We start from the raw sequence: 71388 nt of genomic DNA on the forward strand, positions 1-71388 counted from the left end.
AACCGCACCGATCCTCTGTCTGTGTCCAACTCCATTCTCCCCTCAAGAAACCAGAAATACTTCAACTCCTCTTCTTGAGACAAGAACTCCCCTACAACCTGAAGAAGACAAGCCACCCTTTTCCACTAGAAAACTGTTAGGTATTATTAAGTCAACTCAGAGGCAAGAACGATACAGTCAGTTTTACTTGCAGCAAGGGTAGCTCACTTTGCAGTGCAGACTACAAAGTTTTGACACCCTATGTCTTTATTTATATGCACAGTTCAGACAGGGTGTGTGTGTGTGTGTGTGTGTGTGTGTGTGTGTGAGGCTGAAAAGAGGCTGGTTCGCACGGGATGCGATTCAGCCTAGTGTGTGTGTGTGTGTGTGTGTGTGTACAAATAGATAACGATGATCAGAAGCAGGTCAGAGATTATCTAAGAGCTTTGTAAAAACGGAAGGAAGATGCATATAAGTATCATGGTTGCATCTGGTTTGTTTGTCACATTTTCTTCAAAACTACTGCTGTTGATTGTGGCTGGTGAGTTTAATTTTATATTTCCTATGTTAACAGTGAAAAAGCAGGTATTTTATTAATTCATTTGTTTGTTTGATTATTTATCCTTAATAGAAACAGGGAATGCAGTGGCCATGCTGTTTTTAAAAGCTGAATGGATGTTTCTGGGCTTCGTCCTGTGCATCTCAGGTCTGAGAAAGAGTTTATATGTTGTATAATAAATGGATATAAAGACTGTTGTCTTAGTTAACATCAATTATTAATGTGCATCTGTTAAAGTGGCTCTGGGAAAAGAAAGAAGCATCTGTATCCTAAAAGGTTCTTCTGTTAATCTGACCTGCTCTGCTGAAAATTCATCTGCCTCCAAGAGCTGGTACACCGTCAAGAGAAGCAATACCATGTTTGATCTGAAAGAGCTTTCTGCAAACGGAAATGTCACCTACAAAATAACTGAAGATGGTACTCTAACCATCAGAGATGTAAAACACAGTGATAATTATTCTTACTGCTGCCAAGAATCCAGCAGCAGACCTGAACTGTGCTGGGAGGACCGAACAAAGCTACACGTTGCAGGTACAGATGGGGCCTTTGTCTTTTAATATACTGTAGAACCACATTGAAAGGCTACTTTGAATTATATTGATATGGCTACAGTTGCAACAAGATGTTTACATAAATTGTATAAAAAGACAGAACTACTTTTCCCACTGGTGACAGACATGAATTTAGACTAAACAGTTCCTGTTTTGGGTCGGTTACGACTACCAAAATTATTTACTCTCTTAAACAATTCTCTTTCAAAACAATGTGTTAATTTTTTGAGAACTTTTAAAACTTTCTTCAGATTCATAAGTTTGCATACAGCATATGGGCATCTTTCCACAAGCTTCTCACAACAGTTTGATGGAATTTTGTCCCATCTTTGGATCTGAGTAGGGCTTGTGGGGCTCCTGGCTCTGCTGACAAATGTTCTTTTGGACTGACATTTATACTTGAAATAGTTTGGTGCTATGCTGGGATCCATTCGGAAGGCCCATTTGCCACTAAGCATTAACCAGTTATTGGGTTTAGAGGACACTTGCTCATTCGCATACAGCCAATTTGGTTTGAATGACTGTTGAATGAAATTGAAATCATCATTTGAAAATTACCTTTTGTATTTAGTGAGGTTGTCTTTGTTTGGGGCGGCTGCACAGTTTTTAATACCATTGCTATGCAGCAAGAAGGTCCTGGATTGAAATCGCGGTGTGTGGTCCTTCTGCATGGAACTTGCATGTTCTTCCCGTAAATGCTTGGTTCTCTTCGGGAGCTCCGGCTTTCTCCCATAGTCCAAAAACATGACTGTTAGGTTACTTGGCCTTTCTAAATTGCACTTAGCTGTGATTGTGTGCATGTATGGCTGTTTGTTCTGTGTGGCTCTGTAATGCTCTGTAATGGACTGGTGACCTGTCCGAGGTGTTCCTCACCTCTCTCGCAATGACTGCCTATGGATGGATGGATGTCTTTGATGTTAAATCTTGATTTTACATGTGCAGCACTTTGTTGCAGTTGTAGTCATACTTTATAAATAAATAAAGTAGGCAATTAAAATTTGTTTGATGATCTGAAGAAAAGCTTTTTTCACAGCATGGTACATACTGTCATTTTAGACTTGCAAGTAAAGGTGTTTCCTGCCACAGAGGGACAGAAAGTAACTCTGATGTGCACAACCAGCTGTCCTCTGACTGAAAGCCCTGCGGCCTTCATCTGGTACAAGAACAGAAAGTTCCTCTATGAGGACTGGTCCCCCTGGTACCAAGAGCTGGTCAGCAGTGATCAGGCAGTCAGATACTCCTGTGCTATCAAAGGCTACGAGGACCTCAGAGCTCCTGAGGCCTCAGTGGGTGAGAGACATCACAAAACTTGAAATTTAGCATTAACATTGAAAAAAAAAAAAATATCACTTAAACGTATCAAACTACATTTGGAAAATGATAAGGGGTTCATTTCTGTACAGCTTTCATCAATCCAGACTGCTTTGGTGTGACATATCCAAAAGCTGAAGTGTGTCCCAAGGAGCTGAAATCAGCAGATCAGCCCTGCTCCATCACGTATCCCAGAGGTGATGTTTCCACATAGAAACACACTATCCATTCAAAAATGTAAGACATAGCCTCATGACATGTTTGGTTGTGCTCTTCTGACAGAAGTACGGGTTGAAATGATCTCTGAGAAGGACTTTACAACACTGACCTGTAACACCAGCTGCCCTGCGTCTGACTCTCATACCGCCTTTAGGTGGTACTGGAACAGAAAGCTGTTCATGAACTGCACAAACCAGCATATTACAGTCTTTAAACATTTTGCTTACATCTCCTGTGCTGTTAAAAACAATGAATATCTGCAGTCTGATGATATCTGTAAGTATTATATAACTTTTTCATTGCATTTCTGCCCAGGTGCTTTCTAGGCTGAAATCAGTTTTCACTAAGCATTTTAAGATTTTTTTTTAGGCAAACGCCCCCCCTGTAGGAATATTAATTATGTCAGCAGGAGGTTCTGCATGCTGGAAGGATCTTCTGTAAACATTTCCAGCAAATACTCAAAACCAAATTTTTCAGACACTACTTCTGAATCATGGCATAAACTAAAGAGAAACATGAAGGAGGCGGATGTCACCACGATTGAAGCTAAAGGTCGTGTGGAGCACTACAGAGTTGATGAAAACCAACATACGCTGAGAATTAACAACCTGAGGAAGAATGACTCAGGAGAATACATGTTCCGTCTCTATAAGTATGAATATCAACAGCCTGACTTGCTGGAAGTGATCCTGGTGGTCACAGGTAGTACCTTACATTACACACCAAATCTTTGAAACGCTTTGTACAGAGTCTTGATTACCTGTTAGTTTAGTCTGTGACATCAAATTCAATTCAATTCAGTTTTATTTATATAGCGCCAATTCACAACACATGTTGTCTCAAGGCACTTCACAACAGTCAGGTACATACAATCCAATTAATCCTAATCATTGAACAGTGCAGTCAGATTCAGTTATTTATTCAAATTGGATAAAAAGTTTTTCTATCTAAGGAAACCCAGCAGATTGCATCCAGTCAGTGACTTGCAGCATTCACTCCTCCCGGATGAGCATGTAGAGACAGTGGACAGTCACTGGCGTTGACTTTGCAGCAATCCCTCATACTGAGCATGCATGTAGCGACAGTGGAGAGGAAAAACTCCCTTTTAACAGGAAGAAACCTCCAGCAGAACCAGGCTCAGTGTGAGCGGCCATCTGCCACGACCGACTGGGGGTTTGAGAGAACAGAGCAGAGACACAAAGAGAACAAAGAAGCACTGATCCAGGAGTCCTTTCTATGGGAAGGAAAAGTAAATGTTAATGGATGTAGCTCCTTTAGTCGTTTCACCTAGAAAGAAAGAACAGATCAACTCTGAGCCAGTTTTCAAGGTTAGAGTCTGAAAGAGAGCACATATAATTAGTTACAGTAAAAGCTCAGTCAATTTCCATGTCTAGGAGAGAGAAAGGGTTAAACACTGAAAGACAGGGCTATGTGGATCATCGGTTGAGGGTGAGTGCATATTGGTCCATCAAAAACCCATCTTATGACAAAGACACTAAAGATTAAATTATATGATACAGTAATTGCAATGTTAAAGGACAAAAAAACAAGCATATGCTTTTGCGTTAGAACATTCTGATTAATCCTCCATCCCCCAACATGCTTCAGGTCTGAAAGTGACCATGACTCCCTCTGATGTGGTGACAGACGGTCAGAGAGTCACACTGACCTGCAGTACCAGTTGTCCTCTGACAGAAACCACGACCTACATATGGTTCTTTAATGGACAGCTGCTGAGCCTGAGTGAGACCCAGAACAAGCATGTTGTTCTAAACCCAGTCAGAACTCTGCATGCAGGAAACTACTCCTGTGCAGTCAGAACCCACCAGAATATCAGTTCACCCCTGGAGGCTCTCACTGTCAAAAGTAAGCATGACTGCAATTCAAGGACCAGATTGGATTGCTGTGTCCAAGTATATTCTATAAAATGATAAATCTATAAAATGAAGTGTCACACTGTAATCAAGCATTTTGTATTTATCTTTCCATAGAAGAGAAATTCGTGGCAGTAATGAATATAACAAGACTGGCCTTTTTGTTGTTGTTCTCTCTTTTTGGATGTAAACTATACCTGATCCTGAGGTAAAAAAAAATGGAAATTATTTTTTATCATGTATCAAATATCTTCTTGTCATTCTGATTGACCATGTTTTTAACCCTGTTAACTTTTTATTTTTATTAATCGGGAAAAAGAACAATTGTGACTCCCACAGCATAGCAGAGTGACAAATCAAAAACTGATGAGGTGATTACAAATTAAAAAAATTTAAATGACTTTTTCATGTCTTTTTTTCAGTCAAGTATTTTCTTTTGCTTTTAGGAGACTGCACATGATGAGAGAATCCCCCCATTGGCCAGAAATCCGTATGCTGAAGGAGAACAAGAACAGCAACTGGACACCGTGTAATGACTTGACTGTAGGCTGCAGTAAATGACCTGAACCCAGCAAATAATATTAAAGACAGAATGCAGGATATGACTAAAAACCTTAGATCTGAAAGATAAATTAGAGGCCTTTTCTGTTGATATCTCTTCCTGCTGGTTGGATGTAAGTTCCTTATTTGCACACATTGGCAGATGAAATCATGAGATAGAAAAGCTAATGATAACCCTTTTGTCAAATAAGATGCAAACTGCTCTATGTTACCACAAAAGTAATGAAAGTCATATCACATTTCATATGTCGATTCTCTGTAATATTTATTAAATACACATTTGTTAAAATTCTAAACTTTTGAGACTTTTGAACTGAGATGGACTGGTGACCTGTACATCTCAGTCCATCTCTTTAAGTTTTTTAAATATTTTCTGCCTCTTGATGAACAAATCAACAGCCTGATTGAGAAAGTGTGCCCACCCTTAAAAATATTTATTTAAAGCAACTTTTGAATCAGTTTCAGCATTCAGTCTTCTTTGGCAGATGTATGTCAGCATCTCACATCTTAGCTTAGTGATATATTCATATACAGGTCCTTCTCAAAATATTAGCATATTGTGATAAAGTTCATTATTTTCCATAATGTCATGATGAAAATTTAACATTCATATATTTTAGATTCATTGCACACTAACTGAAATATTTCAGGTCTTTTATTGTCTTAATACGGAGGATTTTGGCATACAGCTCATAAAAACCCAAAATTCCTATCTCACAAAATTAGCATATCATTAAAAGGGTCTCTAAACGAGCTATGAACCTAATCATCTGAATCAACGAGTTAACTCTAAACACCTGCAAAAGATTCCTGAGGCCTTTAAAACTCCCAGCCTGGTTCATCACTCAAAACCCCAATCATGGGTAAGACTGCCGACCTGACTGCTGTCCAGAAGGCCACTATTGACACCCTCATGCAAGAGGGTAAGACACAGAAAGAAATTTCTGAACGAATAGGCTGTTCCCAGAGTGCTGTATCAAGGCACCTCAGTGGGAAGTCTGTGGGAAGGAAAAAGTGTGGCAGAAAACGCTGCAAAACGAGAAGAGGTGACCGGACCCTGAGGAAGATTGTGGAGAAGGGCCGATTCCAGACCTTGGGGGACCTGCGGAAGCAGTGGACTGAGTCTGGAGTAGAAACATCCAGAGCCACCGTGCACAGGCGTGTGCAGGAAATGGGCTACAGGTGCCGCATTCCCCAGGTCAAGCCACTTTTGAACCAGAAACAGCGGCAAAAGCGCCTGACCTGGGCTACAGAGAAGCAGCACTGGACTGTTGCTCAGTGGTCCAAAGTACTTTTTTCAGATGAAAGCAAATTCTGCATGTCATTTGGAAATCAAGGTGCCAGAGTCTGGAGGAAGACTGGGGAGAAGGAAATGCCAAAATGCCAGAAGTCCAGTGTCAAGTACCCACAGTCAGTGATGGTCTGGGGTGCCGTGTCAGCTGCTGGTGTTGGTCCACTGTGTTTTATCAAGGGCAGGGTCAATGCAGCTAGCTATCAGGAGATTTTGGAGCACTTCATGCTTCCATCTGCTGAAAAGCTTTATGGAGATGAAGATTTCATTTTTCAGCACGACCTGGCACCTGCTCACAGTGCCAAAACCACTGGTAAATGGTTTACTGACCATGGTATCACTGTGCTCAATTGGCCTGCCAACTCTCCTGACCTGAACCCCATAGAGAATCTGTGGGATATTGTGAAGAGAACGTTGAGAGACTCAAGACCCAACACTCTGGATGAGCTAAAGGCTGCAATCGAAGCATCCTGGGCCTCCATAAGACCTCAGCAGTGCCACAGGCTGATTGCCTCCATGCCACGCCGCATTGAAGCAGTCATTTCTGTAAAAGGATTCCCGACCAAGTATTGAGTGCATAACTGTACATGATTATTTGAAGGTTGACGTTTTTTGTATTAAAAACACTTTTCTTTTATTGGTCGGATGAAATATGCTAATTTTGTGAGATAGGAATTTGGGGTTTTCATGAGCTGTAATCATCTGTATTAGACAATAACAAACCTGAAATATTTCAGTTAGTGTGCAATGAATCTAAAATATATGAATGTTAAATTTTCATCATTACATTGTTGAAAATAATTAACTTTATCACAATATGCTAATATTTTGAGAAGGACCTGTATTCCTATATTCCTATTCTAGCTTGCAAAGTCCAAATCCAACTCTATCGGACAGTGAGGATATGTGTTCTCCAAAGCCCTTTTCCGGTGACCCCACAGAAGTCAGATTTAGTTCTAGATTGTCTAGGCTGAACCAAAACGTACAATTTCTTCTGGTGAAGCCATTTTTTATATTGTTGTTACTCTTCATCTTCATTTGAAAGTTTTGGGTCAAAACTGACTGGCATTTGGTACTGTTCATAATTTATTTTACCTTGCAAAACACCCTAGTTCCATCTGAAAAACATTAACCCCATAGCATGTTACTGCCACTGCCCTGTTTCACACTAGGCATTGTGTTTCTTTGATGACACTCAGTGGTGTTTCTGTGCCAAACAAACTTTTGATCAAAAACATCCAGTTTGGTTCCTTCACACCATGACATATTCTTCCCCAATATTTTATAAGGCTGTAGCAAGGCTGCAGGTTTTCTTATTATTGTCACCTCTAAAATAGAACCAGAACTTGTTGGAAACTGCTGCAACTCCTTCAGGCTCTTACTAGCTTCCCCTGACCAGTTTCTTTCTTGCGGCTTTATCAATAATAAAAAAGTCCAGTTTTTGTCACAGATTGTCCAAGGTATTGCTGGCTGTCTTTACTGTAGCATAGTGGATTTTTGTAGCCTTCTCCTGACTGATACCTTGGTACAGTTAGATTAATTTTAATCTCTCTGTAAACCATGGCTTCATCTAAAGTATGCAAATAAGCAAATGTCAGAAATGTCCTATTAGCACAGCTGAGCTTCATTTTAGGTTAATCTGATTTGATATACTTGATGTCAAGTGTGAACTCAGTAAGCATGTATTGGTTCAAAATTTTAAGGATGTGCACACTTACACCTCTTTTATTTTTAAACTTTTCCATGCAATATTTTCTTGTTTTTCATGTAAATTAAACAGGACATGCATATCGTTTGCCTCATAGCACAATTACCTAAGGCATATTTTAGTTAACTGTTACAATATCAATAACAAAAACATGTGCTTGCAGAAAACTGTATTTTTTCATGTTTTCCATAAACATTCAACTTTGACTCAAGCAATTATGCTATGAGGATAACTATACGTAACATTAAAAGTGAAAAGGGTCTAAAAAAAATTTATTATAATCTTAAACCACATCCTTGTGCTTAATCATATTGTTTCAAAGTATTTATCTTGTTTGACATCAACAAATGTTTCACTTACAGTCAATTTATGTACAATTGCTGATTTATATGTTATGCTTCCTACCTTGCTTAACATAGTGGCATATTACTATAAATGTTTATTATGTCGTATAAACAAAGATTAATGTTTCTTTGTTAAACATTTCTCTCGATTTTGGCAACTTCTTAAAATATTTCTAACAACCCATCAAATGTCTCCATATTTTTTGGAGCAAAGTTCAAAACCACCAAGACTACATCACACCAGAATTAATGGTTTTTACCCTCACAAAAATTGATTGTTAAATGAAAGGTTCTGAATAAAGATATCAAAATATCACTTGTCTTTTTATCTTGCATTCACATTAGATAGCACATAAGTGCTCTGTTAAGATGCAGCCATTGCTTTCTGTTGGTAGCTCTACAAACTACAGCAAGAAGGAGCAACTATAAAGGGAATGTTCTTTGAACCAGCAGCTCCATCAAAAATCATCACTTTCATCAAGATAGATGGACCATAAGTAGACTTAAACCCAAATAAGCTATTATCAGTCACTAATTAACATCACTGCCTAAAGAAAGCTTGCATGATGCTTCACAGCATGCACTGCAATGTTTTAAGCAGTAGTAGATGTCCCTATTTGATTGTGGTAGAGTATTACTAAAACATACACTACATTTACAAAAGTATTGGGTCACACCACCAAATCAATGAATTCCAGCGATATATATGTCACTATATGAGTTTACATTTATAAAATGCAAGAGCTATAGTAAGCAGCTTTAAAAAATGGACAGGCAGCCAATACAGATTACCTAAAATTAGTGTCATGTGAGCTCACTTTCTGGTCCTCTTCAGCATTCTTGCAGCTCAATTCTGAAGCACCTATAGTGGAGCTGTAGTTATTTCAAGAAGACTAGAAAGCATAACATTTAAATAATCTATTTCACAAGTTATAAAAGCGTGAACTAAAGGTCTCTGCGTTGGACCGGTAGAGAAATGATCCCACCCTGGCAATGTTCTTTAGATGATAAAATGTGTTTTTAATGTGGTTTGTGAGTATTTAGTTTGACTCAGATATGATGTTGAGTTTTTTTGACCTGATCTGAAAGATTCATTGCCTGTGTTTGAAGTTTCCCTCAGAGTTTCTTGTCTGAATGTCTGTGCCAAGAACTACAATTTTTTTTTTTTTTGTCTTGATTGTTTAATGGCAAACCTGTTCCATTGCTTGTTACAACAAAGTTATGTAGAGTACCATATCTGAAGTCACAACACAGTGCACTATAATTGCAGAAGAAGATAAATAACAGAAAACTGAGGCTTCACATAGGCTCACCAAATCTGGACAAAACCGATTGGAAAATCGCTACCTGGTTTAATGTGTCTTGATTTCAGCTGCAACGTCGAGATGGTAGGGCCAGAAATTGGCGTAAAGAACTTGCCCACCATAACACAATGTACCCATCTTCTGATGGCCACTTCCAACTGAATAATGCACCATGTTGCCAAGCTCAAAATATCTCAGGCTGGTTTCTTGAAAATGACACAGCTCAGTGTGCTCCAAGGACCTTCATACTCACCAGATCTCAGCTCAACCGTGCACTATTGGGATGTAATGAAACAGAGAATTTGCATGGTGGATGTGTAACCCATCTTGTTCGTTCTGATCCAGCAGGTTGACTTCACGACGGACACATTCTGGTTCTCTGTATTTATTCTAACAAGAGACAAATAAACAAGTTGGTGGTTTGCAGCTCCAGCAGCTTCTGCCCCACAGTAACAGACAGCAACAGAAAAAGGGGAAGAGCTGACTGTTACTGGTTGCTATGGTAACCACCAACTGACAAGAGTAACATAAAAAATGTATATAGCAATAAAAGTCAGGAAAAAAATAAATTGTTGATTAAATAAAATGAATTTGAAGAATAAATAAACCAATTTTGACAAACTTCACATCAATAGCAATGTTAAAATAAAACCCCGTTACAGATGTGCACCAACTATCACGTGAATATAAACAAAAATCTCTGTTTTCAACAATTGGGTGAAAATATGGCACCTTGGTACCAGGAAGGTGTGCCTAATGAAGTGGCTGATGAGTGTATATTTTCTTAGATTACAGATTAGAAAACGGATTGATTGGTTTTACGTACATGTTTACGTGCAAGGCCTAGTTGGTCACGTGGTTGGAAGCACAGCCTGTTCTGCATACAGCAGCCGCCCCGGCTAGCTGGTTTCATCCGGTCGCTTTATTGGCGCAGCGGTATCGACCTTCTCACGTTGGGTTGCTGGTTTCGACGGCGCTTTCTAAGCGGTGGACAAAAACTACAATGGACAACAGAGGTTACGGTTCTGGTAAATGTGCACAACATTTGTAGTACTTAGGATGTTGAAAAAATTTAGTCACTGTCTAACTATCGAAAAAAGAGCCTCTACAGAATGCTAGCTGTGTTAGCTGCGGTTATGCACAGTTTTAGCTTCCCAGTTACAACGACAGCGGGGCCCGCTAGCTGTAGCTTTAAACACATAAATTAAACATAGCTAACGGTCGGTAATTGATCATGTTTTGTCCATAACTAATTGGACAAATTTAATCCAAAAATAAGATGTTGCTAGCTGTGGTGTAGGCCTTTTTGGCTAGCATCTGCGCCGTTGTGGTCAACTGCGCCATCATGGTTCTACTTTGGGTTTTTTCGTCTCTTTTTTTCTCTCGCTATGGATAATATCGTAGTGCTGTGTGAAGTTTATTGATTTTTATTATTTAGTACTGGACCCAGTATGTAAAAGGCCGACGTTAAAAGGCGGGATGATAAAATGGCCGCCTGAATGCAACTGCAAGGGATTTTTAAATGTATCGTCAGGCCAAATTACTCGTTCATTGAAAGCAGGTATAGAGCTTTGTCTTCATCACGAATATTTCATGACCGTTATAGTAAATTTGCATATTTTAGTTATATGTGTGCAATTATATTTTGTTAATCAGTATAAACATATATATGTGTGTGTATTTTATTGGTTAGTTTCCTCATACTTTCGCATTTTCTGCAGGTTATTCCAGTTGGGGAGGTGGAAGCTCAGGAAGCAGAGGTGAGGAAATTATTAAATGAAACCTGCACTACAAGATTTATATTTTCTACAAAGAGTCAAAAGTAAAAGAATGGTAATGTGTTGTTGTGAAGTAAAACAAATATAAGGTCAAATCTTTCATATTAAGGGAAAATGGAGTAGGGGTTGTGATTGTTTTTGTTTCTTTTTACTTTTGAAGGTTCTGATGGCTTTGACATGTATGGAGGTGGTTATAAAGACTCTGGGCTTGGGGGATACGGCGGAGGTGGCCATATGAAACGAGGGCTGTCAGGAGGATCAATGCTCTCATCCTCTGTACCACATGCAGATGCGGTCATTGCTAAGATTAACCAACGCCTGGACATGCTCACTCAGTTAGAAGGGGGGTTTAGGGGGCCTCGAGGTGACAGGTAATATTGTTTTCTTTTTCTGCTCCATTTCATCAGGCAGTTTTTTCTGTCAAACATGTCAGCAAATGCAAAATATTTCCCAGTAGTCTTTTATTTATTTTAGGTTAAACACTAGTGTGTATATTGTAATGTACGGCATTTGAAAGGTTAAAGGTAAGAACATCTACCTACAAGTGCATCTCAATAAACTAGAAAGTATTGTAAATGGTCATTTAAATTCCCAATTCAGTTAAACTTAAAGTCATAAGTGTTTGTTTCTCTTGATTTTTTTTTATATTAAAAGAAATTCAGTTTTCAGAAAATCTGCTTATTATAGAAGACTGATAAAATTATTTTAATACAGAAATACTGTTATGACCTTTACAATCATAGCGAATCAAGACCACTGATTCAATAGTTGTCCAACAGACAGCCATTGACATTATCCACAAAGAGGATCAGCCACAAAATGGTGATTCTACAGAGAACTGTCTCAAAAACACTAAACGTTGTGTGGTAGAAAAAAGTGCAGAAGCTACAGTAACAACCTCCATGAACTATTAGTGCTTACACATAGACTAATTAAATTTTGCTGAGATGACTCTGTATAACAGTGTTATACCTAGAGTTCTTACTTAGAGTTCAACTCATTTATATTCCAATGTATTGAGCTGCACTTGTAAGTTTTGCCTTGTGTCTAGCAATATTCATGTAGCAGTATTTGGCCTGTACATATTACAAATTATTCCATTTTCATTTTTCTAGCGCCACTGACAGTTTAAACTTTTAAAGGCTTTTATTTTATGAATTGGAATTTTACAGTAACTTTATTTAGATGAAGGTAAAATATAACTGTGTATTTATTCTCGGAACGTAGACATCTAGTTTGTTTCAGAATGGTGAGGTTCCTCAGCGTTCTCTTGCTGAGGATCACAAAGAGGTTTTGTGAAGTTGTGTAAGTTTAATTGCTATAAAGCGTGGATACTGTAATCTCCTAAGGCTACCTTTAAACTTCTCACCTGAGGAAACTGTTTGCTTCCCGTGTTTTTTTTTTTGGATGGCTTTGGTCTTATTGATTTAAAAGAAAACCATTTAAAGCGCTTGTTGTGTAAAGGCATTGCCTTTTGTCAAAGTGGATATTAAATAACTTCTTTCAATTCGTAAAAGAAATTTTTTTTAAATCCATCCTTTCATCTGAAGCCAGGCCTTCTTCTACATGTTTGTGTTTGCAAACTCCGTTTCCCTCGTCCTCCATGTGACCTAACCTCTGTTCTGGCTTTAGGTTGCCAAGTTTCCAGGTGGTGGGTTGGTACTGCTTTAAGAAGCTGTAGTGATTATTAAGACATTATTTATGAATAAGAAAAACACCACTGTTGGAACAGTTGTCATTTTTATATCATCCCATTTCTTTGGTGTTCTGTATAATCAGGTCACATCTCAGGATCTTTTAGTACTTGCACCTGTCTCAAGACGTTGCTGGTTTAGCTGGGCTCTGTTCTTGTCTGGTTAAGCTCTCCCAGCCTATCCTTTTAACAAGACAAAAACCTAAACTAAATTGCATTTCTTTAATCTGCAAGAGTCTCTGTAAATAAAAAGAGAATATTGTAAAAGGATGACCACAAGTTGACTATTATTTGTTTTGGATCATCACCTTTTGATCTAATGTGGTTTGTGGTTTTTGCATAAATCTGGATGTGACAGGACACTTTGAGAAAGCAAGATGATGGAGCAGAAGAAAAAGCAGGTGGAGAAATCCAACCCTGGCTGCCTTCCCTGCCTCTCTTGCTCTCTGCTCTTCTACCAACCCTCTTCCTCCCTCCTTCCTGCAGGTTTGACGAGTACGAGTCATTCGACTCACGCTCCTCCGGGCTCTCCTCCTCCCGAGATCTCTACAGATCTGGCGGCGGTAGCTATGGTTTTGGGGATGGCCGTGGGGACAACATGCTGATGAGTCAGCGAGGAGGCTCTGGCTACGGAGGGGGAATTGGGCTTGGGGGAGGAGGAGGCTTTGACAGCCCCTCCTCTTCCTATGGAGTTGCAAAAATGCGACAAAATATGAGAGATTCCTTCGCCAGTGGACAGGGAGGAGGTTCTGGAGGTGGAGGATGGGTTGGAGCTGGCCGACATTCCCCCAGAAGGGGTGGAAGCGCTGGGGCTCGAGGACCTGGAGGAGGGTTTGGAGGCCGCAGGTCTGACCCCACTTCATTAAGTGGAGGTATGCGGGGAAGTGGTGGCGGTGGCCATTCCCACCGTGGCCATTCTCCAGGAGGTGGTAGAGGCAAGCTCCCATCCCTCCTGTCCAACCGCATGTACCCTGAGAGTGGTGGTTTCCAGGGTTCTGCTTCAGGGCCTCAAGACTTTCCTGGGAGGCATTTTGGAGGGGGGCCACGAGGTGGTCGCCAGCGAGGCCGCAAGAGACCCCTTATCAAAGTAAGTACCTCCAGCCAACCTGAGAACCTGGGCAAATGTTGAGCCCTTTCTGATTCCCTCGTTCTTTTATTCTTAAATGGAAAGTTAGGCCAAAGTGCTAATGCACGGTACTTCCCAACTACAACAGTTTGTGAAATAAAACACAAATTTGTCAAATTCTTTGCACTTCTGATTCCATCTACCTTTGATTAAAGTGGTCTAATGAAGTGCTCCATTTGCAGTGATAACAAATTAGTCCTGACTGCTTAATGCTTTCTAATTAGCTACAGGTTTATTATTTTTTCCACTGCAATTTCTGTTCACGATTATGTGTTTTAATATTTTAAAGAAACCTGCCACAAATTTGTTAAATAGTGCATTTCAGTTTTTAAAATAAGTTCACAAAGTACTGTTCACTAGCTAAATCTTTTTTCCCATCTTGTTTAAATTGTGGGTGAATTGCACTATAATCACACTGAAATTATTGTCTTGAATTTGAGTCAACCAGTGCTGATTTATATAAAACCTGAAGAAAAAGGGGGCATTCATGAAGCTTCTGGGTAAAATAGGGAGTTATGGCCTCCTGAGTAGGCATGGGCCGGTATGAGACATGTTCCTGTAAAGTCTGGGGAATGTTGGACTTGGATTTTAATATTTCTCAGGTCTGAAGGAATTGTATATTCCAAACTTTATTTCTCATTCCATTATCTGAAAGTTGCTTTCATCTGTCCATTTATTTGTCCCTCTCTGTCCTTCCCTACATTAATTTATAATTATTATTTGAACTGTTTGTGTTTTATCAAACCATCCATCAGTCCTATGTGTCTGTCTGTCTAGTCCATCCTTCATTGAACCATTCTGTCCTCCTTTTTTATTTGCACATTAAAATTGGCTTAAACACACAACTATTTTGAAAATCTGGAAAAATATAGAATTTTGACACAAATAAGTGTGAGATTTTCATTGTATAATCTTGGGTTAAAAAACCACAATTGGATAAAATCATATTTTAACAAGCATTTGTGAACATGTTAAAAGTCATCATTTAAAATCTCTTTCATGTACTTAGTTGTACTTCATTTGCAATTAGTGGAATAAATTACAAGTCTCTCATAGATGATTGATTTACGTATGTACACAGTAGTGGGAGACTTGTATATAAATTATAATAGAGTGAACACCCACTAAAATTGATTGCACTTTTCAAGTAAGCAGGTTTATTGTGCAGATTATTGCAATAGTTTGCAATTCTGCTCAGTAAATTGTAAGGCAAGTGCTACTGTTACTTCGTTCCATACATCCAGAAAAAAACTTGATTCTGTCTCGTTCTCTGGCACTAACAGGTGTTTAAGCAGTAGGAAGTGTACAGTAGGGGATCAGTGGCAGCTTAAACCTCGTTATTCATTGCAACCAGACACCGGCCCATGCCTAAAGAAATTTGGGATTCAGAAAGGCAAATGTAATTCGCATGCCTTGACCCGTTTTCTCTGTGCAACTCAATGATTGTGAAAGCAGATATGCAGTGTGGGTTTAAGTCTGGAAATGTGTATTGATCTATTTTTTTGTTTTGTTTTTTTTTGTCATTTGGCTTCACAGCAACAAGTGAAGCCTCAGCGTGACGGTCAAAAAAAGAGGAAGCAAACTCAAAGTGGAGCTGATGAGCCGGAGTCAAAGATGAACAAGACGGAGAGCGAAGGGACTGAGGCGACCCAAGGTACCACCTCAGATATTTGGGAGAGGAGTAGTAAGCTAAATTTGACTTTCTTGGGTCTGATGTTTGCTTTATTTTTTTTATTTAAACAGAAGAACTGAAAACAGAGGGTGCTGACGACAACCCAGAGACAGCTACTGGGGTGAGTAGGGAAAGTTTTCCCAAAACGAGTCAGTCATTTAATTGTCGTTTATTCAGGTATTTGGTTAATCAAATATTTTATTATACCATTTAGACACATTTTAAATACTTGAGCAAAAAGCATTTGGCTGAAGGTCTGATCTTTGATAGGAATGACAGTTTGCCACACAAATGAACTTATCAGTGTGTTTGGTTTTTTTTTTGTAATACAGGAGACAACTTTGTCTGAAGAAGGGAAGACTGGTAATTTCTAACACTGGCTATTATGAATTTGTTATAATCTGCATTTGTGAAGTGTACCTGAGCTGATTCTTCTAACTGTTGCAGCTACACCCAAACAGGAGGAGAAGAAAAAACCTGCACTGAAACCAACTCCGACCCAAGGACAGGAGAAGCAGCAAAAAGCGAGGAAGAGACGGGGTTTTATGGACAGGTGTGGTCTTCATATAAATGTATCTTGTTTCTTAAACTAATCCTGTTAGCAAAATGTAATGCCTTTGCTGAATTAAAAAATTGATACAATTGATTGGAACTATGCTATTTTGTCATTTTCTAGGTGGAAGTTTACATGACTGTTATATATTTTGTTTCTTTTTGCCATTCCCTGAAAAAACTGGTTCTGATTCCAGTAAGTTTGAGATGTTTTAATCTTTGTCTCGCTGTTTGTTCCTCTTTTTGTTGTCTTAGGTTGATGTTTGCATGTTCTGTTTGCAAGTTCCGTTCGTTCTACAAGGAAGAAATGGATGCTCATCTGGAAAGTCGTTTTCACAAGGACCACTTCAAGTTCCTTTCCAGCCAACTGTCCAAGCCTACCACAGACTTCTTACAGGTGACCATGCATTGTCATGAAGTTGGTTTGCAGTTTACAAATACACTTGGTTCATGTAGAGTAAAAACCTATTATTGCATTAGACTTGATAGAAGAACACACACACTCTTTAAAAAGTTGTTTTTCTGCTTCTTTTAGCCTTCAGCCCATCTTGGGTCGGCCCATTTACCTGAACCTTGTATTCAAATGTCCAGATGATTATAAAAAATGAGTTTGATAAGTAGGACATTTAAAAAAAAAATAATGTGTAGGAATTCTGTGTTCACTTTAAAATAAATGCTGACTGTAATCTTTCATGTCCTCATTCCTGAAGACTTTCTTTATATAGTGAGAGTGCATTAGTCAGTCATGATCATAGAGTTACAAAAATCATATTTATTTATTTATTTATTTTTTTTCTTTTACAATTGTTATAGGAGTACATGCAAAACAAATTCAAGAAGACTGCAGAGAGGGTCGGCCAGTTGGAAAACCACAGCGCCACCATCTGCCAGATATACAGAGAGCAGGATCTCACACGGGGTAACTACCTGCTTCCAGTTGTTTGTGCACCTAGATCAAGACATATCAACTGTTTGTGCTGATTATTTTCTCTTGTATTGTGCAGAACTTGGAATGGAGCACTTCATGAGGAAGGTGGAAGCGGCTCACTGTGGAGCCTGTGACCTTTTTATTCCCATGCAGCCCCACCTGATTCAGAAGCACATCAAGTCTCCTGACCATAACTACAACCGGAAGGTACCCATAATCACTAGTGTTTAACTGAATTTACTAGTCTGTGTGTGAAAGAACAAGACCTCTGGAAGTATAACAAACTGACAAACATTACACACCCGATTGTTTGAACTGCAATTTAATCCATTCTGCAGCATTCTTTATATTATTGGGTTCTTCCTGCTTAGTCCTGTCATGGTCAATGAGGAAGATCTCATTCTTTTATAGATAAGATTGACACAAATTTCTCCTTTGTAGTCTCTAACAGGGTAATGAAAATTACAGAATTTATTTGATTGTGGTAAAGTTCCTCATTTTTTATTTTTTTTTGCTAAAAAGCCCAAATGAATTAAGCATTACTTGCACGTTTTTGTAGAGAATTTAATCTCTTTGCTTTAATAATGTTTTTGTTGCACTCTGTGTTAAACCTGGAACTATTACTTTTCCTTCAAGGGTATGATGGAGCAGTCTAAGCGTGGCAGTTTGTCAGTTGCACGTAGCATCCTTAATCACAAACTCATTGGCAAGAAGCTGGAGAGCTACCTGAAGGTATGCATTTTCTTTTTGTAAGCGCATTGTTGGTACAGATGCATATGAATAAATTAGAATGTCATTGAAAAGGTTCTTTATTTTAGTAGCTCGATTCAAGAAGTGAAGCCCATTGATTTATTACAGACTGATATTTCAAGAGCTTATTTCTGTTAATTTTAGTGATTCTTGTTTACAGTTGATGAGACCTAAAATATTAAGTGTCTCAGGAAAGTGGAAGATTACGCAAGACCAGTAAAAACAGTTTTCAATACGGGGGTTGCACCTGCTGATTTGAAATATCAAGCGCACAGTCACTCTCCACAAGCAGAGTAGTCATATTTTCTCTGGTAATATTTTCTGACCATCTGAATTTTGAATTTTCTTTAGCAGTCAGCAATAAGTCCAGAAATTAGCAGAACTAAGTACTTTAATTATATCACTGTTAGTAATTAGTCTATAAAAGTTTCACTTTTTAAAATTTATTTTATGAAAGGAAAATTGATTTGGATGGAGCTGTACATGTTTTACGTGGCAGAAAATGAGACTCCATACAGTTTTTTATACACTGTAGGGTGATTAATAATCTTAAATTTATAATATTTGAATTACAAAAAACTGTTTTGCACATACAATAAATCACACAAGCTTAAAAGGCCTTATTTGTAATTGTTGTGATTATTATGAAGATATTTCATAATATTTTGCTAAATAATAATTCGGTCTGTTAAGTGTTGTCCTGTGAATACCAGCCCAATAAGGTGGCGGTATTAGGACAATAGTGAAAGGGCTGAGCCAAGTTCTGACGTTACTGTGCAGCTCTGCACACACGGGGAATAAATTCACGCAATTTTTTAAAATACAAAAATGTATTAACAAAAATAAGTCAACTCAAAGTCAAACATATTTCAATCAACAAACTCACTACTATCCTAGGACAATCCAACCAAACTACCAAGCAGAATGAAAGAATAAGGAAGTCCAGCTATAAACAATATGAACAAGTAAATCAAAGATGGTTAAAAACCATGGTCAATAAAATGATGCAACATTACCAGTCAACATTATTTATGTTTGAGAAACAAGGATTATCTTGAGGAATCTGGAAATAAAGTTAAGTTAGTTTTGGAACTAACTTAGGCAATAATTGGTATACCTTCAAACCACCATTCACAATGCAAGATCAGATAAAACATTAAAATATTTTATTAAAAATAAAGAATGATTTGCTGAATAAAACCAACCTTTTGGATGACTAATTATCATCGGTGTTTAATTAGCTGCCTTTTATTTATTACAATAATATTTAGGGAAATATTATTTTTCAAGAATGGAAACCAACAACCTTTGTGGATACACGATTCTTAACTTGGTGTTTTCAAAGCCTGCGGGCTTAGCTGTTGAAGTTAAGAAAATAAGTTTATAGCTTGTTTTCATCCATATTAAATCAAACGTATCTTTAAAATACCATCAATAAAAGGGTCAAAATGCATAAGCGTTGACGGTGCATTGTGGCTGATCTGTGTTTAAAAACCACCCTTAATAATTTGTCTTAACTTTAAAAACACAACACATCATTAGCTGAGCAACTAGTCTGCTAGGACTTAACTGAGTTTCTCAACACAAGAAAAACCATCATTAAACAAACATTATTTAGATTATTTCAATCTAAACTAATCTTCTCTGCCCAAACACTACCTCTAACGTGAACCGTCCTGAGGAAAAGGTTTCCGGGTGACAAGATGAGGGAGATCCGGTCATCCACGTGTGGACTAAAAGGGACTAGTGTTGCAGCTAATCTCAGTAGCTGTAAGGGGTCGGCTTTTTAGCCGGTCCGGCCGAACTGAAAGTGACAAAGGCACATTGCGCGACTTCAGTGGGGTAGCTCTCGCTACCTGAACATGCACGCAGGAAGGCGTGTGATGGTGTGGTCTCCGGCCTTCTTTTCCAGGTTGTAGGGCAAATCCACTTCGATTAGGGCTGGGGCTGCTTCTGGAGGCCTCAGAAGAAAAGTCAAGCCACGCTTGTCTTATTACACTCTTTTATGAATGAATGCTGGATACACGAACAGCAAAATCATTACTTTGTTGCATACAATCAGCTTTATCGTAGTCACTTTTGGATCCAGGGATTCTTTAAAGGAGAAGCGTTACTCGCCCTTGAGTTTCAAGGCTTCCAGCTGATGCGTGCTCCGGTCCCTCCATTAGCCGCTGTCCGCAGCCAGAAAGGGGTCAAGCGGAGGGGGAAGCTTGCTCTTGGGTCAGAGATTCCAGCTCTGACTCGTCATCTTCCTGGGATGTGTAGAGTAGGTTAATGCAATTAGTTTGATAGTTCCAGAAAAGTTCTTACTGGCCTTTTAATGATGTAACCCATGGCTGGGGTCCCAACAGTAATGTTAAAGCAGATTTGTAACTAGGTGGTTAATTTGTAGTTGCTCATATTAATATCTCAACTAATCACTTCCTTGATAAATAAGCTTTCAAATATCCTTTCATTGCCAGGGTGAAAACCCATTCACTGGGAACCAAGATGACCACGACCCAGAGGACTCCATGGCAATGGACGTATCAGAGTTGGAGTTGACCGGGGAGACGGCAGAATGCCAGCCAGAAAATACAGAAGTCAAAGATGGGTCTGTGGCTGCTGAAGTGGCTGAGGGAGGAGAACCAGCAGCTGCTGCAGTTGTAGGGGAGGAAGGAGAGGAAAAGATGGAGGAGGAGCAGCAGGAGGAGGAGGAGGAGGAGGAGGAGCAGCAGGAGGAGGAGGGGGAGCAGCAGGAGGAGGAGGAGCAGCAGCAAGATAACCAGGAAGACGGAGAGCAGGAAAATCATGGAGAAGAAGGTTTTGAGGTTGGAGAAGGAGAGGAGGAGGAAGAGGATGATGAGGGATATGTAGTGCACGATGAAGGAGACGAGGGAATCCATGGTGAACAGGAAGAAGCATAGGAATGTCAAGAATGAGTTTTGCATCCTTTCTCTGAGCTCTTAATGTGAATATGTTTCTGGACCAGTTGGTGACCACTTCCACTGGTAAATCAATCCAGTTAGATTAGCTGTACATACCTCTGCTGTTAGTTTTTTTTTTTTTTTTTTTGAGACTGTCTTTTTTTTTTTTTTTTTTTTTTTTTTTTTTGCATTAGGAATAGGTTTTACACTTCAGGTACTGTTTACTCCTGTTAATACCGGGAAACGAAAAGGATGTTCCTATAAGTAACTCTTATGCATGATTGCTTACCAGTATGTTGAAGAGATGTTTATAAAACAGTTTTTTGGGGACAAACAGGTAGCCTTGCTGTGTTGAGTCTTAATTCTAATTAATGCTTGTTCTGTCTTCATTCTCAATGAGACAAGAGTTTGGATTTATTTTTATTTAAACCTCAAAGGCAAATTGTATTTCTGAGAATTTCAAGCTTTTAACCTTTTTGTGAAATGTTTATCATTTCTTTTAGAATATCAGTATTGTAAAGTTAAAACATTTTTGGTTGTTTTTTTTTTTTTTCTAGTTTACATGGTGACCCAGAATTGACCTAATTGACAGTGATTGCAAACAAATGAAGTTTTACAGCAATGTGAGCTTTTTAATCTTGCAGTGAAAATGGTGGACATTCACAATAGAATAAATGTGACAATTTGTTTCAGTGAAGAAATAAACTTGTTCAAAACAAAGCACTATTTCTTTTCATGTTTCAGATAATGTTCGGGTTGTTTTACTAACCTTTCAGCTGGTCTGTAATTTTCCAGAAGTTCGGTGAATAATGAACTTGTTTTTTTTTTTTTACTAAACAGGTCTTTACAAACAGCTAACGCTACTCTCCCATTTCTATACAGCCATTAAAGTACTTAATTTGGATTTAATGTGATTGATCAGCAGAAGTCACATAATCGTGGAAGGGTGTGCATGTGTATTATGCGGTGGTTGACGGGTGCAAACTGCTAAATGCGCTGCAAACGTAAATGAACATAAACGCAAACGAAAAAGGATGCAAACAACCTTAAAAACAAATGCAAAGAAAAGCTCCCCCTAGTGGTCTGGTTTACTTCACTTTTGTGGAGGGAGTTTGCAGATTTTCTTTTTGTAATTTGCAGCAGTTTTTCTTGCATTTGTTTAGTATGTTTTGGCTTCTCTGTTTCATGTGACTGGAGTGTTTTTCTATTGTATTTGGGGGTTTTTTTTGTGTGTGTGTGTTGGAATTTTCATTATGATTAGCAGTTTGTTGCTTGTTTGCTGCTGTCAATCATGGTAGAAGCCCTTTTAATCTGATACTCCTAAATAAAATCCAGAGCAACTATATACCTTCAGATGTCACCTAATTAAACACGATTCAAAGCACTGTACAGCCAATGGTTAAGATGAAAAATATATTTGTTAGAAGGGACCAGTCAAAGTCAGGACCTAAATTCAACTGAGAAAGATTAAAGATGCTCTCCATCTTAATCTGACTCCATTTGGGCTATTTTGCAATGAAGAATGGAAAGAAATTCCAGTATTTATTTGCAAAATAAGTAGGGACACTTCCCCCAAAGACTTGCAGCAAAACGTGGTTACATACAGTATTGGTTTAGAGTAGATGAAGACAAATGCACTGCATATTTCATCTTATTTCTTTTAAAAATCCAAAAATCAAGTATCACTTTTCTCCCACGTTACAACTAGGGACTAGTTTAATTAGGTCTGTCACATAAATTCCCAATAAAAGTCATTTAAGTTAGGGGTTGTAATGTGACAAAATGTGGAAAAGCTGAACACTTTAGCGAGTGGCCCATCATTCACCTTAACCCAAACTTTGTTTCCAAATGAAGTATCCACCAGCATTATTCAAAATATCTTCAAGAATAGTAACATATAATCATAAATTATTCTATTGAAATAACTCTATTGAGTTAAATAAACATATATTATTATATTATATTATTTGTTTCCTGTCTTTATTCACGTTTTGTGTTTGTCCCTGCGAATTCCTTTCCGGGATTTTTTGTATTTGTAGCTGGTCATTTATTGCTGAGGCTGTTTTTGTGTTCAGTTTTGTCGCCTGGTTTCTGGAAGGAACTATTACGAGGTGTTGCGTGATCGCACCCGTGGGAGGAGCGGGTGACATTTCGTCTGACACGCATTCGGCCCGCCCCCTTTACGTCTGGCGTCATCGACGTCGAAGGGGACTGTTTGTTCTGGATTTGGGGCGAGGAAGGTCTACGAGCGCTGACAAGCGACTGAACAAGGTAAAAATAGACTTTAATGGTTCCCTGTGGATGACAGTGCCATATCTAACGAAAGCGTACAGCCGCGGGGATCTGCTAACGTGTTTAAAATACTCTTCGCAGCCCTTATTTCCTGCGCTGTCACTGAGCGCTTCAGCAAGCGGAGCATGATCTGTCCTCGCAGGCCTTGCACCGGTTCGGCTACACGAGATATACATTATTCTACCCCTTATATGTGTGCAGATACGTGTTCTCATGCATATTCTAGGTTGTATCTTCCTCATTTGGATACTTTTGTTGAGGTGACTTACGTGACAGTTGTCACTCGGTGCTGTCAGTGTACATGTTAGCGGCAGGTCGCTGGAAGGCTAGCCAGTTAGCTGCCTGGCTGTTTGTTTGTAGCCCCGTAGGCCGTATTCGTGACACAAGTTACGTCCCAACGGCTGCGTAGATGATGCACTATGGCGCAGAAACTCCTCCGAAGCGCGACGTACGGGGTTTCGAGAATACTACCAGAGTGGTCGGAGTCGTATTCTGAAAGGCTGTTTACGTGCTCAGCTGTCACTTGATCACAGTGAACATGGCGATCCACTGAGATGGAAGGTTAGTAAGGAAAAGGCTTGCTAGCAAGCTGGGTATTGGTTTGAGACAAGGAACGACAAAATGTGATGGAGGCTAAATCAAATATTATAGAAGAGTGTGGATTTTACGGTCTTCTTCATAATACCTTTATCCTAACATCTCACCTTTTGCAAGTAGCATTTTGAAATGAAACGCTATATGAATTAGAAATTATTTCACAATTAAAAGACCGTCGAAAGGTGCGTGGTCTGACTAGATCGTGTTTTGCAAGATAGCTTTGTTGTCTCCCATTGACAAAGTCAGTGTGTATTGAGTAGATTATTTTACAAACAACTAGTCTTATGTTTTAGAAGACACGTTAGGAAAAAAGGGATTAAAAAAACTTTCAAGTGATACCAAGATCATGTGCAACATTAAGAAATGTCAAATTAAATTTAGCTTAAAAAGCAGACATTTTGGAATCATTGACGTCCCACAGTTTACAATGAAATCTGTTTAAAAACATGTGAACCCAAATCACAAGAAATCGGTTGATTATTTTTCATAATTTCTATTTTCACAATTTGCTACAATAATTTCAGCAGTGTATTATCTTGAAACCAGGCTTTGGTATGAATGAGGTATGTATGCATTGAGTGGATCTGATTGCTTTTAAAAGCAAAAAACAACAATTATTCACTTGCTACTGCAGCTAAAATATGCATTGTTAAAGATGTAATACTGTCTATGACGTATATCATTGTTGAACGGTATTTGCTGGATGGCTTTCTTGCCAACAAGAGAAATGAGACTGACTGGGCCTGGAGGGCGCCTTACCAGCGAAGGAAGGTCCAAGTGGGGAGCACCACTGGTCCAAACTCGGGTCCCTCTGGAACTTTGTCTGGCATTTTCTTAGAAAACAGTATGAGCAATATGAAGGAAGATTTTAATGGTTTCGACACCATAACGTTTTAGAACAGCGGTGTAGCAACCATCCCATGCTTACTCTAAACAGAAAAGGAAAAGATTATAGTTCAATTATTAAATGAAACGCATATTTTTTTTTTCTTCCTATTTTTGGTGGAAATTGATTTGATCTAAGTAATTTCTGATCAATTTTAGTATGTTCACTGAATGCTGTTATTGGACAAAATTCAAAACAACAACTTGTAATGGCAAATAAAATAACTGGGAAAGGACATCCAGTAGCATAATCAGAAATCTGGAGGTTGGAGCTCTGCTGTTTTAGCTGCACAGTTTAATCACTGTTGTGTTTTTCATTGACAAACTGATTAGATTAAATTTTTTAACACAATTGATCGGAAGTTTCAGTCAGCTGTTAACTTTATTGTGCTGTTATTCTGCTTTCATAACTCCCTTAAGTTTTGATAAAGTACATTGTCACCACCTCCTCTATTGATTAACTGAACATTGCCCAGTTGGACATATCTTGTCTTAGACCTCTTGCACATACTCATGTGTCCTTCTCTTGTAGGTGTGACACCTACCTGCCTCTCTATGTGTTGTGGTTTCCTTGCCCTCGCAGCGTGTCGCTGACAAGCATCCCGTGTTACCTCTGGAAACTGCCGCCTCACCGACTGAGATATGATTACACTAGTGGATTAGACCACAGCGGCACAGCATCAACCATGTAAGTTTCTAGAAGTTAATTTGTTATCTTGGATCAGATTTGGCATAATAAAAGTGTAAGGCATTTTACACAAATTAGGGACAACATTTTATTCAAATTTGAAATATAAACAAAGGGGAACTCATAGGTTTTCAGTGGCCTTTGACCTATTTCATTGAAAATAGGAACATTGAGCTGCAGAACAAATTAACACTGCTGTCATTTCTAACATTAGTGTCCAAAGTAAACTACTTCTGCTAAAGAGTTGGTGAAAATAAAATTTTACATCTGAGTTTTGTTGAGATAATTTTGTCAGGTCGATGTAAAGCTTACTGTTCAGCTTCATCAGAATGACCTCTGACTGCTATAGTGAGTAACAATGTACTGCTTGTTACAATGCTGTGTTCTCCTGGGACCTGCTTGGGATTGATGGTCCAAGACCAATCATTGCTGTTTTTTGTGTGTGCTGTATTTCCTTTAAGCTCTGTGGAACAGTTGGATAAACCACAGGTGTCAAACTCCATTCCTCAAGGGCCGGTATCCTGCAACTTTTAGATGTGTCTCTCTGTCACCACACCCGAATCACATATTTAGGTCATTAGCAGGACTCTGTAGAAATTGAGTGCATCAGGAGGTGATTAAGTCCTTTGTTTGAGGTGTGTTGGACTTTGGACACTTAAGAAAGTTGCAGGACACCAGACTCCTAATCTTAACGTATAACATTTACCAAATGCTAGGTGTTAAAAGGTTTTTTAAAGCTGTAGTGATTTAGATTGAGCACACCTTGTTTGTCATGAAATCTGGCATTACCTTATCTAAATTTAAAAATGTTACTACTATAGATTAAGGGTTGCTATGGAATAATTTTGTTGTAGATGCAGTATGTGGTTCTGCTTCTAGTATTTGGCATGAGAAAACAACTGCCTACGTGTAGTGCTGGTCTCTTGATACAGTCATTTATTCTGCGTGTTATTGCACGTTCATTAGTAATACGTCAAATTTTTTCACAAAGCATTTATAGCCGAAAAGATTAAATCTCTAAGATATCTTTGGCTTTTAATGAATCTGCAATGGAGAAGCTCATGAGAGTTTTTATATATAAAGTTAGCATCACAGAATCACAGGGATGTGGTGTGGAAATTGACAGGATCGATTTAAAGCACTTCTTTTAAAATTTGTGTCTGAAATCTTTCATTTTAAAAGGATAAACACCGGTGGAGTGTGAAACCTTCTCGATTTTGTTTCCATTTCCAGGCGTCACCTTTACTGAGGAAATTACTGTTGGTTGAAGTCCAGTGATCTGTTCTGTTGGTGCACGTCACCTCAACCGGTCTAGTGTATCGTAATGGCTAGCAATGATGTGCATGTGGCGCTACACTGCACTTGTCCCGGTGTCTTGTGACTTAAAGCCGCCGATCGTGACATCACCACATCGCACCTTTAAAATGTTTCCATGCACTGTACAAAAATACAAAAACATTTTCTTTACTATCTATCAAATAAGATTTAGAACATTTAGAATTATTTATTAAAATGATTTCTATTTGCTAAATGCCAGAATAGTTTAAGACGGGTGGAAATTAGCACCTGCTGCTGGCCAAATGCGGGGATATTTATGAAGTGGCGGGTAGATTTGAACAACATTGGCGGGTTTGCAATTTGTACAGAAAATACTTTAGAAATGTGCAGCGTTTCCCCCGACATAATCCAAGGGGGGCGCCCCGCCAACAAGACTGCTCACCCACCCAAGAGGATCATGGGATGTTGTACTAGTACATTTTCACAGTTTATGTCATTCATTTTATTAGATAACTGCGTGAGCGATTTCTGTCCCTGCATCGTCACTACTCTACTTTCTGTGGCCAAACTTGACAAAAGCTGGAGGAAAACACACTCCTCGTACTCTGTGTCACTAACTCTGACACGCTGAGTTACGTGCACTCACACGCAGATGAAAATACACTTCTGACAGCAGACAGAGAACTCACAGAAAAACATGCAGCGATCACCTGGAAAGCAGGCAAGGCTATCTGCGGTTTTTAAAAGCAGTGAATTTTGATGGCAGCACTTCCTCTCCTGCAAGTAGCAGCAGGGCTAACTCTCCTACTCCTGGTACATATGGAGAAGGTACAAGTACACAAAATAGCCCTAGTGTTTCATGTCCTGCCCCTGACACGTAGCTAAAGCCCAGTCACCATCGAATAAAAGGTTTTGACTTGGCTTGGCTGTCGGAGTGAAATAATCCTTCTGGCTCTGCAAGACTGAGCTTGGTAATTAGATAGATGGACAGAAAGAGAGACAGTAAAAGAATCTCAAACACACAACTGTTTTGTTTGACATCATAACAACAAAATAAATAAATAACGACGAAAGTAAACCGCCCGCTGCCTCAGGAGAGGGAAGCTGTGCTTAGCCAACACTGTTTGCAGTGGGCGTTGAGAGCTGCTGACCGGGGGAAGTTATCAGGCAGTGGAAGGAGTATTTCAAGGATCTCCTCCGTGCTCTCGTAACACCTTCCCTGGGGATGCGAAGTTGGACTCATTCATCACCCAGGCTGAAGTCACCTTAGGTGGTCAAAGAGCTCCACAGTAACAAGGCTTTGGAAGCGGTTGACATCCACCCTGAGTACCTCAGGTCTCCGGATGTTGTGGGGCTCTCACGGCTGACACGCCTCTTCAAGGTGGTCAAAGACAGTGCCTCTGGACTGGCAGTTCACAAGAAGAGGGTGTGTTCCAACTACAGGGGAATCACAGTCCTCAGCCTCCCTGGGATGCCTATGCCAGAGTGTTGAAGAGTAGAAGGGGTCTGGTTTAGGGATCAGTGGATTTCATCTCTCTTTTTCACAGATGAAGTGGTGCCCCTGGTCCCCCCTAGCAAAGATCTACAGCATGCACTGGAGTCGCGGGATGTTTTTTTTAAAAGATAGTAATAGTTCCATCCAAATCAGCAATAAAGCATATTATCAGCAGTTTTCAATGAGTTTTAAGAAGTTTACAGTTTATATGTTGTCATTCATGTGGAATATGTATGTTTTCTGTTGCCTTAGGAACTGATTCAATTCAAAACACAGAGTGCACCAAGAGATATTAGATCTCAGTTGTCTTGTCATAGCTAAGATGAAATGTGTTTTTCTTAGAAAGTTGAGGCTATTGGTTCCTGTCTTGCTCAGAAGCACTGTAAGAAGATTTGAGCAGAAAACAGGTGACAGATTATTAAATAGATGCTTGACTGTTGGGCTTGTGTAAGTTTTGTGTGTGTTGGACATCAGTCTGAGGAACAAACTAATGTTTGTGGAGTTGATGTATTTTCATGATCTTCCTTTCAGAGGGTCAAAGGAGGAGTGTAATGGCCTGAGGGGGTTCCCCCCACTGCAACCTGCCCTTGCCAGGTCCAACCCACCTAACCTTTCTGCTCGGTCACTGCAACCCACTGCTGTGATGGGTGACGGACTGGAGGCGGGCAGCAGCCAGAACCCTCCCTCTGCCACACCCCATCTCCCTTTCAACCCACCTCCTCCAGAAACTTGGAACCCTTCTAGACCCAAACGACAGACCAACCAGCTTCAGGTAGCTTCATTTCAGTTTCTCTACATACATGCCAGCTCTGGCCAATGACTTGACCTTGGCTGCTATTTATTTTGTATGTTTATACTTCTTTCAGTACCTGCTTAAAGTGGTGTTGAAGACCTTATGGAAACATCAGTTTGCATGGCCCTTCCAAGCACCTGTAGATGCAGTGAAACTTAATTTGCCTGTGAGTCATGTTTTTTGTTTTTACATACCTAAAGTCACACAATAAATCTACTGTTACCACTGAAGCTTACATGCAAACATCACACAGTCTTGCAAACAAATGTTTTCTAGTCACAAATAAGTCATAATTTAAGACTAATTTCCACAGCCCAAAATTTGACTACTGACTGAAGTTAATTAATCAGCTGAAAACAGATTACTTTGTTGGTATAAGCATAATTTCTTTGGTCTTTGTAGTTGGTTTTTCTTCTGAAAATGGTTTCTAATTAATAGTATTAAAAAGGGCCAAAATACATACTCTAGCGTAAGCTTTTGATGATTTGTTTAATTGATCAGTCCACAGTTTGTGTGAGAAACATCAAAAGTTTTATATGATGTGAGACAGAAATAGTACTTGTGCTATAAAATTGAAATCTATGGAAAGAGTGTAGATTTCTGATTGCCTGAATTAGGTTTATGGAAGTAATAAAGCAAAGTTGTAGAAAGCAGTTTTCTCCACAACATATGATTTTAACAGTGAAAGACTAACAAGTCATGCAGAAAATGACTTCCTCAAATTATTGCTGATAAATTATCTGGTTGTCTTATTTTTTAAGTCACTGCTTTTCCTTTTTGAATTTATGTTTAAAAAAAAGACGGCTACAGTCCTCGGATGGCGGCTGTCCCGGGTTCGAGTCCCGCACCCGGCGAGATTTACCGAATGTCTCCCCTTCTCTCTACCCCTTTTTCCTGTCTACCTACTGTCAAAAATGGAAAAATAAAGGCCACTAATGCCGAAAAAATATCTTAAAAAAAGACGATGGCAATATATATCGCACTATAATTTTTCCGTTGACTAGAAGGATCTCTTTTTAAAGTCGCACAAAGAAAACAAATTGGCGTGCACTGCAAATTATGTAGAGTGCATGCTTCGACAAAGTCGGGGAGTACCACCAATCTGTTTCACCACCTTAACCAGTGCCACACACTGAAGCATGAAGAATGTAAAACTTTACAATCCCAGATGAGGGCGAGTGCTAAGCCCCAGCCACCTCTGCTCTCCCCTCCCAAAAAACATCGCCTGTACAGCAACAATACCCGACCATAAGTTTTTATCTTCAGGTAGGCGCTACAGAGCACCGTCTGCTAAACTCAGTCGCCACAGAGACCGTTTCTTCCCGCAGGCTTCACCAGAACATCACCATGCATACTGATCTCACATTATCTTCTCTTGTAAAGACACTTGTGTGTATATATGTATATTTAAAATATATATTTTTTTCCATTTATATTGACAAAAAAAATCTTCACTGAGAGCAAAGAGTCAAATTCCTTATTTGTGTGCACAAACTTGGCAAAAGAGCGGATTCTGATTTTATTTATCCCAAACAGTTGAATAATGTTCAATGACATGTTTAACTTTTGAAAATAAATTCTAAAATCAAAAATGACCTTCTGATATCCTTACATCTCACTTAATAGTACCAGGAAGAGTTAAAGATGGGCAAAAATAGTGATTTGTTTTATATCGTGAAATATATTGATATCAACTGATATGGAAAAAGTCCTATCACGATAATATTTTCCATATCGCCCAGGCCTATGTGGAACCTGTTGTAGGTTTTTTTTTTATGTTTCAGGTTAGATTCTAAGACTTGAAGTTAGATTGTTAGTTAGATTATTTTTCATCCTGATATGTTAGACTTGAAAGAGGATGTACTGTTTTTAACATGACTGTATATGAATCCCTTTTCTGTATGAAGAAAGATTTTCTTAATTTCTTTTTTCTTCACTCCACCTTACACATGATTGTTATATTCTTTAACCCTCCCCTCTTGTTTTGTAACCAAGGACTACTACAAGATAATCAGGAGTCCTATGGACATGGGCACAATAAGAAAACGTCTGGAGAACAACTACTACTGGAACGCCCAGGAGTGCATCCAAGACTTCAACACAATGTTCACAAACTGCTACATCTACAACAAGGTCAGCCGAGACTACAACCTGAAATCACACTGACTGAACCTTCACGTGCAAGACGCTGTCCTGTTGTTTTACACAATTACTGGACAACAGGGTATTATTTTGTTTTTTAAGATCAGAGTTTAAAGATTACATTTTTGTGAGAATGATGCAAAGAAAAGCCCGGAGAAATTGTTTGTATAAGATAAGATTACAATATTTTGCTAAAGTATTCACAGTTCTTAAACTTAAACATCAATGTCTTTTTTCGGAATTTTATGAGATAGGCAGACAGAAACTAGTGCATAATGGTGAACTGGAAGGAACTTCTTTGCATATAAAAATGGGCATTTCAGATAGATCAGGGATGTTAGAACGTTAGGTTGGAAAAGAAAATCCAGATCTTTTAACTCCTGTTAAACCCGTCAGTATGGCCCAGCTGCAAACCTACCAAGAAATGGCTGTCCACCAGAACTGTCAGGCAGGGCACAGAGAAGCAGCTAAGAGGTCCAGTGTAACTTTGGAGGAGCTGCAGAGAGCTGCAGCTCAGGTGGGAGAATCTGTGGACAGGAAATCTGTTAATTGTGCTCTCCACAAGTCTGACCTTTATGAGAAATGCCAAAAATAAGACACAAGAAGCACCATTTAAGGTTCACCACAATCCATGTGGGGGACACAGCAGCATGTGGGAGCAGATGCTCTGGTCAGATGAGATCAGACTTTTTGGCATACTTGTGAAAAGGCACAAGGCAATGTGTGGTAGAGAACTAACTCTGCTCATCACCCTGAACGCACCATCTGTCCTGTAAATGACGGCAGCAGCATGCTGTGAGGCTACTTTTCTTCAGGAATGACAGGGAAGGTTGTCTACAAAAGTATTGACTTTGGGGGACTGAATACAAATGCTTACCACAGTTTTCAGATTTTTATTTGTCAAATAAATGGAAAAGCATGGATCCTCTTCCTTTCACAGCACAATTTTGTGTGGGTCAGTGCATATAAATACTGTTATTAAGCAGTGTCATTAGTTTCTTAGAGGGTTTTATTTGTCTTAATGTAGAGCAACAGCGAGAACTGCTGTTTTATATAGCCAAGCTATGTATTTCAACCCTGTTATTTAATTATTTCACCGTCTTTTACCTTATGTCCTTTAATTGACCTGTTATATCAAACTTTTACATGTTTAGTAGATGCTGGACTTCATTGCAAAGAATTTTAAAAGTATACCTTTTATATCCACAAATAGGAGAGGTCTGTGTTCAATATCTGCTCTGTCTAAAATGTGTTTGTGCAGAAGAGATAACACCTTTATATTCTTACTTCTTTAGCCTGGAGATGATATTGTCCTTATGGCCGAGGCTTTGGAAAAGCTCTTTCTGCATAAGATCACAGAGATGCCGCAGGAAGAGGTAGAGATTGCTGTGGTCAGTAAGGGACGTCGTGTGGGGAGGCGGGAGCCCTGTAAGTATATTTATTTTAAAATGCACTTTTAAGTATGAGCAGCGGATTTCTTTCTGTTTTGCTTATGAAGAGTTTTTTAATTTCCTTGCATTTAAAAAATCTGTTTTGTTATTGTTTTAGAAAACTATTATCGTGTTTCATGATGACTCCAGATAAATTCTGGGAAGTAGTTGCCAAGACTTGATTTTATTGACATGTAAATGGTACTAATCTAACTCTCCCAGTTTGTGAGAAAACAAATTAGCTTGAACCAGTCCATGTAGCAATAATTTATAATGGTTACATAAGGTTTTGTTACCTTGTAGCACTTTAAGTTTGTAATTTCCTGTTTTTAAAAATGATGTAATTTGTTCGTGCTCAAACATTTATTCTTTCTTCCAGCTCTGATGACGATGTCTGACTCAGGCCAAGACTCATCCTCCCCTTCTACTACCCCACATACAAGAGGTTTCTCATCCCCCTCAGCCACTCCACACACCCGTGGTACACCAACCCAGCCCCTAGCGCAGCCCCTAGCCCAGCCCCTATTGCAGCCCTTAGCCCAGCCCCTAGCGCAGCCCCTAGCCCAGCCCCTAGCTCAGCCCCTAGCGCACCCCCTAGCGCACCCCCTAGCTCAGCCCCTAGCTCAGCCCCTAGCGCACCCCCTAGCACACCCCCTAGCTCAGCCCCTAGCACAGGCCATAGTGCAGCCCCTTGCTCAGCCCTTAGCCCAGACCATACCCCAGGCTTTAGCCCAGCCCTTAGCCCTCCCTCAAGTCCAAACACAACCCCCACGGGTGCCTCCTACACCCACAAACCATACTTCACATCTTGGACCCCCATTCTCCTTCTCGACTCCAGATGTCCTAGCCCAAGGTATGACATCTGTCCCTCCTCCAGTCATGACACACGCTAGCCTCCATCCTGCCCCGGTGCTGCAGAGCTCCCCGGCCCTCATCAAGGTAAGAATGAGTCCATATTTCATCTGATTACATCTAGCCAAATATTAGATCAGATATTCTGACTGAAAATCAAAAAATTTTCAACAGCAAAGGAAAAGCCAGAAGAGGAAAGCTGATACCACCACACCTACAGCCAACGATCAGCTAAGCGAATCGCCTCCAGTACCTGATGTGGCTTGGCCTCGTCGGGACAGCACTCGCCCGTTGAAGCAAGCCAAAAGAGACTCCCTGCAGCCTGACTCTCAGCATCATGTGGGCGGAGGCTCGGAGACAGGAGGGACGGTGACATCGAAGCGTCAGGAGCAGTTACGTTTCTGCTCACGCCTTGTCCGAGAGATGTTGTCTAAGAAACACGTGACCTACGCCTGGCCTTTTCACAAACCTGTTGATGCAAAAGCTCTCTCCCTACACGACTACCATGAGATTATCAAGCATCCAATGGATCTCAGCACCATCAAGGTGATTTTTTAGAATACAAGCCTTCTTCATAAACCTCTGTCCTTAAGTGTCATGCTGGTTAGAGTTGCTCATACAATAACATTTAAGAGGGTACAGCTTTGCACAAGTTTACCAGATATTTACATACTGTATAAAAAGACACATAATCACTCTCTGACATTAGGTTAAAACTAGGTAAAACATCTCCATGTTTTTTTTCTTCTTAAATCTCTTACAAGGGGAGGCTTTAATGTTCACAAAACAATTCCCCAAATGAGTTGTGCAGAAATAAGTTTAGTTTTACAGCAATTTAAACATACTAAAAGGGACATTAAAAGGCCCTTTAGACATGGCTGACTCTGGGAACAAAACGGAACAAAAAGCACCTTTCTTTTTGTAGTACCCCCACATGTTTCATATCATAACAAACTAGATCCCTTTCTAACAAGGCCTATCCGGTCTCTCTAGCGCCTTCTCTGGTGATGTAATTTGCGTGCGTGGCTCATGCACGCTAGGTGCGATGTGGAGTGCAAATTACAGTCTGCTGGCTGTAAACGTGCCCCATAGCTAGCTTGTGCGCTGCTCCATTAGCTCCCAGTATTGAGTTATTTTTGCATAATCGGTCACTTATAATGGCAGAGAAGAGGAAAATTACCAGTTTGGTAGTTTTGGACGACATTTAGCGGACAAGTGACATGAGAATATTAAATGGACTGAACTTATATAGTGCTTTTCCAGTCATACAGACCGCTCAAAGCGCTTTACGCTAGCGCCACATTCACCCAATCGCACTCAGTAACGCTCACACATTCATACACCGATACGCAGATCGGTAGGCAACTTGAGGTTGCCCAGGGGCACATCGACATATGGCAGGAGGAAGCTGGAATCGAACCCACAACCTTCTGATTGCAAGACGACTACTCTTCCTACTGAGCCACAGTCGCCTCTGAAGAATATTCTTCAGACAGACAGCTGTGTCGAGTAGAATGAGAATGATGATGATGAAGGTTAGCTTCAGGAAGGAGGTGACTGCTTCATGAGTACGTTGCAGTGTTTCTTCTTATTTCCAGCATATTTATGTTGTCTGCTACTTCAACAATTTTTACTTATTTTGTGTGTAAATACTGTTGTGTAGGACATCTGTAAACAACATTCAGCGACCTCCTCTCCATAACAAAGAGGCTGCATGTCTGTTTGTGTGTGACTGATTCAAGGCTTGTTTGTTTTCAATTTGATTCAGAATCACAGTCACTATTATCTTTATTGGCCAAACAAGGGTTTAGGTTTCCAGAACCTCAACATGTAAAAATACTTTAGAGGGATAAAAGTAAGGACAATGAGCGGTCTATACAGGTGTGTCAGGAAGGGGGGGAGCAAGGGGGTTGCAGCCCATCATTATTTATACAGGTTTTCATTGACAATTCTTTTTTGCACATAGTATACATAGTATAGTATACATAGTTTGTTTTTAATAGAATATTCTTTTGCACATTGGTTTACATAGTTTATCTTTTTTTCCAATACACATCCTCCAGTTGGAGACAAAAGGACACAATTTGCTGCAGTTTTAGTCAAGACGTTGATGAACTCAACCTGAGGCTTCTCCTAGGATTTCAAAAGGGTTTTCATGGTGTTTTTCAATGTTCATTTAGTTAAACATTTTGGGGAGACTCAAAAAATTTTATAATTTTTTTTGTTTAATCACAAATAAATTAAACATAGTAACAGTTGCAATAGTGGTTCCACTGGAAAATACCTTTTACACAGGTACCAAAAGTTTGTATTTAGACTTTATAATTGTAGAGTTATTCTTTATTTATTGCCGGTATGTAATTTCAGGCAGAAATTGCTTCTAAAACCCTGTGGGCTTAAGAGGTTGAAGCAGACTAAATGTTTTTTTCTGTTTTTGGTCAGTTGGTATAAACAAGGCTTTGTTAGTTTTGTGAGTTAGATGGAACCACACCTTTAGATATATTTTAGAGCAACATCTTCAGCACTGATTCCATGTGTAGAAACATAAAAATATAAAAATCAGCCAAAGTATCAGGAAGAGAACTGTGGACTTCCACACGTCTGGTTTATCCTTGGGTACTTCTTCCTGATGGCTAAATGTATCATGTTCATCCGTCTAACCAGTTAAATGCAAGCATAAATAGCATGGAAATATCCAGCCTTCATACCATCATATAATGATGATTCCCAGAGACCTTGTTTAGCTAAAGCTGTTAAGAGTGAGTCATTATCACCAGGGAATCGAGTCTGGTACCAAACTGGGCAGAAACGCCACAGGGAGAAGGAAGCCATTGCTTCAATAGCAATATAAACAGGCTTATTAGATATTACATTATTGGACGTATACTGTGGTCTGAATAAACAAAAAGTTTTGGCCAATATAATGAGCGCTATATTTAGAGGGTAAAGGGAAGCTTTCGAGTTTCAGAACACCTCAACTGAAGCAGCATCTCAAGTTGTCAGCCAGGAAGTTATAGGTTGGGTGCAGTTAGATCTTCCAAACCTACAAGGACCCTAAGCATATCGCCAAATTAGTTACAAAGTTGCCTAAGGCTTTGTGATGGCCACCTGTCACAAAGCCCTGAGGTCAGTTCCTTTTGAAATTTGTGGGCATGCAAGGTGGCCTACAAACCTGATGCCAGCTCTGACAGGACACTCAAAACATTTGACCCAAGTCTTAAAGTGTAAAAGAAAGTTCAACCAAATATTATGGAAATGTGAACTTCTGAAAAGTTACAAAAAATAATCTCAAAAATAATGTCATTGTTCTGGCATTTTTGAAGTAGACATAACATCGCTATTCTAAATAACCTAAAACAAGAAAGGTGTAGTCTGATTTAATGTCAGACAGTGAGATAAAATGAGGTGTCTTTTTATACATTGTGTGTAAATATGTTTTCAACTGGTAATCACCTTATCATAATCTTGAAGCTTTGAGTTTTATAAATTCATCAATCAAAGGGTATTTTTAAACGTTTTATCTGAAGTAGTTTGATAATTATAAATGGTTTTGTCACCTTCAGAAAAAGCTGGATAACCGGCAGTACAGAGAGGCCGATGAGTTTGCTGCAGACGTCCGGCTGATGTTCTCGAACTGTTACAAGTACAATCCTCCAGACCATGATGTTGTATCCATGGCACGTAAATTACAGGTAAGCAAGCCACACACAGTTGACTTTATGAACTTATCTTATATTAGTCTGATCAAAAGTCTGCAGACACACTGTTATCCTGAAAGTTACCATTTCCCAAACACAGCTGATGGCATGTTTGTGTTGTACAGAATTTTTTTTTCCAAAACTTAAGATCTTTCCTTAAAAAACCTTTTATCTATATTAACATGTAATTTTATTTATTACAAAAAATTTTATTTTTGTATGCTGCAAAATAAAATGTAAATGAAGTTTGCCTCTTTTAAAATATGAATTATATGTAGAAATTGCCATCTCCAGCATGACAAAACCAAATGCAATTAAAGCTGCAAGCAGCCTTGAAGGCCCTCGCACCTCAGCTCAACTTGGCCTGTGCAGCCACTGCGGGAGCCTGGCATCGCCGGCTGCAGGCCACCAGTGAGGCCGCTGTTTAATTGCAAATGTCGCCACTAAGGGGGACTGTGAGCAACATGTCCATCAATAACTCATAATCATGTATACTAAATTTGGAGTGGATCCGATGATGTATGAGGGAGATAAAGCACTTGAAATGTCCAGGGGGAGCTGTAGATCCAGATTCCAATATAATCCATTAGAGCTGTTTGGGCGCTGTCAAAGATCAACCATAATCAATTTGGAGTAAATCGGACATTCCTAAAGGAAGCTGCACTCACTTGTTTGTTTGTGGGCGGGGCTAAAATGCTGTAATCAGTTCACTGTGTCAACATGTCCATCATTAAGTCATGATCATGTATACTACATTTCAAGTGGATCCGATGATGTATGAGGGAGATATAGCCCTTGAAGTGTCCTAGGGGGCGCTGTTGATCCAAATTCCAATGTAATCCAATAGAGGTGTTTGGGGGCTGACAAAGATCAACCATATTTATTTTGGAGTGAATCGGACCATGCATGTGTAATTTAGAGCCAAACGTATGACCGTGGCGTGACATCAGAATCGACACGCCATCATAGCTAAGTTCGCGAACGCCAAGTTCGTTTCCCAGCCACGCCCCCTAAACATGGCCAAAAACTCACGATTTTGATAACTTTTAATCCCCAATGCCTTATCAGTATATTGACCAAATATGAAGCCGATAGCTCAAAATCCCTAGGAGGAGTTTGTTAAAGTTCGAGGTGAGTAAAAGTGAAAAATGGGCAAAAATTAGCCTTTGACCCAAAATGGCCTTTGACCCAAATGAGACTTTTTTTCGTGGTTTGAGGAGCTCTACCTGTGTGCCAACTTTCAGATCTCTACACCTTACGGTTCGGTCTATCTCAGGTTTGGGGACGTGGTTAAGTGGTTTGGTCACGCCCACTGACGACGACATTACGGAGCAAGAATTTCACGCGGGGGACAATTTTGGGTAAAATCTTACGCGTTTTGGTGCATGGCAAAGTCCCCAAATTGCCCCGCAAAGACGCAACGGAAAAAACAAACAAACAAAGACTAAAATTTCTTGAGATTACAATAGGCCCTTGCAGTTTTCCTGCTCGGGCCTAATTATAGCTTTTGCTTTTTTTGAGTCAGAGTGCAACTCCAGAAGAAAAAAAATCTTTATTTATTATCAGTATTATTTTAAAATTTTGTTTGTTAAAGTTGGATGATTTTCACATTATCTACACATATAAATGTGATTCAACCGGTATATAGAAAGGTTATTTTGGGTTTCTGCACATAAACATATGCATGCAGCTATTCTTTCAAATGTGGGGCAAAAAGAGGAAAATGGAGCAGACAGACCATCAGTCTAACGTCAGGGAACATTTAGCAGCTTAATGACTTATAGTAGTTGTTTTTTTCTGGTTCACCAGCAGCCCGTCTTTCTGGTGCAGCTTACCACTGCTGCTGTCATTCGTAAAACAAAAAACAATTGGGCCTCCAGACCTCTGCTTATCATCTCTTAGATCTAAATACTCACATGGTTTAGACCACATGAAACCATTAAACGTCAAAGCATTTTTATACCTCATTAGACCATTACTGCCTCCACACGCCACACAGCATTTTGCAGGAAATCTGTCCCAACATTTATTAGGAATAAAAAAATGAAATCATAAAAAAAATTTTATGTTGGCTAAAAATTTTGACGTCAATGGATTTTTCTTGTGGACATCATCAAAGACTTAGACGTATCACGGCTGTCTCAATTATGTTTAGCCCTTTGTATTTATAAAAACCTAGCCTACAGAGAAGATAGGATTTTTCAACCAGGTTTCATTACGGAGATCTTTATCAGTCTTTCAGAGTTGGTCAGTAAGGTGTACTAGGTGTAACAGTTTCCTGTAAGTGAAATCTGCATTGTGGAGCTTGCAGTTCAGCTTCAGTCTCTCCAACAGGTTGTGAGTCCAGAAGATTTCTCTGACTGACCACGTTGATTATAGAGAGAGGGATCTCCGTAAAAAAAAAAAGGACAATAAAACATGAAATATTAAAGTCATTGAAAAGATCTGCCAGTCACTGGTCGGTCTGATCTAGCTGAAAATCATCTGATTCAGTTTACCACCCGATTTTTCTGTTCATCTCTACTTGTGATAAACTGACTACATGGAATTTCTTACACTGGTTCTGTTTAAAAAATTTTAACAAAGGGCTTCTGCACAGACCTTTGCCAAAGCTTTTATTTTGTGTGTGTATTTGTTTTTAATGAGTCAGTAACATCTGAGTTGAAAGCACAAAGCAGCTTTGTTGGAACGCCATTCTTTTATTCAAGAATGGCGTTCCAACAGTAGAGTGCTTTAAGCCTCCAAGCAGTACAAGACTTCCTTAGGTGTGAATATTTTATGCATTAGCGCCACCTTTTGGGAGCAACACATTATAACCAGATGTGGCTGCAGGAGAAAACAAGACAGTCATTTATCACATGTACAGTTTGGCTGTCTGTTTCAGTTTAGTTTTAATCTCTTAATTGATCTAACATCCAGGGATCTTTTTATTGCTTTTTTTTATTTTGGAATTCATAAGAAACAGAATGACCTAAATCCATTTTAGACAACTTGTCTTAAAGTGGAAACTTGGACTGGCCTGAAGATATTTCTTACATGAGTGGTTGATGGAGAACATTTTAAATATTTTTGTTGTTTCCGTTGAGCTCAGAGTTTCTGCTGCTTTCCTCCATCCTCAGGATGTGTTTGAGATGCGCTTCGCTAAAATGCCCGATAATTCAGAAGAACCCACTCCTGTTCCCACACCATCATCGGCCCTCCACTCTGTACCACCCACTCGACAAGTCCCCCCTCCGTCTGCAGTAACAGAAGAGGACAGCTCAACTACCTCTGAGTCTGAGTCCTCCAGAGGAGACTCGGAGCAAGAACGGCAACACCGACTGGCTGAGCTACAGGAACAGGTTAGAGTTAAAACTGAACACAATATTTTATTAAAACATGCAAGTACTCTGATTTCTGTAGAAAACAATTTGTAAATTGTGGTAGAGCTAAAACATAAATAGGTTCTTGCAGGCTTGACCAGTAAAAAAAGTGTACAATGTCCTACATTCTTCAAATTGATTATCTAGATATCTTTGATGTACATATTTTTAGCAATAATCACAAGATATGGCTCAACCTTGCTTTATTTAGCCAAGTTTAATAAATAGATGTTCCCAAGTCTGCTTTTCAGTAAGTTGTTGGATCCCATTAACCATTAAATTTAATTAAAAGCACAAACATGGTTGGGAAAAGCAGAGATATTTTTATTTTGTATTTAAAGAAGATTTAAAGGTTTTAATTTTTCCATGTTGTCCATTGTTTTGTCTTCAGCATCAACCGCCTGAATTGGCAATCCAAATTTGGCTGACCAAAACCAGGGTCAATACTGACACACCGAGCGGATAATTCGGTAATATGTAGACCTTGTCTTGTTTAATGACCTTAATTGTTTGTTTTTCATCTCCTAGCTTAAAGCTGTGCATGAGCAGCTGGCAGCCCTTTCCCAGCCACAGACCAGCAAGCCCAAGAAGAAAGAGAGAGACAAAAAGGAGAAGAAGAAAGAAAAGCATAAAAAGAAGTTGGAAGCAGAGGAACCTACAGAAACCTCTCCACTTGCAATGCTTCAGATCCCTAAGAAAAGCAAGAGCAAAGATCCTGTCATCATAAAGAAGGAGAAAAAAAAGCCCAGGTATGGTTTCCTTCAGCCAAGGCTTCAGTCATAATGTTGCTGCTTGAAGTGGGACTAAATTGATCATCTGTCAATCACAGTAAGAAAGATGAAATCAAAAACAGCCGGCCCGCTGCCCCCGCTCCATCAGGCCCCATCGCTCTTCTGCCTTCCGCTTCTCTCGAAGCAGAGGATGACATAGGTATGTTTACTACAGAATAGAAATGTAGCACGCCCTTTCACATTTGTCCTTGTGTTCTTTCTCAGGCTGTGTGTCTGTCTAAGTATTTTACAATGAACATAAAGTATGTCATTTTTACATGTAAACTGTTGAGGAGCACCTGCACATCTGTACAAGATCAAATTAAACTTGTCATTAATCAAAGACCCATTGTAAACATCTGCGATGTTGTTCTCTTCAGAACTTGGTGTTTGCAAGCCGATGTCGTATGAGGAGAAGCGACAGCTGAGCCTGGACATAAACAAATTGCCTGGTGACAAACTAGGCCGAGTCGTGCACATAATCCAAACGCGTGAGCCATCACTGAAAAACTCTAACCCAGATGAAATAGAGATCGACTTTGAGACTTTGAAGCCCTCCACGCTGAGAGAGCTGGAAAAATATGTTTCTAGCTGCCTCAAAAAGAAGAAAAAACCATCAGGTAGGCTTTTCATACGAAGTAATGGTAAAAAAAGTGAATAACAGAACCCATGGTGTCTCAAAATGCAATAAGTTTGACCTTGCACAATTAACATTAACTGATTTATCAATACAACAGTGATGTGTCGGTACACACCTCAGTTCACATGCAATAGTTATGGAGTGTATTTGCTAAACATTGAAGTCTAGTTTGATTTGATTTAGTTAAGAATTAAGCTGCTTGGGTTTGATTGATGGCTTAGCTGTTAGGCACGGAGGTGGAAGCCAAATGATTTGGACTTGGTTTGCAGCCACTACACCTGCTAACTAGGGCTGCAACTAACGATTATATTCCTAATCAATTAATCTGTTATCTATTTGTATCATTAACCAATTATTTATTGGATAGCAAAGAGTGCTTCATAGGTGTTTTTTTATAGAATTTGAACCAAGTGAAGCTAAAGCTATGCCACCTGAGTTGTGGATAGATCACATTTACATTTTTTCTTTAATGATAAATGTATATATTTTCTGTACAGTTTTGGCTTATTTACTGCTCTGAGTGGGTTGTTCTTCAGCGAATGGCATGTTTCAGTCTGACTACTTCAGTTAAAGATTATTTTCTTACTAAATTAGTTGATGATTATTTCAATAATTGATTAATCACGATTAATCAGATTGTTTCTGCCCTACTGTTGACCTTGTAATCACTAGGTCCACCATGTACTCGATATAAAAAGTTATTTTTGCTTGAAATGTCACATAATTCGTAGACAGCTGTTCAACACAAAGTCCAGACCAAAACTTTATTGAACACGTTCTCAAACCTCCGTGGTATAAAGCAGAGGGTCTGCATGTTGTTTGTTGTCATTACAGGCATCACTATGCAACGGCTCGAATAAAGTATAAAGCTTAATTTTTTATTTCTGCTTTCAGTCATTTCAGACGTGTTGTGATGTATCTGCGATTATATCTACAGGTCTGCCCTGTCTTTAATATCTTTCAGAACATCAGAAAGCTTTTTGATAAAGGTTAGCAAAGTGTGAATGAACTTCAAATTAAGTGGCTGCTTCTCATTAAGAGCTCATTGTAGAAAGCCGTCCATCTAACTCCGGTCTTAACACAGTCTATTTCAGTAGTAAAACGCAGTACCAACCAAATTTATATGAAAATTAAATGCCACAATATTTCCTGTCAAAGTGAGATCATGCAAGAGCAGGCTATTATTTCGAGCTATGAATAGAGAGGGGCGTGCATTACGTTTGACAGCTTGTATCTAAGTTTAAGACATTGAAGGTGAAAGTAGGTAGTTCTAGAGTTGCTATGTGTGTTTATGGAGATTACTAATAAAAGGCTTCTCCTCAGGCTGACTGCCACCAGAGTACTTCTCAAACTTGGGGTCTTAAATTAGTAAATGTTGGGTTTTAAGATCCCCAAAAATGGTAACGGTAAAAAATATATTTATGCTGCAAATTATCAAGCAGACAGAAAAGTATAAATAGGAAAACATTGGTTGTTGCTGCTGTTTGTGTTGCATTGTTTAATCGATGAAGCAGTGATGTTTGTATACCCAAGTGATAGTTGTTTCACTGGTTGGTTGGAAGCCAAACAGTTAAGAAAGCACTGGTTTATAGAGGCATTGAAGAAGCCACTACCGCTTTTAAATTGTTAGTCTGGCAGCATTTTGGGTACTCTGTAACAAAAAAGAGATGTTGTCACAGACAAACAAACAAATGAATAGGAAGCACGGAGAGAAAACACAGTTTGGCTAATTGTTAGCCATTTTCCTATCAGGTAGAGCTCGGTGACATGAACAAAACAAATTCACATTTTTTCTCTGTATAGAACGGATTCACTAATTATAACAAAACTTTTTCAAATAAATCCAGTTTCTAAGAAAGCATCTGTTTCAGCACAGACTTAAAGAACAAATTAAGATAGATATTAATAGCGAATGACATTTATTTTCAAGAAATGCCATAAACTAAACTCACAATTCCATTAAAACTCTGTGGGACATTATGGATTACTAGTAATCTGATAATAAAATTTAACTTTCTCACCTTTCACACCTGATGTATAAAGCTCATTTGCAATACTGTTTACAAGTGTAACGTGTTCATGAGAAAGAAAAATGCACATCATGTTTCCACTACTGGTTACGATCTCTTCTCCATCCTGTAAAAATGCTTATGTAATGGAGGCCCACGTACTGCCTGATGGGCCACATGCATTGCCTGTCTTAATACATATTAACGCCTGCCTGTATCATTGTTGTTGTATTTTCTGTTTCCTAATCAAATATTGTAATAGTTTAATTGCCTGGCACCACTACAGGGTGTTTTTTTGTATTTTTTAAGTAAAACTGAACCACATCTGATCATCTCTGATGCAAAATCTAAAATACTACAACTGCTCAAACCTGAGTTATTTGGTCCTACATGGATTATTTAAAACTGTTTGATTTGTGTTTTGTTGTATTTTGTGATAATGTCAAATGGATAATAAATACTTGTTTTGTGGTTTAAATTTCTAAAAATTTGACTGCTTTTGTTGAAGTAGAGAAGTCCCTGGAAATGACCAAGATAAAGACAGGATCTTCATCTTCAGGCAGCAGTGACTCCACTGACAGCGAAGACTCTGAGAATGGTAGTGTCCACCGTAACCTCTGTGTCCCTGCATAGATTGTTTATGCCTATTGGCACCTTCATGTATGTTTGTCTAATTATCTTTTCTGGGATCTCATTTGTCTCTGTCTCAAGGGCTGGTTCCCAAGCAACAGAAAAAGATGTCATCCAACAAGGACTACAAGAGGGGGCACCACCAGCCTCCCAGCCGTGGGATAGTTCCAGTCGCTCCCGCACCTCATACGCAACCCCAGCTGGTCCAGTCAAAGACCCCGTTTGTAGCTGCTCCTTCTGTCCCATCTCTGGATTCGTCTCAGCTAATGTCCTCAGGATTTGATCCTCTGGCTCACTTCATGAATTCTCACCTGACTGATTCAAACGCAGAGTCCAGTCCAGCCATTACCACCGCTGGAACTCCTTTACCCTCTGGCCTACTTAATGCAAATGCACCCACCAACCAGACACCAACTGACACACATCCTTTCCTAAACCAGCATCCAATCGTACCGTCCCCAGGTTTGTATTTTGGAGCAACACCCCTCTGTATCTGAAGTTCACAGCAAGCATATCCATGCTGCTGCCTAAATTATTCTTTAAATTAAAGATATTTTTCATCAGTGGTTTCATATTATAGAATTGTGGCCCCTTTTTTAAATAAAAAAAAAAGTTAGTCAAAAGAAATCGATACACATTGCCATATTTTAATTTTAATGTATGTATTCAAAGATAGTTGACTATGTTTAAGGCTGGTTTATGCCAAGAAAGCAACCAATTTAAATGAGCACCACCCACTATGCCAAGAAAAGGGCTTAAATATCAAGTCAGAATTATGCCAGGACAGGACCTCTTCGTTGGCTACAAAAGTGTCGTTTCTCTGAAACGTCCTAGGAAACATTTCAATCAAATATTAGTGGCGGTCTGCGGCCTATACTTGAGCCTATATTTGTAAGTTTGACGCTGTGTGGATTAGAGGATTTTTTTGTCATTGAGATAGTTGGTTTTGACATCCACCCTGAAAAAACATCAGCTAAAATGCACCTTTTAAAAGGGCAAAACTATCATAAAATTTGTGGCCTTGATGATTGTTTGTTTCTGACTGGCAGCATATGATGGTTTTACCTACAAAAGTATTTCTATACTTCAAATCAATACCATAGCTCAATAAATCAATATTATGTTTGTTTTTTTACATATCCCATCATTCTTTTTCTTCCATGTTTGCAGCAGTCCACAATGCTCTTCCCCAGCAACCATCCAGACCTAGCAACCGTGCTGCACCTCTTCCACCCAAACCCCCCACAGCCCTCTCCTCGCTCCCTTCCCTGCCTCCGTCCGCCCCGACGCAACTTCAACCCACACTTCCCTTGAACCTCCCCCAGCCTGTCCCCCGCCCACGCGTCCCTTCGCCGCCATCCCACGGCATTCTGGGTACCCTCTCGGCTCAGCCTCCCCAAGCACTGTTGGAGGACGATGAGGAGCCCACACCGAACAGCTCTGAAACACTGCCACTCAGTCAGGTTCACAATCTCCTGCAGTCGCTTCAAGCAAGACCCACCATGCAGCCGCTTCACACACACTCACCTGGGCAGGCTGCTCCCCAGCTCATAGCGTCAATGCACACACGGGGCATGACACCAGCCCCTTCCACTCAGGCACAGAGACACATCCCAGCCCATGTGCCACAGCTGTTCCCAAATGCTCACACATCGGTGCCTCAGCAGCAAAAGGGTTCGGTTCTGCAGCAGAAGGTACAACAGTTACAGCAACATCAGCACCAGCAATCACCACAAAACACAGCAGAGGCCTTCTCAACCAAAGGTAAAATAACCTTGAGTGTCTGGTTACCCACTCAGATATATGTCCTCATCAGCTGTGAATTGCTCTTCTTTTTTGGACAGTTATTAAATGGGTCTAAGCATCCTACACTAAGGCTTGTTTGAATTTGTGGAAAAATATAGTTTGTAGCTTTTCTGTGTCGATTTACAAAGTGATTTCCTGACCAGAAACGTCAGGGCAATAGGTCTGTAGTGATTTAATCCTGTTAGGGTGCGTTTCTTAAAGACGGGAGGATGGTGGAGCGTCTGAAGCAGGAGGGAACCTCACACAGCTCCAGAAACTTATTGAAGAGCTGATCACCGAAACGCAACATGTCTGACAACTTGAAGTTGGCTGAAAGACCTCTAAAAGGAATATATAGTGCTCTGATCCTAAGAACAGAGGACAAAAGAAATGTGTCTAGAAAGTGTTACAAAGCCATTTCCAAGGCTTTGGGCCTCTAGCGAACCACAGTGAGAGTCATTATTATTACTAACTGTGGTGAGCCTTCCCAGTTGTGCCAATCTACTAAAATGAGTCCATTAATCTATTAAAAAGTCAGCTAGGAGTTCATGAAATAACCCCAACCAACATGTAAAGCATGGCAGCTCCCACTCCCTTCAGTTTAGGTCGGAGTTCATGATTCAGCAAAAAGGACGAGAATGGGCATTCAAGGTGAAAACAACTGCTGACCAAAGAGAAGACTATCCGTCTCACACTTCACAAAAAAAAACCCATCTTTATGATCCATAAGGCTTTGGGGCAAATATTTAGTTGACCAATGAGACAAAAGTGGAATTTTCCGGAAGTTGTGTTTCCAGTTGGATCTGGCGTAAAACAAACAGCATTTTAGAAACAGAACAACAAAGCTACTTTTTTGCTTCAGGACCTGGACAACCTGCTGTAATTGATGGAAACACGAATTCTGCTCTCTTGCAGAAAGTCCATCAGCTTGGAACCTTAAGATTGAGCATACTTGGGTTGTGCAGTAGGAAAAAAAACAGCACTTTCTTTTAGCAAGTTCACCTCTGAATGGCTCACCAAAAGCAAGATGGCTGAAAATGAATATCTGAGTGGCCTAGTCAAACTCAGAACTTAAATCTGATTAAGATACTGAGACATGACCTTAAACAGGTATTCTATGCACAAAAACCCTCTAATGTCGCAAAAAATACAGCAAAAAGAGAAGCAATCTGTAAGGTGACAAATACTTTTTCACAACATTGTACACAACACTGATATAAAATATTAGTGAGTGGAAAAACAGTTGGATCCCTTATGAACTATTAACACGCACGTTATGATACCCATAAAGTTTGACTGGTAAATAGTTGTCTTGTCGGGGTGAAACGCATTGCACATCCAGTGTTCATAGTAAAGAACTAAACTTTTAGCAGGTGTTTAACACCCAGTGTACAATAGATTAGATAAGCTTGTTGGAACAAAGCTGAAAACCACCAAAGTAGAGACAGAGAACAGATTTGAGATGACTTGGAAACTTTATCGACCTTAACATCAGAACCCTGCATCTAATAAGATAGATACGTTTCTTAATATTTGACCAGAAAATGTTGCCGAAACTACAGGGTTTTTTTTTTTTTTCCATTTTGCTTTAGTGTAATTTTGCTTTGAAAGACAGTTGTCTGTCATTCTAGTGTGTATCCATACAGTGGAGCTAGATATCTCAGCTGCACATTAAACTAAACTAGTCAATAACTTAATGTTTCCTGTGTTTCAGGCTGCATGCGTGAAAGCCCCTCTCCGCTGATGATGCATTCGCCACAAATGCCTCAGTTTCATCCAATGGGACAGCAGTCACCTTTACAGACCAAGAAGCATGTGAGCAAATCAGCAATATTGTATTACTGTGTAGGGACTGCATGAAATTCTTTCTAAGTGATTCTTAATCATGTATATGCATCTTCCTGTAGGAACAGACGTCCAACCTTGTTGGAGTTAAAGAGGAGAAGCTTCCACAGTCTCCAGGTCTACCTTCTTCACCCTTTAGCCCTACAATCCATCAAGACACAAACAAACCTGACAACAAACACAGTGAGTGAAATAGCATTTATGGCATTAATAAAATACAGTCCCTTTTACAATGATTGATATCTACATTAGATGTTTTATGTTTGAGTTGCCACATCACAACTTTGCTTTTTACTGACAGAACAATGATATCAAAAGGCGCAAGCTGTGTTTGGAGAAAAAAAAAGACTTGTTTGTGGGAAAATATAAATGTGACATGTTCAAGTTTTACAGATTTCAAATTTGAGCTGTGTAAAAGTGTGATAGCTCTTTATAACTCTGCTAACTCAGAAGCCAACTTAAGTGTTGCGTTTCTAGTTATGTGGAACATTAAGATAATAAAACTTTACTAGTGAAAGCTTTATTTATAAAAACCAACATGAAAATGTAGATATTTGTGTCTGGAAAAGTATGCCGTTTAGAGCTAGAAATAGTGTAAGAACCCTCAATAAAATGAATTTCACTACTTGAACAAAATTACTGAAATCAGTTCACTTTTCCAAAGATATCTAATTATTTATCCCAGAATAAATTATCATCATTTTACAAGTAGTGTGGGTAGAATAAGGAGCTCTTTGAAACTTGAAAGTTATTCTCTACACGTTCTACTGAAAATCTCTGTTCATGACCTGCTAAGAATGCACATTAATTAATGTCTATTTAGGTTTAGAGATGAAGCCACTGGATGGTTCTCACCCCATTCCCCGCCTCCCAAACTCTCCATCACCGGCCGCCTCCCAACAGGATAACAAAATCAAGCAACAACCCAAGACCCCCATTGCACCCAAGAAAACACAGGTCTACACAAGTTTCATGTAACAAAAGAATGTGCCACACCCATTAAAGGCTGCCTCATTTCCCACATCTCTGACTTATTTCCCGTTTCTAAACAAACCCTGATCCCCCTGTTCATGCTTTGTTTCTTTCTAGGATATGAAATTAAAGAACATGGGTTCCTGGGCCAGCCTGGCTCATAGGTCCCAGTCCGCACCGACCTCATCACTGCGCTCATCAAGTGACAGCTTTGAGAGGTACAGACGAGTTGCCATGGAGAAAGAGGAGAGGGAGAGGCAGCTGAAAGCCCAGGCAGAGCAAGCTAAGAGAGTACAAGAAATGCTACGGTAAGTGGGAGGGACATTTAAAGGTAACTCCACAGAAATCAACGTACTGAAAATAATAAACAAACAATTCACAATCAGCAAAAGAAATCATTTGGGAATTTGTGTGTGCCTACTGTTTCCATCGCTGAGAACGGCCCTGGTACATTTATTTAAATCAACCTAATGACAAATGAGGAAGTTGTGAGGAAAACTGCGCTACACCTCCAGCAGGTGGTGGTAATAAGTAACCAAAGGCCAAACAACTAAGAAGCCGTAACTTTTTTTTATTAAACCTTTGAGAACAAAACAGAACATTTCACACATCAAGTTTACAAAAAGAACAAAGAAAAGAATAATAAGGGAAAAAAGAAGAATTTACAGCTTGATTACACCATAAACATAACCATGAAAGTCTGCTCCAGCAACCAAGACCAGAATAAATGAACTATTGTTTTTTTTATCGGTTTCTCAAAAAGTACAGTTTACATTAATAAGCTCTCCAAAGGTAGTGTTTAGTTGGATAGATCCTATGAAACATTTTGAGGTCCTCAGCTACCTCTTCTTTTATCCTTAAATGAGTATTGTATTCAATTTGGCACAATACTTTTCTAACTTCAAAAAGTAGTAGAAATTATGCTCTCCTTTCTTCAACCACTGTGTTTTGAACCTCACAAATGCCCCTACTGCCCTTCTCCTGTATACGCTATGCAGCCTTTCTTGTAATTTATTTAGATCTGTTTTATCCTCTTCTGTTCGAGATGCTGGAGAAAACTGTGAATAGGAGAAGCCCAAATCCCACCATTTGTTCACAGAACAAGATGGAGAATGCACAACTAGCTTTACTCCCTTTTAAAAGACATATTTTTGTTTCAACTGATAAATGATAGTTGATAATGAGCAGCGTTTGAGTTATAGAGTTCATTCAGTCCTTCCATCATTCCTTGAGTTGCACTGGATCCATAAGCAAAAAAAGGTTAAATCATCATTTTACATTTTCATTTTTTACCAACCTGCGTCAGGTCAGAGTTGTTGCTTTACAACAGTATGATTCAGTTACAGTAACTATTAAACTTGGATTAAAACGCTTATTTTAATTTTATTATAATAATCAGGTAAACAGAACAGAAATTGTATTTATTAGAATAAAAAAACAAATTATTAGTTCGGAGGTACAGGGAATTGATACCGTGAGTGTCTAATCATAAGCAGACATTTATATAAAGTGGAAGATGCTTAGAAAGTGGAGCAGACATGAGGATGGACAAAGATCAGTGGGAGCTTTTGAGCTGTGTCCTTCCTCCTTTCTTTCCTAGTGTCCTTCCTTTCTTCCTCCCACCTGTCCCTTTCTTTCTTTGTTTTTTTTTCTACTTGACCTTTCTGCATTCCTTCCTTGTGTCCTTTCGTCTTGTTTTTCTTTCCTCCCTTAGTCCCATGTAACTTTCTTTCTTTCTTATATTTTCTTGCTTTCTTGCTTTCTTTCTTTCTTTCTTTCTTGCTTTCTTTCTTTCTTTCTTTGTATAAAGAAAAGGAGCTTCTTTCCTTTTTTTTCCCTAAAGTGTAAAAGGCTTAGATTTGTGATATGGAAAGTATGGACGTTTTACATGGATAATGTGTAGTTTAGTCTTTATTAGTTAATTATCCATCACTTTGAAGAAACATTTCAGTATCAGTGGAATCATTTACAATACTAAAACATTTATTTTATGCAACCATGATGTGTCTCACTGTTGTACCTATTTCCGTGTCGTAGCCGTGACGACGATGACACAGTGGAGCCCAGTCGTCGAGGGCGACAGTCACCCCTGGCTCCAACACCTCCAGGCTCTTCTCCGCCCACTCACTCCCCTCAAGCTCCTCCTGCTCCTGCGAAACAAGCCGCGCCTCCACCCCCCTCGGCCGCACATAGCGCTCTTGACCAGCAGAGGGAGAGGGAACGCCTCCGTGAGCGTGACAGGCGCTGGAGAGAGGCGGTGAGAACTGCACTGTAATCTGCTCTTTTAAATGTTCTTTATCTGTTTGATCGTCCTGTGACCCTTCACGCTCTTGTTTTCCCTGCAGATGGCGGACAATATTGACATAAATTTCCAGAGTGACCTGATGGCGATTTTTGAGGAGAGTCTTTTCTGAAAGCAAAAAGAACATGACGGCGCGAGAGAAGGACTTAAGGTTACAACATTTGCAAATTCACAAGAAAACATGCAACACAGCTCTGAGATACATGGTTGCCTGAGACGCAAATCCACATCACTGGACTTAACAGTAACTGTCCCGGTTTCTCTGCTTGTTGTGTTTGGGAACGTAGAGAAATTGGTTTTCTCTTCTTCCTGCCTCAGATATGTCTCCTGCTTGATGTTATTGGTTACTTATTGATCTGCAAGGACAATGGGATAAATACACACAGTCTGAAACATTGAGAAGGAGAGAATTAAGATTGATTCTCCTGCATTAAAAAAACTGCGTTAAATAAAAAAACTGGAGCGATATTGGGGGGTGGGGGGTGAGTAAGAAATGAACAGATTGCTTTGTTTTTACTTTTTTCCTCTCTCCAGATCTTCAGATTTCAGCTGGGAAGTTTGGGCTCTTGTGGTTAAGTTTGTAAGGTTTGTCATCTATCATTTAGGAGTTGATTGTTTTCTCAGGACACAATGAGAAAAAAAACCGACACCCTCTTTTTAAGGCCTCCTGTCACTTTCCACTTTCCTCTGCAACATTCAGGAGCAACAATGAAGAAGCGATAATGTTTTAAAAGTTTTAAAGTGTGTCCCTTGCCTTAGCGGTCCAGTCTGTAAATTAATCACACCCCTACAAATTATACATATTATATATATAAATAAATACACGAATATAATTATATATATATATATATATATATATATATATATATATATTATATATGACAAAAAGTCAGTGAAAGAAAACGAGAGGGATATTTGTGGAGAGCAAAGCTCGTGTCTGTGTTCATCTCTGAGCTATGGTTTTGATTTTGTAGACTTTACTGTAAAGAAGAAAAAACTTTTTTATGATTCTATTGAGAGGATTGTTTTGTCTGTCTTATTCTCACATTTTCAGTTTGTTTGTTTGTTTTTTCTTAACTCTACGCCAAAACCTATCCATTGAATGCTGAAAGTTGTTCCACATTTTTTACATGTAAAATGCATTGTCTTTTCACTTTATATTAAAGGCCATGTCATCATTGCTATTTAATTTTGCCCCCACCACCTTTAAATCTAAAGTTATGCAACAGTCTTTCTCTCTAATAGTTGGAAAATCAGTTTCAAAAGAATTTCATGCGACTACTAGGTCCTGTCATTTTGTAGCTATTTGTGTTTAATCAGTTTTAAAAATTAATTTTTCTCCTTCATGTGAACATTTTCAGTCCGTCTTTCCCATCTTGTCTGCCATGATCATCTCCATGGCTTTGACAGTCTCTGTGATAAATTTCTCTTCATTTGTTTGTCTTTTATTGCTCTATCTTGCATTCATTGTCCTTAGTGAGAGCTTTTTGGATATTGTGTGCCATTTTGTTTTCCTGGAAGTGAGAGCTATTCACATTTTCTGTAGGTTGGCTCGGAGATCCAAGAGTGTTTTCAGTTCTGTCATATTCTTTAGTTTTCTTCTTTTTGTTTTGTATTTTCTGCATTTTGCTTTCCTTTCCTTGCAGCTTTGAGGTTTCCCTTTTCCTCTCTGCTCCTTTTTTTTTCTTTGATTTATTTTACCCAGAACATTGTGTTGGTATGTTGGTGAGTGAGGCATTGAGGTCAATAGATTCATCTTCATATAATGGAGTACAGCATCTTTTTTTAAAAAAAGTATTAAAATAATATTTAAAAACCTTACATTTGTGCTCGTCCCTTTCTCTTCCCCAGGTTTAGAACTGAGATTTTCTGCAGTTTCTTCAGTCAGTGAATGTGTTGTGTTGCAGTTCTGTGTAAAAGTGACACCTTTCTTTTTTGTCACTCTTAAATATTTCAGATAAATCTCAAACAAAGAAAACCAGAAAAACTGTTTTAAAATAATTATTTCAACTATGTGAGAAATTAATTTTCTTCTTAACCTACCTGGTTGTGTCAACCTTGGCAGCCAAACGTGGCTGAAAATTTGGCCTACTCAATGCAGAATTAGGTTCATTCAGCCACTTGAGGTCATCTCAATCGGATTTAAGTGACTTTGGCTAGACCACTCCAAGACTGTCTTTTTTTTGTCCTGCTGCATAACCCGAGTGTGCTTGAGTTTAAGGTAAAGAACTGATGGCCAGACTTACTCCTGGTATTTCTGGGTGATAGCAGGATTATTGGTTCCATCATTTATGACCTGTCGCCCAGGAACTTGACAAGCAAAGCAGTCCCAGACCATCACACTACCACAACCATCTGTTCTTGTCTGTATAACCTACTAACAGTGTTTTCAAATGCTGTTTGTTTTGTGCCATAATGCACCGGGGCATATGCTTTCTAAAAAAAATGTTCAGTCTTGGTCTCGTCAGTCCACAGAAAATGTTCTGAAAGTCTTTGGGATCACCAAAGTTAGTCAAATGTGAGTTTTTCTTTTCAGCCTCTTTTTGCAAAATAAGAAAGAAAACGCTTCAAGCAGGATCAAGGCGTTTTTTTTTTTTGTTTTTTTTTGCTGTCTTCATGTGTTTTTTGTTATAGGACCAATATGGTGAGGGAGCTTAGAAGTCAAAACCCAGCATCAGCTGATTTTATAAGAGTAAGCCAGTTACACGGGTCGACTGAGTGATATTGTGATGACATATGGTTTGTGTGACAGGTCAGCAGCAGGGTTTAAATGCTTGACCAACTACAGGATCGCTACACTTAGTTCGTCTGCTTCTATTGTTTTAAATAATTGGTATGAGGAGACTTGATAGATTTTAAGGATAGTGCTGCAGGCAATGAAGCACCACATCTAGCCTCTTTTTTTCTGCTGTCTCCACTTGTGATTTGTTGATGACAGAAATGTTATGTGAAAGATGCCTGCAGAGCTTAAGATGTTCTGTGTACTTTTATGACCTCCTGGATGAGTCACTTGATTTGGTCTTGAAGTCATTTTTGGTAGGCTGACCACTCCTGGTAAGGTTCATCGCTATTTCATGTTTTCTCCATTTTCTCAATTTTTCAGTGGGAGGGATGTTTTGCTGCGGTAAAAGGTTAAGGGGAAGACTTTTTACACATCTTTACCAGGGGTTCCTATAAATAGGTTGCTGTGATGAGGTGGAAAAAAATGACATCAGGTTCTGACAAATACCCAAAATAGCTATGTAATACTGCAGTGTTTAAAAAAAAAAGCACTAATATGTGGGATTAGGGTAAGTTTAGAGTAATTTTGTCAGTTTCTGAATAGAAACTGCATCTGAACCTTGTTTTATTTGTACTTGATGCCCTGAGGTCAAGAAGTCCAAGGGCTAGGTGGGTAATGTCTCCCATTATGTAGTTCTTGCTCCTCCTTACCTGCTCATGTAGATTCCCTCAATGTAAAGGAGGCTGTTGTGATTAATATTTGGGATTGTTTCAACTACCTCTGGGAGCAGAGCAGTTTCCATATCAGAAAAGCCACAGAAAAGGTGAGTGTACTCATCAATCACATCCCTCCAGGTGTCTTCGTGTTAGCCTTCTGTGTTGCTGTTTGCATATCTCTGTAATCATGTGTTAGGTCCTCTGTACATCCTGACAAGATTCACATTCACACATTTTTAATGTCACATTTAAAATAAAAACAACAACATAAAAACAAAGATAACCAAGCTTGAAATAATAAGAGTAGAGTATGTTGGCCCTGATTCACAGTGCAAATTTAGATTTTTTTTTGTACCAGCTCGAAGCAGTGCACAATGTGAAGGAAATGGAAAATTATAGATGGTGTTTTTTGTTTTTTTTTTACAAATGAAAACCTAGAAAGTGTCGCATGCATTTATCTTCAACCCCCTTTACTCTGTTACCCCTAAATAAAACCCAGTACAAGCAATTTCCTTTGAAAGTTGCCTAAGTAGTAAATGGAGTCTGTTTAATATCGGTATGAGTCCAGCTGTTCTGTGACGGCCTCAGAGGTTTGTTAGTGAACACAGCAGACAGGTCAGGAGGAAAGTTGTGGAGAAGTCTGATGCAGTGTTGGGTTAAAATGACTGGCCGGGCAATAAGAGCATTACTCAGAGAAGCAGACAAGAGGCGCAAGGTCACTCTGGAGGAGCTGCAGACAAAATCTGATAAGACAAATATTAATCACGCACTACACAAACATGTCCTTTATGGCACAGCGGTATAAAGGAAGATGTTGAGAGATAAACCTGCTTGCAGTTTGCCAAAAGCCATGTAGGAAAAACGGCAAACATGCAGAAGAAGGTGCTGTATTCAAAATGTGACCAAAACAGAACCTCGGGACCTTTTATATAAAACAAACACTGCATAAACAGTCAGAGCAACAATGAAAATGTTTATATTACAGCATGTTCACGTGGTCGAGTCAACGTTCAGACCTAAATTCAAGTGAAAATCTGTTGCATAATTTGAAAAGTAATATTCCAAGATATTGTTCCATCGGATTTAATGGAGCTTGTGGTTGTTTCTAAACAGGACAGGACAAAAATCGGTGAAACATACCCCACAAGATAAAAGGTGGCTTTACAAAGTGTGTACTCAAGGGGGATGCATACAAATGCACGCCACACTTTTCAGATCTGGTTGTAAAAGACTCAGAAAACTATGCATTCTTTCACTTCAACTTAATAAAATGAACTACTTTGTGTTAGTCTATCACATAAAATTCAGATCCCACTGCATTGTATCTCTTAGCGCATGTACACTTATCCAGCAGGAGGTACCCTGGATTCTGAGGCTGTTCTGGTGGCATTAGAGATTTGAGTTTCATTTCACAAGCCTGGTCCTTTGGCTTCTAATTGTCTATCAAATGACTGAAACCATTGACTTGTTTGTGTAATAAACACACATAGAGACTGTAGTGTGCAGTAGTTTAAATCAGTGTGTGCAAAAAGAGAATGGGGGAGAAACTTTGTGGTCGTTGCTTTTGTTTTTTTATAGGCAGACGCAGTACAGGTTGGAAGGATGTAGCAGAAAGGCATGAAGGTCATTATTCACTGGTTCTCTCAAATCTAAAATGCGGAAGTTAGTGCTGTGCATCTCTTGTTAAAGCCAACCCCCAATCATGTACTATCTCACATCTGAATGCTCGGCGCACAGAGAGATTAAAAAACATTGCTCCCTGATCTGGCCTTGAGCAGCTATGCACACTGATAAGACCCGTAGCAGCGAGCGAGGATATGTTTTATTCAGTTTCTCCATCTCATGCATTGAGCAAAAACGACTTTCCAGCTTTGGACTTTCAAATGAGGGCCTTTGTGGTTTTGTGCAGCATTTTAAGCAGTTCATATTTAAACTTAAGACAGAACAGAAAGTGATACTTGTCAGAGAGATGAGTGAAAGTAAAGAAGAGGAAACTGCAAAGTTTGCCTCTGAATTTATCAGTTGAGAGGACAAGAAAGGTTCAGCATTAAGATAAGGAATACTGCTGATACCTTTATTGTTCCAGGTAAGAAAAATCTGAGAACACTTAGATAACGCTGTCCTTTACAAAACGTGGGGGGTTTGTGGGTTAAATACCTCAAAATAAGAACTGCTAGTGGAAGGAATTAAAAGTCTGAGAGGCAACTTTGTAAAATAAAAACAATGGGAAACATCCGTTTGTACTACATGTGGTAGGAGCCCCTTGAAACCTGGTTTGAGGAAACTGTGGTCATGGAGAAGTCGCATGATCCTCTCAACAAAGCAACTTTTTGCAGTCTGGACTTTCTGTTTCAAATGTGTTTATCTTCTGCCAAAACAGGAAACGTTATTTTAAACTGCATCTTTCTTTGCGTTTCTCTGCATTGCCTTTAATTTAATGACCTGGATTAAATGTTTGCCAAAATGAAAACCAGTACTTTTCAGTCTTCATGTCAAAGTGCTCTGCTCTTGCAATAATTTCCCCTGGACCTGACAGCATCAACTAGAGAGACTTGTTGGCCTTGTAGTGCTGCAGCCTATTTGCAAGAAGAAAAACTGCCATACTTGTCAAGAATGTCAATAGGAAGCATTTAAATAGTAAAAAAAAAAAAATCTAAATTACGATTTCCACAAAGCTACACTAACGCTGCCTCAGTGTTTAAAGGATAATGTGTGCTTATCTTGGTAAAGTCCAGAATTTATGTCATATTTTTACCTGTGCCTGTTTGTCACTAACATCACAAACCGCAAATTATCAGATGGAGTTTTTTTCTTTAGAAAACTATGAGCAAACAGGGGAATCAAAGATCATATGACTTTGTAACATGTATGTTGCCGTGCAATAGAATATCCATTGAACCTTTTCACGTTTTGTCCCATTAGAACCACAAATGTTTATGAATTTTTTGTGGATTTAATGTAACGAACCAACACAAAGTAGTGCATGATTGTAAAGTGGAAGGAAAATGATACAGGGTTATTGTTTTTACAAGTTAGAAATGAATAGTGTGCCATGCATTTTTATTCAGTCTCTTCAAGTCAGTGCTTTGTAGAGCCACCTTTCACGGCGGTTACAGCTGTAAGTCTTTTGGGATATGTCTCTACCTGCTTTGCACACCTGAAAACATCTTTTCTTCTTTGAAAAATAGCTCAACCTCAGTTAGATTGGATGGAGAGCATCTGGGAACATACATTTTCAAGTCTTGCCTCAAATTCAAGATTGATTAAGTCTTTACTTTGACTAGACCATGCACGCTTTGATCTAAACCATTGCATTGTTGTCTGTTTTGTGTTTAGGTTGTTTTTTTTTTTTTTTGAATTGCCCTGTATTTAGCTCCCTCTATCTTCTCATCAACCAAGACTAGCTTCTCTATCTCTGCTGACGAACAGCATCCCCACAGCATTATGTTGCCGCTGTCATGTTTAATTTCTACCAGTACATGCATATAGGCCAAACTGATTAATTTTGGTCCCATTTCACCAGACCACATTTTCTTTATGTTCACCGCATAACTTGTGGCAACCTGCAAATTTGACTTCTTTTTTTCTCTAAATAATGGCTTTCTTAATGACACTTTTCTATAAATTCAATTCAATTTATTTATATAGTGCCAATTCACAACACATGTCGTCTCAAGGCACTTTACAAAGTCAATTCAATGGAATCATACAGATTTCAAGTCAGTTACATACAGGGGTTGGACAATGAAACTGAAACACCTGGTTTTAGACCACAATAATTTATTAGTATGGTGTAGGGCCTCCTTTTGCGGCCAATACAGCGTCAATTCGTCTTGGGAATGACATATACAAGTCCTGCACAGTGGTCAGAAGAATTTTAAGCCATTCTTCTTGCAGGATAGTGGCCAGGTCACTATGTGATACTGGTGGAGGAAAACGTTTCCTGACTCGCTCCTCCAAAACACCCCAAAGTGGCTCAATAATATTTAGATCTGGTGACTGTGCAGGCCATGGGAGATGTTCAACTTCACTTTCATGTTCATCAAACCAATGTTTCACCAGTCTTGCTGTGTGTATTGGTGCATTGTCATCCTCATACACGGCACCGCCTTCAGGATACAATGTTTGAACCATTGGATGCACATGGTCCTCAAGAATGGTTCGGTAGTCCTTGGCAGTGACGCGCCCATCTAGCACAAATATTGGGCCAAGGGAATGCCATGATATGGCAGCCCAAACCATCACTGATCCACCCCCATGCTTCACTCTGGGCATGCAACAGTCTGGGTGGTACGCTTCTTTGGGGCTTCTCCACACCGTAACTCTCCCAGATGTGGGGAAAACAGTAAAGGTGGACTCATCAGAGAACAATACATGTTTCACATTGTCCACAGCCCCAGATTTGCGCTCCTTGCACCATTGAAACCGACATTTGGCATTGGCATGAGTGACCAAAGGTTTGGCTATAGCAGCCCGGCCGTGTATATTGACCCTGTGGAGCTCCCGACGGACAGTTCTGGTGGAAACAGGAGAGTTGAGGTGCACATTTAATTCTGCCGTGATTTGGGCAGCCGTGGTTTTATGTTTTTTAGATACAATCCGGGTTAGCACCCGAACATCCCTTTCAGACAGCTTCCTCTTGCGTCCACAGTTAATCCTGTTGGATGTGGTTCGCCCTTCTTGGTGGTATGCTGACATTACCCTGGATGCCGTTGCTCTTGATACATCACAAAGACTTGCTGTCTTGGTCACAGATGCGCCAGCAAGACGTGCACCAACAATTTGTCCTCTTTTGAACTCTGGTATGTCACCTATAATGTTGTGTGCATTTCAATATTTTGAGCAAAACTGTGCTCTTACCCTGCTAATTGAACCTTCATACTCTGCTCTTACTGGTGCAATGTGCAATCAATGAAGACTGGCTACCAGGCTGGTCCAATTTAGCCATGAAACCTCCCACACTAAAATGACAGGTGTTTCAGTTTCATTGTCCAACCCCTGTACATCCCAATTAATCCTAACTATCGAACAGTGCAGTCAGAATTAGTTATTTATTCAAATTAGTTAAAATGTTTTCTTACTAATGAAGCCCAGCAGATTGCATTGAGTCAGTGACTTGTAGCATTCACTCCTCCTGGATGAGCATATAGCAACAGCAGGCAGTCGCTTGCATCAACTTTGCAATCCCTCACACTGAGCATGCGTGTAGCGACAGTGGAGAGGCAAACTCTCTTTTAACAGGAAGAAACCTCCAGCAAATCCAGGCTGAGTGTGCACTGAGTGTAGCATCTGCCACGATCGACTGGGGATTTGAAAGAACATATCAAAGACAAAAACAAAACACAGAAACACTGATCAAGTAGTACTTTCTATAGGAAAGAAAAGTGAAACATTAATGGTTATAGCTTCTTTGGCAGCTTCATCTAGGAGAGAAAGACAGCTAAGCAGATGAACTCTGAGCCAGTTTTCAGGTTTTGACTATGAAAGAGAGCATATACAGTTAATCACAGTAAAAGCTCACCCAGTAGCTACTGTATGTCTAGGAGAGACAGGGTTAGACACTGAAAGACAGGGCCAAGAGTAACATCTGTAGAAGGTGAGCATTAAGTTGTTGGCAGCAGCAGCTCAGCCTATGTCCCTCTCCAGGAAGGTGCCACAGCTAAACATAGATCCAGGTCAGATGTAGCTTCTAGAAAGAGAAAAAACAGAGAGAGAAGATAGAGTTAAAAGTTAAAATAACAGCAAATAACACAAAATTGGAGAGTAGTATGAGAAGGTAGCAGAGATGTTGAAAGTGGTCATTATGGCCTCCAACAGCCTAACCCTATAGCAGCATCACTACAGAGATAGCTCAGGATAACATAAGCCACTATATAAGCTTTATCAAAAAGGAAAGTTTTAAGCCTCTCCTGTGGAACCAGCTCCCAGTTTTAGTCCGTGAGGCAGACACCCTGTCTACTTTTAAGGCTAGGCTGATGACTAAAGGATCTGCCTCCCATTCTACTTCTAGAGACTCTAGGAACCACCAGTAAACCTGCAGTCTGAGAACAAAGTGCCCTGTTAGGAACATATGAACCAATCTGATCTCTAATGTATGATGGAGCTAAATCATTAAGGACTTTATATGTGAGGAGAATTTTAAATTCTATTCTGGATTTAACAGGGAGTCAATGAAGGAAAGCTAAAATAAGAGAAGTACGAACCAACAGGAATTTGTCAGAAAAATAAGATTTAAACCAGCCTAGTGCTGTTCCCCTGATCCTTACAGAATGTTCCAGCCTTTCTAAGAGAATATCGTGATCAACAGTATCAAATGCATCACTGACAAGTACAGACACAAGTCCATTATCTGAGGCCATAAGAATAGTGACTTTCACTAGTGCTAGGATGAGCCCTGAAACCTGACTGAAACTCTTCAAACAGATCATTACTGTGTAAATGCTCACCCACTTAATTAGCAAATATTTTCTCAAGAATTTTAAATAAAAACAGAAGATTAGATATAGGTCTGTAACTTAGTAAATCTTGATAAAGCGAAGGTTTCTTAAGTAAAGGTTTAATTACAGCTACCTTAAAAGCCTGTGGTACATTTCCATTTACTAAAGGGCTGGTAAGCCCATTAAGGCGATGGTATTAGGACAAAATAGAAAAGGGTGAGACAGGCTCTGACATTATTGAACAGCACAACTCTGCACATACATGGAATGAATTCACACAATTTCTTAAAATACAAGAATTTATTAACAAAAATAAGTCAACTCAAGTCAAACATATTTCAATTAACAAACTCTTCACTATGCTAAAACAATCCAACTAAACTACCAAGCAGAACTAAAGAATAATGAAGACTAATGGGCTATGTACAATATAAACAAGTTGATTAAAGATGATTGGAAATTATGACCAATAGAGTGATGCAACATTACCATGCAATGTTTATGTTTGAGAACCAAGGATTATCTTGAAGAATCTGGAAATTAAGTTAAGTTAGTCTTGGAACTAACTTAGGCAATAATCAGTACACCTCTAAGACAATGCAAGATCAGATAAAATATTATTTTAATAAAATGTTTTAAAGAATGATCTGCTGAATAAAACCAACCTTCTGGATGACTAATTCTCAACGGTGTCTCATTAGCTGCCTTTACTTATTAAAATAATATTCAAATAAATATTAAGTGGTAAAATATTCAAGGAAATATTTTGGAAAAGAGCCAAATCTTTCTGGAGAAATGGGGCTTGATGGTGTTTACTTAGTTATCAAGTCTAGCAAAATAATCTTTAGGGAAATATTATTTACTGGATTTAAAACTAACAACCTTTCTGGGTAAATATTCTTTAGCAACAAGTGCGTGTTCTTAGCTGTTAGCAGTTAAAGCTAACAAAAGAAGCTGATAGCTTAGCACCAGAATCAATTAAATTCAAAAATACTTTATTAATCCCAAAGGGAAATTAAATGTTGTTGTAGCTCATTATTCAGGTTTCTTCAAAGAGTCGTTGTAGATGCTGATGGCTGTGAGCAGGAAGGATCTCCTGTAGCGCTCCGTCTTACAGCACATCTGAAGAAGCCTCTGACTGAAGACACTCTGTTGTTGTAGGACAGTCTCATGAAGAGGATGCTCAGGGTTCTCCATAATGTTCTTCATTTTATGAAGAATCCGTCTTTCCACAATGATCTCCAGAGGTTCTAGAGGAGTCCCCAGAACAGAGCCAGCCTTCTTTATCAGCTTGTTGAGCTTTTCTAAGTCCCTGGCTCTGATGCTGCTTCCCCAGCAGATGATGGCAGAAGAGATCACACTTTCCACATCAGACTTATAGAAGATATGCAGCATCTTGCTGCAAACACCAAAGGACCTAAGCTTCCTCAAGAAGTACAGTCTGCTCTGTCCCTTCTTGTAGATGGCTTCACAGTTGCATCTCCACTCTAGTCTGTTGTCCAGGTGAACACCGAGGTATTTATACTCCTCCACCACCTCCACTTCTTCTCCCATAATGGAAATAGTTTTTGACTTATTCCTGTTTCTCTTAAAATCTACAATCATCTCCTTTGTTTTAGTCACGTTCAAAATGAGATGATTGTTTCCACACCATGTCACAAAGAGGTCCACCACCTTCCTGTACTCAGCTTCTTGTCCATCTCTGATCCACCCCACGACTGCAAAAACAAACACACACCTTTAAAAAAAAAAAACACCGTTAATAAAAGGGGTTAAAATGCATAAGCGCGGATGTCGCATTATGATCTTCTGTGTTTAAAATCACCCTTTAAATAAAGTTTGTCTTAACTTTAAAAACACAGAACACAAAACTGAGCGTGTGTGCTGCAGATAGCCTGCTAGCACCAAGATAGCTGAGTTCAACACAGACAAAACCAAACTTCATAAAATGAAAAATGTTTAGATCATTTCATCCTAAATCACTTATCTCTCTCTGCCCAAACCCTGACCTCATGGACCGTGCTGAGGAGGAGTTGTCCGGGCGACGACGAAGTTTGAAGAAAGCTCTGTGAACAAAGCGTTAGCTTCCAGCTAACCTCCGGAACAGTGGCTGCGCGGCTCGCTCTGTCTGCCGTAACCACGGTGATGTGTTCCGTTGTTCTTGCTTTGGGAAACTGCTCCACTCGGCGTCGTGCTGGGAACCCTCTAGAAACAGTTAATCTCTGTAAATCTCAGAGAGAAAAGTCAAGCCACACTTGTACCTTAATTATCCCGTTCATGAATGAATACCGGATACACAGACAGTGTTTGTACTTAATGCAAATGATTGATGATCGTATGACACTCTTGGATCCAGTTGAAGAATTATGTCTTTTTGCCAGCAAAGATACATAACTTGCTTTCTGCTCTCGGTGGAGGAGGACGCTTTTTCTGTGTCTCCCACCCCCGCCCATATCTGCCCTGCTTCAGCTCTGTGTCTTGTCCTTGGAGCCTCTTCTTGCATATCTTCCAAATTCTTAGTTATGGATTTGGTCAGCTGGTCTCTCAATGCAATTGATCAAATTTTCTTGAGGAGAAGACAAGGTGAAGGAGAGCCCAACTTGTCCGGACTGGACGTTTTTCTCTGGATACACGATGGACTCCTGGCAGAAGTGGAGTATTGTGTGTTTGTCGATAATGTCAGTCGAGGATGTGGAAGTTGTGTATATAATTGGATGTTTGATATCAGGATTTCTGCTTTTTGGAGTCAGCTGTTACCTGGCATATCGAGAAATTTGGAGAATGTCAGCAGCTGTTCTGGCAATTGTGAGGCTGCCTGGCATGTGTGATGGGATCTTCAGGGCGATGAGCACTCAAACTGAGATGTTACGTGAGCTGAATCGCAGACTGGATGTGATCCTTACACAGGATCGCAGGCAGGTTGCGGTTCCTGGACTCAGGGGTGAAATGGGATAAATCTTGGAGAAAGTTGTTCGCTCGGATCTGGCAAAAGACCAGGAATTTGGCTGTTTGGATTCGCCTTTGAGAAGCACCAGCGAGACTCTCAAGGCTGACGGAAAATTAAGAGTCAGCCTAACCCAAATAATTATTGTTTTTCTGAATCTGGCTCCCCTGAACGGTCTTGATGGCTGGCTATCTTCAACTTCTCCTGGAAGTTATGTAAACATGACGCTCTGCTCCCTCTGCCCCCTCCCTTCCCGGAGGACATCTGTGGACCTGCTCAGAACTTTGTGGCCGGTTGATGAACATTCCAACGTACCATCAAGGACAATGGCCTCTGGGACAGTGCTTCATGGACTTACTTGCACACACACACATGCTCAAGATAAACATATGCACCCCTCACACCACCTTCACCGTTCCTGGCATGATGTTGTTTTGTAAACTTGTTGCTTCTTTGTGCTGAGGTTTTTTGCAATCTCAAACTGTATCCTGCTAAGGATAAAGTATGAAATATGATTTTTTTCCCTCTACTTCCCTAATGTGGCCTCTTTTCTCATCTAACAAGGGCAGCGCCTGTGAGTGGGCAGCAAAGCCTTGGTGACCCGTCCCCCCCTTGTCTTGTGTCATGATGTCTGTTTGGATGGGTTGTACTGGAATTCTAATTTCCCCTTGGGGATCAATAAAGTATCTTTGAATTGAATTGAATTGAATTAGCACGCTGGGTCTCTCTGTTCAAGTCCCTGTGTGACCCGCATACAGGTCCTTCTCAAAAAATTAGCATATTGTGATAAAGTTCATTATTTTCCATAATGTCATGATGAAAATTTAACATTCATATATTTTAGATTCATTGCACACTAACTGAAATATTTCAGGTCTTTTATTGTCTTAATACGGATGATTTTAGCATACAGCTCATGAAAACCCAAAATTCCTATCTCACAAAATTAGCATATCATTAAAAGGGTCTCTAAACGAGCTATGAACCTAATCATCTGAATCAACGAGTTAACTCTAAACACCTGCAAAAGATTCCTGAGGCCTTTAAAACTCCCAGTCTGGTTCATCACTCAAAACCCCAATCATGGGTAAGACTGCCGACCTGACTGCTGTCCAGAAGGCCACTATTGACACCCTCAAGCAAGAGGGTAAGACACAGAAAGAAATTTCTGAACGAATAGGCTGTTCCCAGAGTGCTGTATCAAGGCACCTCAGTGGGAAGTCTGTGGGAAGGAAAAAGTGTGGCAGAAAACGCTGCACAACGAGAAGAGGTGACCGGACCCTGAGGAAGATTGTGGAGAAGGGCCGATTCCAGACCTTGGGGGACCTGCGGAAGCAGTGGACTGAGTCTGGAGTAGAAACATCCAGAGGCACCGTGCACAGGCGTGTGCAGGAAATGGGCTACAGGTGCCGCATTCCCCAGGTCAAGCCACTTTTGAACCAGAAACAGCGGCAGAAGCGCCTGACCTTGGCTACAGAGAAGCAGCACTGCTCAGTGGTCCAAAGTACTTTTTTCGGATGAAAGCAAATTCTGCATGTCATTCGGAAATCAAGGTGCCAGAGTCTGGAGGAAGACTGGGGAGAAGGAAATGCCAAAATGCCAGAAGTCCAGTGTCAAGTACCCACAGTCAGTGATGATCTGGGGTGCCGTGTCAGCTGCAATATTAGCATATTGTGATAAAGTTCATTATTTTCCATAATGTCATGATGAAAATTTAACATTCATATATTTTAGATTCATTGCACACTAACTGAAATATTTCAGGTCTTTTATTGTCTTAATACGGATGATTTTGGCATACAGCTCATGAAAACCCAAAATTCCTATCTCACAAAATTAGCATATTTCATCCGACCAATAAAAGAAAAGTGTTTTTAATACAAAAAACATCAACCTTCAAATAACCATGTACAGTTATGCACTCAATACTTGGTCGGGAATCCTTTGGCAGAAATGACTGCTTCAATGCGGCGCGGCATGGAGGCAATCAGCCTGTGGCACTGCTGAGGTCTTATGGAGGCCCAGGATGCTTCGATAGCGGCCTTTAGCTCATCCAGAGTGTTGGGTCTTGAGTCTCTCAACGTTCTCTTCACAATATCCCACAGATTCTCTATGGGGTTCAGGTCAGGAGAGTTGGCAGGCCAATTGAGCACAGTGATACCATGGTCAGTAAACCATTTACCAGTGGTTTTGGCACTGTGAGCAGGTGCCAGGTCGTGCTGAAAAATGAAATCTTCATCTCCATAAAGCTTTTCAGCAGATGGAAGCATGAAGTGCTCCAAAATCTCCTGATAGCTAGCTGCATTGACCCTGCCCTTGATAAAACACAGTGGACCAACACCAGCAGCTGACACGGCACCCCAGACCATCACTGACTGTGGGTACTTGACACTGGACTTCTGGCATTTTGGCATTTCCTTCTCCCCAGTCTTCCTCCAGACTCTGGCACCTTGATTTCTGAATGACATGCAGAATTTGCTTTCATCCGAAAAAAGTACTGTGGACCACTGAGCAACAGTCCAGTGCTGCTTCTCTGTAGCCCAGGTGTGGGGAATGCAGCACCTGTAGCCCATTTCCTGCACACGCCTGTGCACGGTGGCTCTGGATGTTTCTACTCCAGACTCAGTCCACTGCTTCCACAGGTCCCCCAAGGTCTGGAATCGGCCCTTCTCCATAATCTTCCTCAGGGTCCGGTCACCTCTTCTCGTTGTGCAGCGTTTTCTGCCACACTTTTTCCTTCCCACAGACTTCCCACTGAGGTGCCTTGATACAGCACTCTGGGAACAGCCTATTCGTTCAGAAATTTCTTTCTGTGTCTTACCCTCTTGCTTGAGGGTGTCAATAGTGGCCTTCTGGACAGCAGTCGGGTCGGCAGTCTTACCCATAATTGGGGTTTTGAGTGATGAACCAGGCTGGGAGTTTTAAAGGCCTCAGGAATCTTTTGCAGGTGTTTAGAGTTAACTCGTTGATTCAGATGATTAGGTTCATAGCTCGTTTAGAGACCCTTTTAATGATATGCTAATTTTGTGAGATAGGAATTTTGGGTTTTCATGAGCTGTATGCCAAAATCATCCGTATTAAGACAATAAAAGACCTGAAATATTTCAGTTAGTGTGCAATGAATCTAAAATATATGAATGTTAAATTTTCATCATTACATTATAGAAAATAATGAACTTTATCACAATATGCTAATATTTTGAGAAGGACCTGTATAGTTGGGAGACTGACATTTAAAAAAAATGATTTTTCAATATTAGTATCAGCACATCCAGCAATTGATCCACAAATACAGCTGAACAAGTTCCAACTTAATGCAAATTTATTTAGCTTCATAATCTTCTAAAGCAAACTGATCTGTTTACTTACCTCCTAAATGAAACAAACAGGGTCACACCAAGTCCCTGATCTCATTTAAAATGTATTTCCCCTTCCTTCATCCCTTAGCAGGAAGGATGTGTCCATCTGGAGAAGAATGGAGGAGGAGGTACCTCTAGAGAAGCCCCACCGACAGCTTGTAATAAACATGTTTGGTTTCGTCCCCATCCTCGAATAGGGCTGGAACAGCCCCACTCTTCCCGTTACCAGCATGAAAAGAGATGGGAGATGGAAATCAGTGATGGGGCTTATCACAGGGACATCAAGGCCTTCCCAAAAATCCATGCCAGATGGCAATAAGCAACTCCACGTGTGATTTATGGACACGCAATCTCAGAGTCAAAATTCTAGCTTTGAGTACATTGCACAAGACCCCCATATAATTCTGTGGAAAACACACAGACTTGCTTACATGCAATTTGTGCTCATGCCGAGCTTTGTGCAGCACATGGTTGCATGTGGGAAGGGATCTGGCTGTCATTTAGCTGTTGACTGGGCCTTTCCTTTCTGTCTCTGCTGTTTCACCACACACCGGCTGCAAGTGTTTATGCTCCACATCATAAATCTCTCAGAAGCAGTTCTGCTTTTGAGTTGCTGTTCTACAGGGATCCTCAAGCCTTTCCTTTTCCCCCATCCTACTCTTTAACAGGACTTCCTTTTGTCTTTTTTAGGAACAGAAGATGTTTTTAAAAACTGTTGACCTTTTCTTATTGTGAATGAATAAAAATGGAAAATCTTATATGACAACTTTATTCATTAAGTACAGGGTTTATCTAATATTTTTAAGAAATGCCTTAATAATTCAGTAGTTATTTGAATTTCTTCAGGATTTCTGTATTTATTTGAACTTCAGTTGCATTTCTAAGTCATCTTAGTCCAGAATTACCTTTATCAGACAAATCTTTTTTTTGTTTTGTTTAACCACTTAGTGTTGACCTATAAATCATCCAGCCATAAAAAACAAGAAACTCAAAGGTGTTGTTTCTACAGGTCCTTCTCAAACAATTAGCATATTGTGATAAAGTTCATTATTTTCTATAATGTAATGATGAAAATTTAATATTCATATATTTTAGATTTATTGCACACTAACTGAAATATTTCAGGTCTTTTATTGTCTTAATACGGATGATTGTGGCATACAGCTCATGAAAACCCAAAATTCCTATCTCACAAAATTAGCATATTTCATCCGACCAATAAAAGAAAAGTGTTTTTAATACAAAAAACGTCAACCTTCAAATAATCATGTACAGTTATGCACTCAATACTTGGTCGGGAATCCTTTGGCAGAAATGACTGCTTCAATGCGGCGTGGCATGGAGGCAATCAGCCTGTGGCACTGCTGAGGTCTTATGGAGGCCCAGGATGCTTCGATAGCGGCCTTTAGCTCATCCAGAGTGTTGGGTCTTGAGTCTCTCAACGTTCTCTTCACAATATCCCACAGATTCTCTATGGGGTTCAGGTCAGGAGAGTTGGCAGGCCAATTGAGCACAGTGATACCATGGTCAGTAAACCATTTACCAGTGGTTTTGGCACTGTGAGCAGGTACCAGGTCGTGCTGAAAAATGAAATCTTCATCTCCATAAAGCTTTTCAGCAGATGGAAGCATGAAGTGCTCCAAAATCTCCTGATAGCTAGCTGCATTGACCCTGCCCTTGATAAAACACAGTGGACCAACACCAGCAGCTGACACGGCACCCCAGACCATCACTGACTGTGAGTACTTGACACTGGACTTCTGGCATTTTGGCATTTCCTTCTCCCCAGTCTTCCTCCAGACTCTGGCACCTTGATTTCCGAATGACATGCAGAATTTGCTTTCATCCGAAAAAAGTACTTTGGACCACTGAGCAACAGTCCAGTGCTGCTTCTCTGTAGCCCAGGTCTGGGGAATGCGGCACCTGTAGCCCATTTCCTGCACACGCCTGTGCACGGTGGCTCTGGATGTTTCTACTCCAGACTCAGTCCACTGCTTCCGCAGGTCCCCCAAGGTCTGGAATCGGCCCTTCTCCACAATCTTCCTTATTTCAGAAATGTCTTTCTGTGTCTTACCCTCTTGCTTGAGGGTGTCAATAGTGGCCTTCTGGACAGCAGTCAGGTCGGCAGTCTTACCCATGATTGGGGTTTTGAGTGATGAACCAGGCTGGGAGTTTTAAAGGCCTCAGGAATCTTTTGCAGGTGTTTAGAGTTAACTCGTTGATTCAGATGATTAGGTTCATAGCTCGTTTAGAGACCCTTTTAATGATATGCTAATTTTGTGAGATAGGAATTTTGGGTTTTCATGAGCTGTACGCCAAAATCCTCCGTATTAAGACAATAAAAGACCTGAAATATTTCAGTTAGTGTGCAATGAATCTAAAATATATGAATGTTAAATTTTCATCATGACATTATGGAAAATAATGAACTTTATCACAATATGCTAATTTTTTGAGAAGGACCTGTACATGGTCTCTAAGGGGGCTGTTAGGTTTTACAGTGCAATCAAACAATGTAAAAGTATAATTTTTTACATACAAATTTTTACTGTTTTCAATTAACTATTTCTGACTATACTGCTAAGAATAGAGTCTGAAATATGATTTTTTTTTCCCCTCCTATCTTACTTTACCTAAATGTGTGATTTCATTACTTTTCATAGATTTTCAGATTTCTCAGAAGGATTACCAGCAAAAGCCAAATATTCTTAGTATTTGAAAATTTTACTACAGCTGCTTTTACACCAATGACCAGAGATTTTTAGATTTCTTAGAAGGATTCATAGATATTTAGATTTTTTAGAAGGATTGTATTACAACATTTTAATACCAGCCTAACATTATTAGTGTTTAAAAAGTTTGGACCTATCAGTGACCCAGCTTCTCTACTTAGACTTCAGTGAGTGCCCATGACTGTTACTATTTGACTGATGGGACCACAGCTGCCTCATACCACCCACCTTAAGGATTAATATTATCATTTTTCTTCTAGCACAGGATGAATTCCTTACCACAGAGGACTTAATGAGCTAATTACCTTGATTAGAAAGATTGGATTAGAACCAGCTCTTACCAGTAAACCCCCAAGGATTATTAATGTCATTTGATTTGTTTTTCTGTGTTTGATTTTCTGTATCATTGTAATGTTTTTCCTCGTGTACAGCGCTTTGAGAGCCTTGTTACTGAAAAGCGCTATATAAATAAACTTAACTTGACTTGACTTTAATTTGAGGTGTCAAAAATCATTAATACCCTTGTCAATAATCAAAGGAAAAGTCTTTGCCAAGTCTTTGGCATTACAGCAATCGAACCCTTCTTATAGTTGCTGCTTTCTGTTGGTATTTTGGTGATTTCTCTTTAGTGATGATCTCCAAGTGTTTGAGGTTGAAATGCCTTATTCCCATCACCATAATCTCTAGCTGCCTCCACAGATTTTCTATCAGATTCAAGTCATGAATCTCGCTGGGACGCTCCCAAATGTTAATGTTGCTTCCAGCCATATGTTGGTAAAATTAAAGATTACTTTACACCTAAATGTGCCAAGAATATGAATATATAAAGCTTAATTTTACAATTTAACCCCATAAAAAATATAATTCCTGACACCCGTGTTTTACAGGCATGGCAAGTTAATTTGCA

At 39.6% G+C, this 71388-nt stretch overlaps 3 protein-coding genes across 6 annotated transcripts; all 3 read left to right on the forward strand.

The window, feature by feature from the left end:
* The first annotated feature begins 616 nt into the window (after window positions 1–616).
* LOC124868863 lies at window positions 617–5513 on the forward strand. The gene is made up of 9 exons (XM_047366489.1): window positions 617–685; window positions 776–1069; window positions 2146–2379; window positions 2493–2597; window positions 2683–3321; window positions 4228–4485; window positions 4611–4701; window positions 4813–4864; window positions 4940–5513. The coding sequence occupies exons 1-5, from the start codon at window positions 631–633 to the stop codon at window positions 2943–2945; spliced, it is 951 nt and encodes a 316-aa protein (XP_047222445.1). The 5' UTR covers window positions 617–630; the 3' UTR covers window positions 2946–3321; window positions 4228–4485; window positions 4611–4701; window positions 4813–4864; window positions 4940–5513.
* A 5068-nt stretch (window positions 5514–10581) lies between these two features.
* Window positions 10582–21826, forward strand: akap8l (A kinase (PRKA) anchor protein 8-like). Its single transcript, XM_047365600.1, has 13 exons — window positions 10582–10729; window positions 11423–11461; window positions 11640–11850; window positions 13659–14259; window positions 15835–15952; window positions 16042–16091; window positions 16303–16333; window positions 16418–16523; window positions 16778–16919; window positions 17336–17441; window positions 17527–17657; window positions 18087–18182; window positions 20663–21826. Exons 1-13 carry the CDS (start codon window positions 10705–10707, stop codon window positions 21104–21106), a joined length of 2100 nt encoding a protein of 699 aa, XP_047221556.1. The 5' UTR covers window positions 10582–10704; the 3' UTR covers window positions 21107–21826.
* A 1404-nt stretch (window positions 21827–23230) lies between these two features.
* Window positions 23231–53392, forward strand: LOC124868454 (bromodomain-containing protein 4-like). Of its 4 annotated transcripts, none has more exons than XM_047365763.1 (23): window positions 23231–23377; window positions 25413–25568; window positions 28873–29113; window positions 29208–29300; window positions 31130–31267; window positions 32572–32704; window positions 33086–33645; window positions 33733–34104; window positions 37122–37250; window positions 40376–40597; window positions 41010–41057; window positions 41147–41367; window positions 41448–41548; window positions 41769–42008; window positions 44546–44635; window positions 44749–45129; window positions 45838–46431; window positions 48167–48267; window positions 48360–48480; window positions 49121–49254; window positions 49387–49577; window positions 51307–51526; window positions 51615–53392. In XM_047365763.1, the coding sequence occupies exons 3-23, from the start codon at window positions 28985–28987 to the stop codon at window positions 51681–51683; spliced, it is 4287 nt and encodes a 1428-aa protein (XP_047221719.1). In that variant the 5' UTR covers window positions 23231–23377; window positions 25413–25568; window positions 28873–28984; the 3' UTR covers window positions 51684–53392. The 4 variants fall into 4 exon arrangements, with proteins under 4 accessions (XP_047221719.1, XP_047221721.1, XP_047221722.1 ...); XM_047365765.1 differs by having other exon boundaries at window positions 44549–44635; XM_047365766.1 differs by lacking the exon at window positions 41010–41057.
* Window positions 53393–71388: the final 17996 nt, after the last annotated feature.

The sequence above is a fragment of the Girardinichthys multiradiatus genome, chromosome 5, assembly GCF_021462225.1.
Source record: "Girardinichthys multiradiatus isolate DD_20200921_A chromosome 5, DD_fGirMul_XY1, whole genome shotgun sequence".
Classification (NCBI taxonomy): domain Eukaryota; kingdom Metazoa; phylum Chordata; class Actinopteri; order Cyprinodontiformes; family Goodeidae; genus Girardinichthys; species Girardinichthys multiradiatus.

Excerpts from the sequence above, each read along its gene's own strand:
- LOC124868863 (XM_047366489.1), top strand. The coding sequence starts at position 631 with ATGCTGTTTTTAAAAGCTGAATGGATGTTTCTGGGCTTCGTCCTGTGC. Across the intron at positions 686-775 it reads CTTCGTCCTGTGCATCTCAG|TGGCTCTGGGAAAAGAAAGA; the intron begins GTCTGAGAAAGA and ends CATCTGTTAAAG. Across the intron at positions 1,070-2,145 it reads AACAAAGCTACACGTTGCAG|ACTTGCAAGTAAAGGTGTTT; the intron begins GTACAGATGGGG and ends CTGTCATTTTAG.
- akap8l (XM_047365600.1), top strand. The coding sequence starts at position 10,705 with ATGGACAACAGAGGTTACGGTTCTG. Across the intron at positions 16,092-16,302 it reads ACCCAGAGACAGCTACTGGG|GAGACAACTTTGTCTGAAGA; the intron begins GTGAGTAGGGAA and ends TTTGTAATACAG. Across the intron at positions 16,524-16,777 it reads AGACGGGGTTTTATGGACAG|GTTGATGTTTGCATGTTCTG; the intron begins GTGTGGTCTTCA and ends TTGTTGTCTTAG.
- LOC124868454 (XM_047365763.1), top strand. The coding sequence starts at position 28,985 with ATGGGTGACGGACTGGAGGCGGGCAGCAGCCAGAACCCTCCCTCTGCC. Across the intron at positions 29,114-29,207 it reads GACAGACCAACCAGCTTCAG|TACCTGCTTAAAGTGGTGTT; the intron begins GTAGCTTCATTT and ends TACTTCTTTCAG. Across the intron at positions 42,009-44,545 it reads AAAGAAGAAAAAACCATCAG|TAGAGAAGTCCCTGGAAATG; the intron begins GTAGGCTTTTCA and ends CTTTTGTTGAAG.